Consider the following 72089-nt stretch of genomic DNA (forward strand, 5'->3'; position numbering starts at 1 on the left):
GACACGGCCCCGTGCCCACTGGGCACGACCCCGTGTCCATCCTTGTCTCTCTCTTCATTAATTGTAATTCGCAATTACAATAAATGCAGCTGCAGGAGTCTGACCACGCCCCCGTGTCCACTGGGCACGGCCCCGTGGTGGGCAATAGAAGCTTCTAAAGGTTTGTCTTTTCTGCTGCTTCTTGGCCACGGCCCCGTGCTCGCTGAGCACGGGGCGTGTTCAGTCTTCTGTTTTCTTGGTTTTGCTTGGGAAGATGCTGTTGAGGGGTCGGGCATTCCACTTTAGCTCCTTTTCTTGTATTTATGTTAGATTTTGGTGTCTTTTTGCTTCTTTTGTTAATTTGAGCTCATTTAATCCTGAAAATACAAAAGGAAGACAAAAACACACTTTTTCCAACATTAGTACTAAAAAAGGGTTAGTTTTATGCCACATTTGATATAATTTATATGTTGCATTTTGCGCATATCAATTTCCTAAATTCATCTCAAGACAATGACCAAGAAGAAGTGTTGGGATCGCATTCAAACAACCTCGTTGCTCCCGAAAATACCTTCAATTCTAGCGAAGACTTGGACGATAGTCGTCCCTGTGCCGATTGTGCCTTGAAGGACTCTCCATCGACTTCGTTCGATGCATACATAGACCTGAGCGATTCGGCATACACCTTCTTTAACGAGAGCCTGGAAAGGGGTTGGACTTGTCCACCTACATATAGCATAGGAATCACCCTCACCGACTACCTCTTGCGTTCTCGTCTTAACCTAGATCAATTAAGGTATCTTAGGCACTTTGGAGTTGTTCCATCCAGTAAGAAACCACCCGATCCGGATAGGTTCCTTAGAAATAGACAAACTTCATAATCAGCCCCTCGACACGGAGCCGTGTCCAGCCAACACGCCCCTGTGTCCACCAAAAGATTCATTTCTGACTTTTACGTCAGAATACGGACAAACTATGTCAGGATTCTATCTGCACACGGGGCTGTGTCCAGCCGACACGGGGCCGTGTCCAGCACGCTGTCGTTTTCTATAAATGCAGCCAAGAATTCTGCACATTTGGACCATCTAGGGACAGAGATTTGAAGGGATCTTCTCTCCTACCATCATAGGTATTTCTAAAAGAAGGCTCCAACAACCATCTTGTCCTTTCCTCTTTTATCATTCCTTCTTCTTCATCTTTCTCCAAACCTCCATTAAAGCTTAAGGTTTCAAGCTTTGATGAAGGGATTAATGAGTTTTATTCAAAGAAATCTTGTTAAAAATAAGTTGAACAACATTGTTTTAAGTTAATATTGCTCAAACAGGCTTCATAAGTAGAGGAATAACTTAAAACTTCAAGATTTCTTGTTACAAAATTCTGTAGAAAGATGAACACGGGGCCGTGTCCAAGGTACTGTTTCATAAAAATAAGCTGTTTTCGGTTTATTTTCGTAGAATGTCGAGTGAAAACAGTGGAACATCTTCCGTGCATTCAACAAACAGAAGAAGAGGAAGGAGGCGTTCCATTGAAGCTACCCTTGTACACTACGTCATTGCACTTCAGGAAGCTCTCGATGAGATGACTTCGGTTGAGGAAATCCTAATTGACCGTGTAAACTATCTTACGGTGGGGCTGGAAAATAGTTTTCAAGAAATTAACCTCTTGCACCAGAGGTTAAATATTCTTGTAACACCTCTGATGGAACCCATCCTCCCTCAAGAGGATTGGAACCTAGCACTTAAAGTCAACAACCCGACCGGATGGGATGACTTTCCAGCAGAACCTCCCCTTGAAGACCTACAAGAAGTCCCGGTGGAAGTTGCACCTCCTCAAACTGACGCTAACAAGCCCTCTTTTCTCCTCCCAAGGGAGATAGAGGAGTGGCTCGCCGACATATGAGGAGTCCATGCCCGGAAGAAGGAGTTCTATGAAGCCACATCCAACCAAGACTATTAGCTTCTTAGAATTTTTGCTAATTAAAATAACTTGTAGGCTAGAACTCCATGGTTTATGCTTCTTGTGCTTGCTTATCTAACTTAGTAGCATTTTAGGACTATGTATCTCTCTATGGTTTTTAATGAAATGATGGTTTTAAGGTTTGGATGGTGTTATAATAAATAATAAAACACACTCTGGATGGTGAAGGATAACAAGGGAAACGAGAAACATCGCCCCATGCACTAAAACAGAGCAATCTGACAACGATCTCTCCATTACAGTAGGCTCAGCACGGGCCGTGTTCACCCAACACGGCCCCGTGCTGCACAGTCTGCAGCAAATCGCCCAGTTCAGGTATGTGACACTTCGGGTTTTTCTCGGGCAACTTTCTCGAATTAACATTGCGTGTACGTATATTATTAAATGAAAACTATGGATTATCTGTTATTATGTGTTGTATGTATGTATATTATATAAATATATGTGTGTTACAAGTGGGCCGAGACCCCAAGGATCCGACTCGAGACCACTCCCGGTCTCGAGTGAACAGTAACAGGCGGGCCGGTTGGGCCATACAACCGAGAAGCCCATTTCGGGAGCCCTCAACCCACTCAAGGTGCACCACCCTCTTATAATAACCAAAAACCAACACACTCTCCTTTACACTCTCCCTCATTTCACTCTCACACTCTCTACCTCTCCCTCGCTAAAACCCTAACAAACATCACCCTCTCCTCTCCTTCCCTCTCTCGGATCGGACCGGCGACAACCAAAAAGCTCTCGGACTAGCTCGAGATCATCATTCGGAACTTGGTTCATCAATCTCTTGTACTCCTCCATCTAACCGGTTAGTATATTATAGTTGTTTGATTGAAAATGAAGGTTCATGATGCACAAACTATTTTGATTAGTTGGATGTTTGATCGATTATGTTGCTTGTTAGGTAATAGATTTGTTATCAAATTCAAATGAACAATGTGTTGCTTATGAGCCAAATGAATGACTTGAAATAACTAAAATGATATGAGTAAGCTAGTGTGCTTTGAACAAGTGATTCATGCTAGAAAAAAGAAGGGAAATGTTGCTTTGGTATCTAGTCTATGTGCTATGATTTTTGTCCGAAAAATACAAGGTTATGTAGGATTATGAATATGTATTGAATATGGTATGAACATAGGATGAACATGTTTGACTTATTGTAGGAAAACCCTAAGGTGATGAACTATTTGAATGTGGCTTGAATATGTGAAGAACATGTTGAAGGTGATATGAATATTTGAAAATCATGTTGTTTGATCGGTTAAAATGAGAATTCAGACAAGAAAACATGTTTGTATGGTTTTATTGGATAGTACACCAAATCATGAAAACAGAATTCTATTGGTCACTACATTCGCCAGGTTCTAGAAGATTTCTGTACACGTAATCATGGTTGCGAGTCGGAACCCTTGGTTGCGACTCGAGACCAAAGCATGATGAGCCGACACGGGCTTCAGGGACTCGAGACCGACTAAGTCTCGACTTGAGACGACATGATCTCGACTCGAGACTGGGCTCGAGACTCCTGAGATTGCGACTCGCAAGCAGCACACTCGAGACCAAAACGTGATTCTTCGAGATCTCCCGGTTGCGACTTGAGATCGTGTATTCTCGAGTCGAGACCACCCTTGTCTCGACTGGGCTGCCTACGTGTTATTGGGCCACGACTTGTTGGGCTATCTGTTGACTGGGCTGCATGTGTTTCTGTTACTGTTTGTTTGTGAAAATGTTAGGGCAGGCCCAATAACCCAACTGTTTGAATGTATGCATGCTAAGTGTGTCTATACGTGTTTGCTATACGTGATTACTTGTACCCCAACTTGACCTATATTTGGTAACCATGCTAGGACGTGGTGACCAACGTGATTGACCGGGTAATTAATCTACCGAGCAACCCAAGGTGAGTTCACAACTTAAAGCATGCGTTCCTGGTGGTTTGGGAAACGGAACTAAAAACAACACTATCCCCTTATGAGGGATACAACTTACTTTTCTTCCCTTGTTATTGGGAACCTTTAGTTAATTACTGTTTATACGGATTGCAACAAACGGCACTAAATGAAACTCTATCACTCAAGTCCCTACTACATAATACCGATTAGTCGCCGGGGCCAGGCGAACGGGTTATTAGTTGATAGCGCTATTTAGGTTTTACCAGCCTCACACCGTGCCCGTGTATGGGATCGGTCGTGAACTAATGTACTCAAGCATCCGTCAATGATGATAGAACATTGACATCGGGGCATCCTGCGGAAACGCAACGGTTACCTAGTGTTCGGTATTGGAAAAACAGTTTAGTCGCTAACTTTTGGGGTAGCTCCCCATGGCATGTATAAACGGGTAAATTAACTGGTGAAACAAGTTTTTGGTAATTAAAACTGGACTACTAGTGAACTCGCTCAACAATATTGTTGACACCTTACTGCATGCTTTGCAGGTAACCAGTGACTGAGGAGCTTGCTGCTTGGGGATGTGTAGTGTTCGTCTACCCCTGTGTTGGGTGCTAAATAAACATGAACTATGAACCTTGTTTAAAACTGTTTGCTTATGCTTCCGCTACTTACTACTATTTGAACTTAAAACTTTAAGCTCGAAACATGATATTTGCTAATCGTATGGTTAGTGAGTATTACTTTGGTTATTAATTCAATTATTCAGTATAATTGGTGGCTGGATCCTGGTCAGTCACGCCCTTAAGCGGATGGTACTCCGCAGGTGGAAATTGGAGGTGTGACAGATTGGTATCAGAGCCATTGGTTATAGTGAACTTGGTTTTAAAAAGGGGAAAATCTTTTTGAGAAAAACCAGACTATAACCCGTGACTCGTGACAACACTACACTCCAAGTGCAAGACTCGACTTAACTGACCTCATAGCTCGGACCCATGTTTACTTGCTTGTTTGTCTTATGCTTTCTGCTCTACTATACGTACTAGTTTGCCTAATTAGATAGATACGCATCCCCTCTTCTATCTCATTCTCGCTATGTTACGACATCACACTCATACTATGTTTTCTGGCTATGAAGACAATGAGTGGACGCGGACGAGGAAACGTCAACATGACTCAGGCTTTCGCGGCTCACCCTGGAGGTAAAACTCGTTGTTTTAGGATGTATAGTTCCTACCATCGCATCGTCTTTCCACCTCTAAACCTATTCGTATCGCTCCCACAACAGGTCAGCATGCGCCTGTGCAACCACGTGTCTGTACTTTCAAGACCTTCATGGATTGCAAGCCTCTCCCTTTCAATGGCACTGAGGGTGCCATAGGGCTACTGCACTGGATCGAGAAGGTGGAAGCTGTCTTTGCTGTCTGCGAATGTCCCCCAGCTAATTGGGTAAAGTTTGCCACTGGTACCCTTGAGGGAAGCGCGCTTTCGTGGTGGAAGGCGCAAATTCAAATGCTTGGTTTGGAGACTGCTAATGCTACTGCATGGGAAGATTTCAAGGATATGATCAAGGAAGAGTATTGTCACAGGGATGACATCCACAAACTAGAGGACGAGTACTATGGTCTCAAGATGGTTGGGTCAGAGATTGAGACCTACACCAAGCTGTCCAACGACTATGCTGCACTTTGCCCAAACATGTCCCGACCCATGTATCGAAGGATCGAATTGTACATCAAAGGCTTAGTCCCAGAAATCCGGAGCCATGTGACCTCGGCCAACCTCACTACCATACAGCCCGTAGTTCGTCTTGCCCACAAACTCACCAACCAGGCTGTGGAAGAGGGCAGGTTGCCCAAAAGGATCAGTGTTGCGGAAGGAACTTCTAGTGATGGCAAACGAAAGTGGGATGGAAATCAGGGCAAGGATGCTAACTCTACTCAGGCCCCAGCCCAGCAAAGGAAAACTGAAAACAACAAAGGCCCTCAGCAACAGGGTGGCTACCGGGGAAGCTACCCTAAGTGCAACAAGTGTAACAGGCACCACAATGGGGCATGTAACAAAGGTCAGTGTCAGCGATGCAACAAGATGGGGCATGAAGCCAAGGATTGTAGAAGTCAGTTCCCGGCAAGGCAGAATCAGCAACAACCTCAACAGCAACAGCAGCAGGGAAACAACCGCGGATGTTTTAAATGTGGGGCAACAGGGCACATGCGAAAGGATTGCCCTGAACTGAATCAGAATCGCAACAACAACCAGGGAGCTGGGAACAATGAACAAAACAACAATGCTGGGAATGGTGCAAGGGGAAGAGCTTTTGTGATTGGAGCTGGAGAAGCAAGGAACGACCCCAACGTCGTGGCGGGTAAGTTCCTACTTGATGATCGTTATGTTTCTGTGTTATTTGATTCTGGAGCCAATGCTAGTTATGTATCCCTACGTATTAGTAAGAAGCTTAAGCACCCACCTGCATTATTAAGTTCTAAGCACGTCGTCGAGATAGCCAATGGTAGAAACATCGAGGCCTCGCACGTGATCCACGACTGCAAACTAGAGTTGTCTGGTCAGACGTTTAGTATCGACCTTCTCCCTGTCAAGCTTGGAAGCTTCGACGTCGTCATCGGTATGGATTGGTTATCCAAACATCGCGCTGAGATCCTCTGTCAAGAGAAAGCAGTTCGTATTCCTCATCGTTCTGGCAAACCCCTCATCATTCAAGGTAACAAAGGCGGAGAAGTCACAGGCATTATCTCGCTTCTAAAAGCCCAGAAGTGTTTACAAAAAGGGCACACCGCTATCCTAGCACTTGTCACCGACACCCACGAAAAGGAAAAGAGGATTGCAGATTTTCCTGTAGTACATGACTACCCCGAGGTATTTCCTAAGGAACTACCTGGACTCCCTCCCCATCGTCAGGTCGAATTCCAAATCGAGCTAGCTCCCGGAGCAGCGCCCATAGCTCGTGCGCCTTATCGACTAGCCCCTGCAGAACTGAAGGAACTCTCTACGCAATTACAGGAACTATTGGATAAAGGATTTATCCGTCCTAGTTCATCACCCTGGGGAGCACCAGTACTCTTTGTTAAGAAGAAGGATGGCACATTCCGAATGTGCATCGACTATCGTGAGCTGAACAAGGTTACCATCAAAAATCGTTACCCTCTCCCGCGCATCGACGACCTGTTCGATCAGTTGCAAGGATCGAGCTACTATTCTAAGATTGACCTGCGATCAGGCTATCATCAGCTGAGAGTTCGTAATGAAGACATCTCCAAGACCGCGTTCAGGACTCGCTACGGTCATTACGAGTTCCTCGTCATGCCTTTCGGAATGACTAATGCGCCTGCGGTTTTCATGGATCTCATGAACCGGGTGTGCAAGCCTTACCTCGACAAATTCGTGATTGTGTTTATCGACGACATCCTGATCTACTCGAAAAGTCAAGAAGAGCATGAACGACACCTACGCCTTATCCTCGAACTCTTACGCAATGAGCAATTGTACGCCAAATTCTCGAAGTGTGACTTTTGGCTTCGAGAGGTCCATTTCCTTGGGCATGTGGTCAATAAGGACGGGATTCATGTCGACCCCACTAAGATCGACTCGATAAAGAATTGGCCTACGCCCAAGACGCCAACCGAAGTTCGCCAGTTCTTGGGATTAGCAGGATACTACCGCAGATTCATCAAAGGATTCTCAAAGATTGCTCAACCCCTCACGACTCCCACTCAGAAAGGCATTGCTTACAAGTGGAATGAAGCTCAGGAGTCGGCCTTTCAAAGGCTAAAGGATAACCTCTGTAGTGCTCCAATTCTCTCGTTGCCTGAAGGCACTGACGACTTTGTGGTTTACTGCGATGCGTCTATCCATGGGCTCGGTTGCGTGTTGATGCAACGCGAGAAAGTTATTGCCTACGCTTCTCGACAACTTAAGACGCATGAAAGAAACTACACTACGCACGACCTGGAACTGGGAGCAGTGATCTTTGCTCTTAAGATATGGAGACACTACCTGTACGGTACCAAGTGCACTATTTACACCGATCACAGGAGTCTCGAGCATATCTTTAGGCAAAAGGAATTGAATATGTGACAGCGTCGATGGGTCGAACTCTTGAATGATTACGAATGCGCCATCAAGTACCACCCGGGCAAAGCCAATGTCATGGAAGACGCCCTCATCCGAAAGGATACTACACCAAAGCGCGTTCGAGCGCTACAACTTACCATCCAGTCTAACCTCCCTACTCAGATTCGAAAGGCTCAAGTTGAAGCACTGAAACCGGAAAACATCACGGCTGAGTCCCTGCGAGGATCGAGACAGCGACTAGAACAGAAAGAAGATGGCGCTTACTATGTAACAGGGCGCATTTGGGTTCCACTCTATGGAGATTTACGTGAACTCGTGATGGACGAAGCCCACAAGTCCCGCTACTCAGTACATCCTGGCTCGGATAAGATGTACCACGACTTGAGGACTACATACTGGTGGCCTGGCATGAAGGCCCACATAGCGACATATGTCGGCAAATGTTTGACTTGCGCAAGAGTCAAGACAGAGTACCAGAAGCCAGCAGGCCTACTCCAACAACCAGAAATCCCAAAATGGAAATGGGAGCAAATTTCCATGGATTTTGTTACAGGGCTACCTAGGTCTCAACGCGGAAATGACACTATTTGGGTGATAGTAGATCGATTGACCAAGTCCGCACACTTTTTGGCTATTAAGGAGACAGACAAGTTTTCTACCTTGGCAGAGGTTTACTTAAAGGAAGTAGTTTCGAGGCACGGGGTTCCAACCTCAATTATTTCCGACCGAGACGCTCGTTTTACTTCAGAGTTGTGGCAAGCTATGCACAAATCCTTTGGCTCACGTTTGGACATGAGCACCGCTTATCACCCGCAAACGGATGGGCAGTCTGAACGCACCATCCAAACCCTAGAAGACATGCTCAGGGCATGTGTGATCGATTTTGGCAAGAATTGGGAAAAGCACCTACCACTAGTAGAGTTCTCGTATAATAACAGCTACCACACCAGCATTCAGACAGCACCTTTCGAGGCATTGTACGGTCGTAAATGTCGGTCACCTCTTTGTTGGGCGGAAATCGGTGATAGTCAAATCACGGGCCCAGAGATGGTGGTAGATACAACGGAAAAGATTGCCCAGATCAGACAACGCATGGCGGCAGCTCGTGACCGTCAGAAAGACTACGCTGATAAGCGTAGGAAACCACTAGAATTCAAGGTCGGTGACCGGGTTCTACTTAAAGTCTCACCCTGGAAGGGTGTAGTTCGCTTTGGTAAGCGGGGCAAGCTTAATCCGCGATATATCGGGCCGTTTGAAATTACCGAGAAAATCGGTAAGGTGGCTTATAGATTGAATCTGCCTGAAGAACTGAGTGCGGTGCACAACGTCTTTCACGTGTCTAATCTGAAGAAGTGTCTGTCAGATGAAACACTCGTAATTCCTTTCAAGGAACTCTCTATCGACGAACAGCTACACTTTACTGAGGAACCGATCGAGATCACGGATCGAGAGATCAAAACCCTCAAACGTAGCCAGATACCTCTTGTACGAGTCCGTTGGAACTCGCGACGTGGCCCAGAGTTTACCTGGGAGCGGGAAGACCAGATGAAGCACAAGTATCCCCAGTTGTTCCCAAACGAAACCTCCGGCACTGAAGCTACAACCGAATTTCAGGACGAAATTCCAAACTAACGGGGGGATGATGTGACACCCCGTTGAAACGTTCTCATTTACACTAGCTTGACAGTGGCTGCCTTAACTTTCGGGACGAAAGTTCTTAAAACTTGGGGATAATGTGACACTTCGGGTTTTTCCCGGGCAACTTTCTCGAATTAACATTGCGTGTACGTATATTATTAAATGAAAACTATGGATTATCTGTTATTATGTGTTGTATGTATGTATATTATATAAATATATGTGTGTTACAAGTGGGCCGAGACCCCAAGGATCCGACTCGAGACCACTCCCGGTCTCGAGTGAACAGTAACAGGCGGGCCGGTTTTGGGCCTACAACCGAGAAGCCCATTTCGGGAGCCCTCAACCCACTCAAGGTGCACCACCCTCTTATAATAACCAAAAACCAACACACTCTCCTTTACACTCTCCCTCATTTCACTCTCACACTCTCTACCTCTCCCTCACTAAAACCCTAACAAACATCACCCTCTCCTCTCCTTCCCTCTCTCGGATCGGACCGGCGACAACCAAAAAGCTCTCGGACTAGCTCGAGATCATCATTCGGAACTTGGTTCATCAATCTCTTGTACTCCTCCATCTAACCGGTTAGTATATTATAGTTGTTTGATTGAAAATGAAGGTTCATGATGCACAAACTATTTTGATTAGTTGGAGGTTTGATCGATTATGTTGCTTGTTAGGTAATAGATTTGTTATCAAATTCAAATGAACAATGTGTTGCTTATGAGCCAAATGAATGACTTGAAATAACTAAAATGATATGAGTAAGCTAGTGTGCTTTGAACAAGTGATTCATGCTAGAAAAATGAAGGGAAATGTTGCTTTGGTATCTAGTCTATGTGCTATGATTTTTGTCCGAAAAATACAAGGTTATGTAGGATTATGAATATGTATTGAATATGGTATGAACATAGGATGAACATGTTTGATTTATTGTAGGAAAACCCTAAGGTGATGAACTATTTGAATGTGGCTTGAATATGTGAAGAACATGTTGAAGGTGATATGAATATTTGAAAATCATGTTGTTTGATCGGTTAAAATGAGAATTCAGACAAGAAAACATGTTTGTATGGTTTTATTGGATAGTACACCAAATCATGAAAACAGAATTCTATTGGTCAGTACATTCGCCAGGTTCTAGAAGATTTCTGTGCACGTAATCATGGTTGCAAGTCGGAACCCTTGGTTGCGACTCGAGACCAAAGCATGATGAGCCGACACGGGCTTCAGGGACTCGAGACCGACTAAGTCTCGACTTGAGACGACATGATCTCGACTCGAGACTGGGCTCGAGACTCCTGAGATTGCGACTCGCAAGCAGCACACTCGAGACCAAAACGTGATTCTTCGAGATCTCCCGGTTGCGACTCGAGACCGTGTATTCTCGAGTCGAGACCACCCTTGTCTCGACTGGGCTGCCTACGTGTTATTGGGCCACGACTTGTTGGGCTATCTGTTGACTGGGCTGCATGTGTTTCTGTTACTGTTTGTTTGTGAAAATGTTAGGGCAGGCCCAATAACCCAACTGTTTGAATGTATGCATGCTAAGTGTGTCTATACGTGTTTGCTATACGTGATTACTTGTACCCCAACTTGACCTATATTTGGTAACCATGCTAGGACGTGGTGACCAACGTGATTGACCGGGTAATTAATCTACCGAGCAACCCAAGGTGAGTTCACAACTTAAAGCATGCGTTCCCGGTGGTTTGGGAAACGGAACTAAAAACAACACTATCCCCTTATGAGGGATACAACTTACTTTTCTTCCCTTGTTATTGGGAACCTTTAGTTAATTACTGTTTATACGGATTGCAACAAACGGCACTAAACGAAACTCTATCACTCAAGTCCCTACTACATAATACCGATTAGTCGCCGGGGCCAAGCGAACGGGTTATTAGTTGATAGCGCTATTTAGGTTTTACCAGCCTCACACCGTGCCCGTGTATGGGATCGGTCGTGAACTAATGTACTCAGGCATCCGTCAATGATGATAGAACATTGACATCGGGGCATCCTGCGGAAACGCAACGGTTACCTAGTGTTCGGTATTGGAAAAACAGTTTAGTCGCTAACTTTTGGGGTAGCTCCCCATGGCATGTATAAACGGGTAAATTAACTGGTGAAACAAGTTTTTGGTAATTAAAACTGGACTACTTGTGAACTCGCTCAACAATATTGTTGACCCCTTACTGCATGCTTTGCAGGTAACCAGTGACTGAGGAGCTTGCTGCTTGGGGATGTGTAGTGTTCGTCTACCCCTGTGTTGGGTGCTAAATAAACATGAACTATGAACCTTGTTTAAAACTGTTTGCTTATGCTTCCGCTACTTACTACTATTTGAACTTAAAACTTTAAGCTCGAAACATGATATTTGCTAATCGTATGGTTAGTGAGTATTACTTTGGTTATTAATTCAATTATTCAGTATAATTGGTGGCTGGATCCTGGTCAGTCACGCCCTCAAGCGGATGGTACTCCGCAGGTGGAAATTGGGGGTGTGACAAGGTAACTGGACACGGGGCCGTGTTCACTGGACACGCCCCCGTGCCCAGGCTTCTGTTACTTTTCTTAAATTTTCGTCGCTGGCACCTGAACACGGGGCCGTGCCCGGTCCCCACGGGCCCGTGTCCAGACTGCCAGTAACATAAAATTTTGCTTTTAACACCATTTTACACATTCAATCAACCTAAAAACTTATTTTTGGGACACATTGAGGACAATGTGTAATTTAAGTGTGGGGGGATGCTAAAACCTTGAATTTTGCAAGTCCTAATAACAAGCCTTACACAAAACTCTATTGGAACCGCTAATCACCCCAAATTTTTTCCAAAAATTTTTCATTTTTTTACTTGTCTAAAGTTTAAGTTGGGAATTCAAGTCTTAACAAGGTTATATTTTTACAAGTTTACAACCGACAGCGTCGTGATAAAAAGAACCAACATAAGAAAATTATGAAAAGGCATGACAAACTTAGTTAAAATTTGATTATATATACTTGATCACATAAAAAAACCCTTTTCCCATAAAAGTGAGTTTTGAGCCTTTAACGAGCATACAAATATATATCTTTACATTAATGCTCATTTTTCGTTTCTTGTGTGAATAGCCGCTTGGTTCGTACGACTCTAGAACTTGCCACAACAATACATTCCCGGTCCTTACCAACTTAAACCCGAGTAAGTAAATGATAGAGGCATTAGGACTAACCCTTTTTCATTCTACACCATTATTTTTCATTTTTTTTACCACCTACCCAAAATCCCCCTAGTTAACCCCTTTGAGCCTAAACTCTTTCATTTCTTAACCCAAAACAACCTTTTTACCCACCTAAACCTTTTTATTTTTAACCTTTTTTTTTAGTAACAACGTTCGGTTCTCTTTTGACTTCTTCAAAAAAAAATCTATATTTTTATATATTTTGATGAAACCAAATAAACAAACAAAGTTTTTCAAAAATAACTTTGTTTGAACAATCCATCAAAATAAAATAAAAATATGAAAAAATAAAAGTCTTTCAAACCGACGTTTGTTACGCCTTTCGCCCTTTTTACTAACCACTAACCCAACCACACACCTTTAGCCCAAGCCTAACCCTTCACCCATAAAGTCCTCTTGATATTTACAAAGGTATATAGTTAAAAAGGAGGGGGATTGATTGCTTGGCAAGCTTATGGTAGGAGTAAATTCCATGCCGCTCTCGAGTGATTCACTAAAAATACACCTTCGGCCGAGTGTTGAGTGATCCCCCGTGAGGTATGTGAACTTGTATATAAATAAGATTTTAAAAAGGTATGTTATGCCCTAATAAGTAATTTATCTTAAGAAACATTCTTAATAAATCATGCCGAATAGGATTGTAAATAAATAAAAATAAAACCTCAATAAAGAATCTTGGAAATCCCAACACTCTATGACAAGTCCAAAAACCTTCTCTTCTACCCATTCCATTTGGGAGAGAATAAAGCCACATTATAAAGAGTTTTGCTTGAGGACAGGCAAAGATTCAAGTGTGGGGGTATTTGATATGCGCAAAATGCAACATATAAATTATATCAATTGTGGCATAAAACTAACCTTATCTAGTACTAATGTTGGAAAAAGTGTGCTTTTGTCTTCCTTTTGTATTTTCAGGATTAAATGAGCTCAAATTAACAAAAGAAGCAAAAAGACAGCTAAATCTAACATAAATACAAGAAAAGGAACAAAAGTGGAATGCCCGATCCCTCGACAGCATCTTCCCAAGCAAAACTAAGAAAACAGAAGACTGAACACGCCCCGTGCTCAGCGAGCACGGGGCCGTGCCCAAGTAGCAGCAGAAAAGACAAACCTTTAGAAGCTTCTACTGCCCACCATGGGGCCGTGCCCAGCGGACACAGGGGCGTGGTCAAGTTGCTGCAGGTGCATTTATTGTAATTGCGAATTACAATTAATGAAGAGAGAGAGTGTCAGATGGACACGGGGCCGTGCCCGAGCTTCTGTTCAGCCTATAAATAGGAGTGTTTGGAGCCATTTCAACTCATCCCTTGGCACACCACCTCTCTCACACTTCACCCACCACCCACCACCACCATAACACCATCATCCACCACCATCATCCATTGTCCATCATAGAGTGTGTGAGTCGTCTCGGGATCCAAGATTGATCGTAAGAGTTCTTGACAATCAAAGGCCATGTTTGCCTAAGTCTCTTACATCACTTGGTGAAGACAAGTGTTTAGTGTAATACTTTTTATTTTTAATCTTTTGCACTTTTTAATTGGTTTTGTATTAATGACTTTAATTACTAGTTTCTTATGTTGAAGGTGATTCTTCCTTATCGTTTGTCCGTGGTGTCTTGGCATTATTTTACTGTCTATATAAAATAAAAGGTTTTCACCATTCATATCTCCACGGTCTATACGGAGGTATGTTGGCTACCTGGTCGGGGGTTAAGGGAACGGTTTGGTAAGAGTCTTGCCATTGTTTAGTGTATAGATCCTGCAAACGACCTGGGTCAAATTTAGTAAGACCTCCTTCAATACCCAAAGGTATTGGATGGCGGGGGTCCAAACTCTTTGATCCCCTCATAAGTTAAACTACTATTAAAACTTTAACCCAGCTACTTAGGACTGTATCCCTGCTGACTCAGACTACTTAGCTGAGGGTAACGTCGCCTTCAAAAGAGGGGCCTACCACATTATGCATTAATAACTTAATTAATTATCTTTCAATAATCCGACCCTTTAGGATTGTATCCTTGCTGACTCAAACTACTGGGTTGAGGGTAACGTCGCCTTCAAAAGAGGGGCCTACTACAATAACTAAGATAATCTCTTAAACAAGTGCAAAAGTGCGAAAATAATCAAGGGTTACACTAACACGCGAGTCGGATCCAAGTGATTCATCTTGTCTATCTGTTTTTACTTTTATTTTATTTTCAGCATTTTAGTTAGTTTTATTTTCTTAGTTTAAAACATTTTTCTAACATTTTGATTTGACTAGACGTTGAGGATAAACCGGTACTAAAAGCTCTTGTGTCCTTGGACGACCTCGGTATCTTACCAACACTGTACTACGTCCACGATGGGTGCACTTGCCCATATGTGTGTTTAGTGTTAGTAAATATCGTGTTTTATAAATTTAAAACTTGGCTAAAAAGTGTAAAAGGGCTTAAAATACATACCTAAAACATATACACACTTACGCACATCAATGTTGTGTGTTGTCTCTAAATCAATAGTTTCCTCGCAACTAGAGTTCTCAATTCTCATAGGCTCATCGCCAGTATGAATTTGTTCTTCATGAATACCTTCAGTGGTTGGTTTCACACCCCAACCGATGGCGGAAACGTCGGGGTGAGGCACTGAGCGAAACAGATTGTCCAAGAGAATCCATAACACTATTAGTGACAATATAATTAACGTTCATGTCCCATACCATAAACTTATAAAGCAGAAATAGTTATTACAGACATTGTTCTCAAAGACAAATAATTGTTCCGACAACTCAAATATTATTCGTGGGTTTCTAGACCACCTAACTTGATTCCATGACATTCAGCAAACATAGCGTAGCATCCTAAACACCTGTCACATACGTTAAAATAAGGTCAATACACATAGTGTAAAGGTGAGCATATAAGTTTAATAACATATAGTAGCGAAAAGCGGTTTACGCATAACCAGCATATAACACGTAGAAATGTGAAGCAAGTAGGCAGTCGACAATGAAATATGCACAGACATGACTGCGAGTTGTAGAATGCGCAACACATATCACCACTGTGACACGTGAAGTAAAACCCTTAACAACCGCCGTTCACGACAGGTGCTAAATCCAAACTATAGTACTGTCGTTGCTAAGGTGTCAGGCAACAATCACTGTGTAAACATAACATACAAGCATTCATCGAAAACACGTATAACATGCAGAGCGGTTAGCGTATAAAAGTGTTTGCGTTGTGTGTCGATGTGATTTGATATAGGTAACATATGTAACACCCAAAAGTGCGTTAAGCAAAAAGGGGTCGAGTATACTCACAGATCGGGTTTAGTAAATAAACACAGTCTTGGATTGAAGGGAGCGCTTGAGAGTTAGCCTGATTAGAGAACGACAGTGTAAGCGTTGAACAACGTGTAATAGTGCGTCGAGTGAGACAAGCGATCGGATGGTGATTCAATCAAATGATCGTCTGGACGGATGGTCATCCGGATGGATGACCATTCGGTCGGTTGGTCATTCGACTGAAGGAGTGTGTTTGTCAAATGTTGAACTTCTGAAGTTTTCGTTGTAGTATAAATAAAGTCGTTCGATCGGATGGTCATCCCGACAGATGGTCGTTCGATCGGATGGCAATTCGATTGAAACTAATATTTTCTGAAGTTTTGAAAATGGTTTAAGTGTTTGAGATTACAGGTCACCTGGTCGAATAGTCGTTCAATCGGAAGTTCGTCCGATCAGACGGCTATTCGATTGGGCAACCTTCTGTTTGAAAATTTTACAAAATTAGTTAAGTTAGAAAGTTTGCGGTTTGACTGTGTGACAGCGTGTCAAACAACGGAAATCACATCAAGTCTAACTCATTGGATCGGACGGGAATTACCCCGTTCGATCAGACTCTACTTTTCTTGATAGAGTTTCATATTCAACCCGTGAATCGGTCGTCTTTTCGGTAGAAATCTATGCTCATACCGGTTCCCCACTAAAGAATGAGTAGAGAGCCCGAACGTGTCCAGATTCTAACGGTTTTGATTAAAAAGTGAAGAATGTTGAAGAAAAGTGGAAATCAGTTGGAAAATGCTTAGATTAGATGAAATCAGTGTAAAAACATGTAGAAATCCTTTAGTTCCAAACCGTTCTTGATGACATGAGGTCACACTTTAGTGTTCATAAGAACCCATAGTGACGTCACCCTAGAACAGCCCAAAACCAGGTGATTTCATGGTGAAAATGTGTCTAATGAAGATGGAAGTACAAGATTTAGGAAGAAAACTTACAAGAATCGCGAGAAATCAAGAGAAAATAGCCTGAGAGTGCGTGGGTCGGACGGAGCTGTCACATCAATGAACAGTTGATGTGACATTGGGGTATTTATAGTGTGAGAGGTGAGAAGGCGGTGTAGGGTGAATGGGTCGGACGGCCGTTCAATCGGATGGCCATCTGATCGGATGGTCATCCGATCGGATGTCCATTCGATCGGTTGGTCCATCCAATCGGATGACCATCAGATCGAATAGCCTTCGCGAGTTAGTTTTCCGACTTTTGTTTCATGCGTTGAGCGTTACGTTGTGTTTAAGCGATTTGCGAGTAAGCGATGCGATAGTATTAGACAATAGTTACACAAATAACATAACCAACACATAAAAGCATACAAGTAAGTAAATTTACGTTTAGCGTTTGCGACGAGATTGCGTTGCGCTAGAGTTGCGATTGAGTTTGCGAACAACACCTTTAACATATATAAACATGCACCAGTAAGCACCTAGTAACACATACACATAGAACAAAACCAATAATTGCGATTCGAGTTGCGATGCGATAGCGATGTAATAGCGTTAAGTAGAATAGCGTTTAGTTGCATTTATCGCATTGTTACTTCACATAATAATTCCTAGTCTAAAATAGCGTTAACTAAGGTATCGATTATCGGGTTGGAGAGTACAAGCAATAATTAGTAAGAAATGACAGATCTGAATGCTGACATGTCTTGACTTTGACTTTGACTTTGACTATGACTTGTACTTTGAATTTAAAAGTCGGGTCGTTACAGTTGGTTCCTTCATCGGCATCAATAAGTCTGAAACCTGACTTCTGCATTTTAGCTGCTGGAGATCTAGTATTCTTCTTTGTAACTGATTTAGCAGAACTCTTCTTTCTCCCACCAACCTTCTTAACAATTGGTACATCAGGCTCAGGTACATAATCAGTATCCTGTTCTTCATCAGTTTGCTTCTTTTTCTGTTCAGCTTTCTCAACCATAGCCCTTGGATCATAATTAATCATAAGGACGGGTACTCTTCATCACTTTCAGTCGCTTCATCATCAGACGGTTCTTTCTATTTATCAGATGTAACAGATATTACAACATCTTCTTCAGTTGGTTCTTCTGGTTCTTCCACGTCTATAACTTTCTTGGCTTGGGAGCAGTTTCTTTTCTTTTGAGATCCTTGACTATCATCCTCTTTCTTAATTTGTTTGCTTTTCGAGTACATAAACTTTTTTATCTTCTCAGTTTCGCCATCTGAATTACTATCGTCATGTCTCCACTTTCCATCTTCTGGAGCTACGTACTTAACTTCATTCAAATGCCCAAATAACCCTCTGTAAGGTACAATCTGATCATCAGCCTTTCCTTTGTACAAAGTCAATCTCTCAAGTGTAATACTATTTATATGTTCCAGCTCCATTTTGTCATTCTCACGTTTCTGTAAGTCTTTGTGTTGGTGATCTATCAACAACTGTACGAACCGCGGTACATCAACCATCTCGTGTCATAGATGTTGTTTTTCATGTTGTTAAAGATCATAAGCGAGAACATTAAACTTTAAGTTCAAACACAGCACTTCTATAGCACTCATCGGGTAATATGGTGCTACATCGTACCCTCCTTTTCTGTGCCCCAAACATTATATCACAACGTGCATAAGGAAATTGTGGGGCCTTGAAACACAACTCTTAGCATAACTTGTGGCATTGGTGTATCCACTGTAACCCATACGTTGAAAACAACCCTTCACCAATTTCTTATCTAGCATATCGAGGTTAGTTGGTGAATTTTTGAATTCCAGAACCTCACAGATAAGTGCTTCAGTAATAACTACTTTCTTGTTTTGTACAGTCGAGTGTATTTCCGGAGGTGTAAGCTGGCATTTAACAGTATCATTCGACCAAAATTCTCTGATTATAGTTTCATGTGGCACACGCACTTCAATAATTGCCTTGAAGATTCTTGAACGCTTCTAGAAAGGCATCATCTATTTAAATGGTGCGGCCTTCTTATCGTCTTCATCTAACAGAGCTACGATATTGTGCTTGAGGTCCTTATCTATAATATTAACCGCTCTCACATCTGCACACAAAATAGGACACATATAAAACTGATATCTTATAAACTTTCAACACTTAGAAATTTTTCAACATGTTTCAAAGCGCATGACTATGAGCGTTTGACCCTTATACGTATGAGTGATATAAAGCGTATCAGACATAAAGTGTATGACCATATTTAATTTTCTGTTGAACTTATGAGTCCTACGTGCGTAGGACTCCTACGTTTGACTTTGATTGACTGTTGTTATTTGTTCAACCGCATGAGTCATACATGCGTATGACTCCTGCACTTGCACACTTAAATTAGTTTTGGTCATTTTGTAGTTCATCCCAAAATGTGTGTATCTACATCAAAATCTTGTTTCAAATCATTCAGATAACATCGATAATCAAAAACCCTATATCAATATTATCATTTATCCATTCAAACTTATCAAATCTAAATCTACGGTTTATGATATTTTCAATCGATCAATTTCCATCAACTTTTATGTTAAAACATGAAAACCATATGTCACAGCCCCCGGCTCGGTGTGACCCGTTCCAAAAGCCGCGGGACAGAAACCCGTGGTATTGATTATTTAATCTGGCAGTGAAAATATTGGACAGGATCTTTTAAACTTGAAATGCCCAAATTATTTTATTTCACAATTTGGGACATACCCCATAATTTACAATAAAGGAAATTTCATGAGGAAATCCCTTGTTTTACAAAACATGTTTATTTATTTTACTGAGCCACTTCTTCAAGCTTTTTATTGCTACTGAGCACTTTTCCTTGATTCACAGTAAGTCACCTGAAACATGTTTAAAAAGATTTTATCAGCGGGGAAATACTGGCGAGTCATTCAATTTGCACAAAAGACACATTGTTATAAATTTACAGCATTAAGAGTTTTTATATTTGCCCCTATCATATAATTAACTGGTTCAGCTGTCACTCGACCGAATCTATGACTGTGGACATATCACTAAATAGGCTCGTCCACCTAAAGTGATAAATCGTTAGTAGTAATGTGCACAAAACCCCCCACATACTGCCAGTAATTAAAGATTAGCAAAGACTTAATCACTGCAAAGTGTAAATGGAAATAGGGTTTTCTAAAGCAATTTGATAAAAAGAGAATGACTCACATTGCAAGTTTAGTTGGACAGAACTTTGCCTACTGATTTTAGCCTTGTAACCTAGTTAAATAACAATGCACACAAAACTAGGTCAGTAACTTAATACAACATTTACGATAAACTCACGAAATCAAAACCCTCACGACGAATGACAAAGTATAGCCCAAATACGGGCAGCACTTAAACATCCATCGGATCGGTTTCAATCGATCGGACATTGTATCGTAGCAGTGATCGAGTTAATACCCTGTAATCGTAGCAGCGTTTCCCTACTTAAATTTTTGAATTTGAGCAGTAGACTTCATTTTTGAATCAATTTTTCGAACACAGATGAAAGCCCATGCCCTGCTCAATTTATAGCAACTTTTTGGGTTTTACGCGGCCCGCGTAAACCTTAACAACGTCTTATGCGGCCCGCGAGGGCCCCCTTGTCTACGTGTAGGGCTAGAGTGTCACCGGTAGGTCCGCCACGTGTGCGACACGTGGCCTAAGCGCTTATCCGGAGGAATTTTAAGTTGTCGCGGCCCGCGTAGCCTTACCTTATGGCTTACGCGGCCCGCGTGAAAACCAAATTTCTAAATTTCTTGGTTTTTCATGAACATTAGGGTTTCAGGGGTCCGGGTTTTCACTTGCGGGTTGTTTAGGGGCATTTTTGCAGGTCCTTACATCCTCCCCACCTTATTTGAATCTTGTCCTCGAGATTTACTGAAATAAGTTAGGATACTTTCGCTTCATTTCCGATTCCAGCTCCCAGGTGTACTCAGGTCCTCTTTTTGAATCCCACTTGACCTTGACCAGTACTAGTCTTTTATGCTTGAGAAACTTGACCTTTCTGTCTTCTATTTGGAGTGCTTTCTCAACAAATTTTAGCTTTTCATTTACCTCTATCTCTTGAAGAGGTACTACCAGTGATTCGTCAGATAGCCATTTCTTGAGGTTAGATACATGAAATACGTCATGTACTCCAGCTAATTCTTCTGGTAGTTGTAAGTGATAGGCAACTGGTCCTATGCGTTGGATTACTGGGAATGGTCCTATGTACCTTGGACTTAGCTTTCCTTTCTTACCAAATTGGACTATTCCTCTCCAAGGAGAAACTTTCAAGAGTACCTTGTTCCAACTTGAAATTCCAGTGGCTTGCGTCGATTGTCTGCATAACTTTTCTGGCGATCTCGAGCCATCTTTAGTCTGTCTTTGATTTAAGTTATTTTGTCGGTGGTTTCCTGCACAATCTCGGGACCTGATTATTGGATTTCTCCTATTTCTGCCCAGCAAACTGGAGTTCTACACTTCTGTCCATACAGTACTTCGAATGGGGCAGCTTCAATGCTTGCATGATAACTATTATTATAGGAGAATTCGATTAAAGGTAGGTGGTCATCCCAGTTTCCACCAAAATCTATTACACATGCCCTGAGCATGTCTTCCAGGGTTTGGATCGTCCTTTCACTTTGTCCGTCTGTTTGGGGATGGTATGCAGTGCTCAAATTTAATCTGGTCCCCATTCCTTCTTGGAAACTTGTCCAAAAATGTGAAGTGAAGTGACTATCTCTATCTGATACAATGGAGAGTGGAACTCCATGTAAAGATACTACTTCGTCTACATACAATTTTGCTAACCTTTCCATGCTAAAGGTTTCTTTCATGGGTAGAAAATGAGCTGATTTGGTTAATCGATCTATAATTACCCAAATCGCGTCATTACCCTTTCTGGTTTTGGGAAACTTAGTAACAAAGTCCATGGTTATTAGTTCCCACTTCCATATAGGCATTTCTAATTGTTGTAGTAGACCTAAGGGTTTCTGGTGTTCTGCTTTAACTTGCGAGCAAGTTAGACACTTAGATACATATCTAGCTATACCCCTTTTCATTCCTATCCACCAGAAATTATTTCTTAAATCTTGGTACATCTTATTATTTCCAGGGTGCATATTGTATCTAGATTTATGGGCTTCTTCCAAAATCTTATTTCTTAAGTCTCCTTGTTTAGGTACCCAAATTCTTTTCTTGTGGAATCTCCAAATTCCATCAACTCCTTGCTCTAGTTCCTTTATCCGTCCCTTCATTCCTTCAGCATCATCCTTGATTGTTGCTTCCTGAACATTCTTTAGTTGTTCCATTAAATCTACTTGAAGATTTTATCTAAGAGCACGAACCCGTCTTTGTTTTTCATGATACTTACGACTTAGGGCATCTGCAACTACATTTACCTTTCCTTCGTGATATTGAATATTACAATCGTAGTCGCTTAGAATTTCCATCCATCTTCTTTGTCTCATGTTTAATTCTTTTTGCCCAAATATGTACCTTAAACTCTTGTAATCCGTATAGACTGTAAACTTACTTCCATACAGATAGTGCCTCCAAATCTTAAGGGCAAAAATTATTGCTCCTAATTCTAAATCGTGAGTTGTATAATTTTCTTCGTGCTTCTTCAATTGTCTTGAGGCATACACAATTACCTTTTTGCGCTGCATCAACACACATCCTAATCCTAGCTTAGAAGCATCACAATAAACTTCAAAATCTTCTGTCCCTTTTGGTAAGGCTAGAATTGGAGTATTTGTTAATTTTTGCTTTAAAATCTTAAAAGCTTCTTCTTGCCTAGGTCCCCATTCAAACTTAACTGTTTTACAGGTTAGCTTAGTTAATGGTACTGCTATCTTAGAGAAATCCTTAATGAAGCGCCTATAGTACCCAGCTAATCCTAGAAAACTTCTAACTTCAGTAGCTGATTGCGGGACTTTCCATTTGGTGATCGCTTCTATCTTGGAGGCATCTACGTGAATACCTTCGTGATTCATCATGTGTCCTAAAAATTGCACCTCTTGTAGCCAAAATTCACATTTCGAGAATTTGGCGTAAAGTTTTTCCCTTCTTAACAAAGTTAAGAGTGCATGCAGGTGTTCACAATGCTCTTCCTGGTTTTTGGAGTAAATAAGTATATCGTCGATGAAGACAATTACAAATTTATCCAAGTATGGTTTACAGATTCTATTCATCATGTCCATAAATGCTACAGGAGCATTTGTTAATCCAAATGGCATGACTGTAAACTCGTAGTGACCATACCTAGTTCTGAAAACGGTTTTAGGTATGTCTTCCTCTTGTACCTTCAACTGATGATATCCTGAACGCAGGTCTATCTTAGAAAAGTATCTAGCTCCTTGCAATTGATCAAAAAGATCATCAATCCTAGATAATGGGTATCGATTCTTAATTGTAACCTTATTCAATTCCCTATAATCAATACACATTCGCATTGAACCATCTTTCTTCTTCACAAACAACACTGGTGCTCCCCACGGGGATGAACTAGGTTGTATGAATCCTTTGCTTAATAATTCATCTAACTGCTTTTTCAATTCTAGCATTTCGGTAGGTGCTAATCGATAAGGTGCTTTAGCTATCGGTGTAGTCCCAGGAATCATATGAATCCTAAATTCTACTTCCCTATCTGGAGGTAATCCTGGTAGCTCTTCCGAAAATACATCCGGGTATTCTGATACTACAGGAATTTCTTTAAGTTCCTTACCCTTAGTGCTAATGATTACCGAAATCATATACACTATTCCTTGCTTTCGCTCATAACTAGCAACTTTCATTACATAAATGAACTTCATTGACTTATGGGGCTTATCTCCTGCAACCACGATTATTTCTCCTGATGGCGCATGAATTTCTATGGAATTTTTATCACAGAGGATTCGAGCATGGTTGGTTACTAACCAATCCATTCCTAATACGACATCGAATCCAGCTAAATTCATAGGTAACAGGTTTGCAGAAAATTGATGACCTGAAAGTTCTATATTTCCTTTTTGCAAAACCGTATCTATGTTAACATAATTTCCATATGTCGTTTCTACCGAATAAATTTGCTTAAGTCTGGTTAAAGGTAGATTAAGAGCTTGGCAGAACGCAGTATTTATAAAACTTTGGTTTGCACCAGAGTCAAATAATACTTTCGCATAAACGTTGTGAACTAAGAACGTACCCGCTATTACATCCGGAATCAGATCGGCTTCTTGGGTTGTCAGCTGAAAGGCTCTTGCGTTCTTCTTATTAGTTCCTTCAGCAGGTTTGGCCTTATTATCCACTAGCTTGATCAATTTAGGGTATTCTGGCCTGAAATGCCCAGCTTCCCCACAGTTGTAGCAGACCTTTAATTTCTTCTTACATTCCTCCTCCCGATGGCCCGGAATTTTGCAGAAATTACAATTTTCTCTACATTTTCCAAAATGTTTCTTTTTGCAATTCCCGCAAAATGGCGGGGTGGAAGAGGACCCAGTTCCCCTTTTCTTGAAGTTGCTATTATTACCCACACGAAATCCTTGGGTAATCTTTTGGGCTAACTCATTTTTCCTGTTTTCTTCTCGCGTACGCACCAGCCCGTCAGTCAGAGTGTTGGCTAATTCCACCGCATCGTCAATTGTGCGAGGTCTCGCATCTTTGACGATATCCCAAATCTCGCTAATTAAACCCCAACTATAGCGAGATATAAGTACCGGTTCTGGCGAAGCCAGAGTTGGTACGATTCGGGCATATTCGAAAAACTTCGAAGTATACCCTCGACAGTCAACATCTACCATCCGGTGGCTCGGGAATTTATTCGCCATTTGTTCCTTTTCATATTCGGGGCAGAATTTCCTTTCCACCAGTTGCTTAAATTCTTCCCAGTTCATGGCATAAGCCATGTCGCTTCCTTTGGCTTGCAACACCGTGTTCCACCATTCTAATGTCTCTTCCTTGAAAAGGTGAGAAGCATACATGACTTTATCTTCCTCGGCGCATTTACTTATTTTAATTACTGCTTCAGTTTTCTCTAACCAACGCAGTGCAGCAGTCGCCCCTTCATTGCCTGCAAATTCAACTGGTTTACAGGCAAGAAATTCCTTATAAGTGCAACCAGGTGTTGCAACTTTCAATCTCTTGAGGATTGGGGCTTGAATCACATTATTATTATTGTTGTCGCCTCCATTTACACTGTTACTAAAATTATCGTCGCGCGTACGTTTACTGGGGTTGGCTTGTGAAGGCTCAACAGGACTTTTAACAGCAGCGACAATTGCCGGGATAGCATTGGCTATTCCCTGGGTGACGATGTTTTCTATATCTTGCCAATTTAGAAAGTGATCCTCATTATTGTGTTCCGACTGATTAACTTTATTAACTAGTTCATTAACAGCGTGTTCCATCTGATAATTAACAATATATACAAGTTATTGGTACAAATAAATAAAAACCAAACGTAATAAAGTAATCGCACAAAATCACGTCAACACGTATAGCCAAAATTGTCGACTTTGCGACTTTCATATTTTATATATTTTAGTATGCATCCGTACACACCCGTTATCTTACAAAAGTTTTATTTTAAGGTATTTTACATGATTATATTTTTATTATTTCTTATTATTTTATTATTATTAAACACATAACCACACAACGCAACTACAGTCCGCTGGCATTTCAGAAACGACGCTCCCTCTCGTCGTATTTCCATGAGATCTGTTCTCCCACTTCCCGGATTCGATTTCCTGCGTCCACCAGTTCTTCGCCATAGTGACGGAGTTCAGCCAAGTTTTCTGTGCTCATAGGTGGGTTTGGTGCAGGCTCAGGGTCAAACTAGGGGAAATAGGTGTTAGGATTATTCAAGAGGTTCTGAAATTGCCAATCAGTTGTCCACCATTCTTCCAGCTCTCCTTGTAGAGGCCGGGGGTTGACAATGGGATCTAAGATAGCAGGTTCCAAATTCACTGTGAGTTGGGATTCAGCAGGGTAATTGAAGAGGTTTTCATCGGTAGTTCCGATGAGGTCGCTATTGGCCATTTGCGATCCAGCTCCTCCCACGGTGGCATTTCCTGAGCTTGCCCTGAACTTTCCCCGATCTCTTTTCCTTTCCCCTTATCCTTCAGATCCTCAGTCTTTTTAATCTTTTGTGCAGCTAGTTTCTTCCTACGCCCATGCTTCCAGTCCAAGATTCTCCTCCTCTTTTTAGGCTTCGGTTTCTCCTGTGGTTGGGCCTAGAACATCATGGGTTCCTCAGTATCTTCTTGGTAGCCGGATGGGTTTCCTGTGATATCCATATCGGTGGTATGGATAGTGAAATGTCGGAGTGCCTCCGATAGTTCATTCATGCTGTTAGCACACATGAAGACACACACAAACTTAAGTTAAAATTTTATTTATTATAAATTAGATTTTCACAAAATCACAGAATGGCAATCAGAAAAATTAAGTATTTCTAAAAACTTAATTGGCTTAAATCAGTGGCTCTGATACCACCTTTTTCTGTCACGGCCCCGGCCCGGTGTGACCCGGTCCAGAATGTTTAAAAAGATTTTATCAATGGGGAAATACTGGCGAGTCATTCAATTTGCACAAAAGACACATTGTTATAAATTTACAGCATTAAGAGTTTTTATATTTGCCCCTATCATATAATTAACTGGTTCAGCTGTCCAAGATTCTCCTCCTCTTTTTAGGCTTTGGTTTCTCCTGTGGTTGGGCCTAGAACATCATGGGTTCCTCAGTATCTGCTTGGTAGCCGAATGGGTTTCCTGTGATATCCATATCGGTGGTATGGATAGTGAAATTTCGGAGTGCCTCCGATAGTTCATTCATGCTGTTAGCACACATGAAGACACACACAAACTTAAGTTAAAATTTTATTTATTATAAATTAGATTTTCACAAAATCACAGAATGGCAATCAGAAAAATTAAGTATTTCTAAAAACTTAATTGGCTTAAATCAGTGGCTCTGATACCACCTTTTTCTGTCATGGCCCCCGGCCCGGTGTGACCCGGTCCAGAATGTTTAAAAAGATTTTATCAGCGGGGAAATACTGGCGAGTCATTAAATTTGCACAAAAGACACATTGTTATAAATTTACAGCATTAAGAGTTTTTATATTTGCCCCTATCATATAATTAACTGGTTCAGCTATCACTCGACCGAATCTATGACTGTGGACATATCACTAATTAGGCTCGCCCACCTAAAGTGATAAATCGTTAGTAGTAATGTGCACAAAACCCCCACATACTGCCAGTAATTAAAGATTAGCAAAGACTTAATCACTGCAAAGTATAACTGGAAAACATTTAGGGTTTTGTAAAGCAATTTGATAAAAAGAGAATGACTCACATTGCAAGTTTAGTTGGACAGAACTTTGCCTACTGATTTTAGCCTTGTAGCCTAGTTAAATAACAATGCACACGAAACTAGGTCAGTAACTTAATACAACATTTACGATAAACTCACAAAATCAAAACCCTCACGACGAATGACAAAGTATAGCCCAAATACGGGCAGCACTTAAACATCCGTCGGATCGGTTTCAATCGATCGGACATTGTATCGTAGCAGTGATCGAGTTAATACCCTGTAATCATAGCAGCGTTTCCCTACTTAAATTTTTGAATTTGAGCAGTAGACTTCGTTTTTGAATGAATTTTTCGAACACAGATGAAAGCCCATGCCCTGCTCAATTTATAGCAACTTTTTGGGTTTTACGCGGCCCGCGTAAACCTTAACAAGGTCTTACGCGGCCCACGAGGGCCCCCTAGTCTACGTGTAGGGCTAGCGTGTCACCGGTAGGTCCGCCACGTGTGCGACACGTGGCCTAAGCGCTTATCCGGAGGAATTTTAAGTTGTCGCGGCCCGCGTAGCCTTACCTTATAGCTTACGTGGCCCGCGTGAAAACCAAATTTCTAAATTTCTTGGTTTTTCATGAACATTAAGGTTTCAGGGGTCCGGGTTTTCACTTACGGGTTGTTTAGGGGCATTTTTGCAGGTACTTACACCATACATCAATAGACTTGTATTGACATATATAACATCTCTCAAATGTTTGTTTTAACATGCAATATCATTTAATCAGTTTCAAATCTAAACTCATGAACACAACATTAATCAATATGATATATACCTTGATTCTTTGTTCATGTTCTTAACAAACAGTTTTAGTAATGAACGCAGAATCAAAAACCTTTTATACCACACGTATAAGTCATCCGCGCAGATGACTCCTGTGTGCGGATGAGTCTTCTGTAGGACTCCTATGCGTGGAAAGTCTCCTGTGTGTGGATGACCAATTTTTCAACCAGTTAACTTTCACACATGTTCGTTTAACCAAGTACAATTTAATAACCTTGATTTAACGTTTAAGTCTACAACAATCTGATGTTTTCAAAAAATTTGATTCCTCAAGTCCAAATTAATGACCTTGGTTTAACATTTCGTGATGAAATTCCAGTTTTAATATTTTGTCCAATCCAAGTTTTTTACTTTATGTTTTTTTTTTCAAAATCATAGTCTTTCAATTAAGCCCCCAGCTAGTTGTGCAAAAGTCCATCAATGGTTTTGGTAAAAGATTAGAATTCCATCATCGGTTATCGAAACCAAGTTAAAATGTGAAATCTTTTTTACTTTTACAAACTTTAAGCTAAAACACACTAAAAATCTTTTTGGTTTTAAAATATAAAGCAATAAAATGAAATATAAACTACTTACAGACAATCTTTTTGTGAGTAATGTACTAAAAGATAATATCAGTTTCTTTAAAGTATATCAGCAACACCATTAAGATGTAATACATACACAGTATCAAATATGTATATTACAAATACTAGGTTAGAACCCCGTGCATTACACAGGTTGAATAAATATAATTTTATATACTAAGTAATAAAATAGTTACATCTTTTAAAAACTCGTGTATTGCACGATTTGAATAAACACATGTCTTACACGAATAATGTAATCCGTTAACACATTTAGTCATCAAGACGTGTTTTCTAACAAAATGAACTTTGAGGTACTATTTACTTATTGTAACATCTCACTTTATTTTTTATTAGATTAGAGCGTTGTGTATTACATGGTTTATAACATTTTATCTTGTTTTTTTATTTATTATTAGGTTAGAAACTTACGTATTACCTGATGTTGGATAATCAGTAGAAAAAAAAAGAAAAGAAATATTTTAGTAAAAATATTAAATATACAAGAGATAAGCTGGATATTATGATTTAATATTATTATTTCATTGGACTGTAGATGGGATATTGAGATCCTTTATTAGAAGTAGAATTATAAATATACCACATGTATAAAAAATATATATGTTCTACATGTATTGAATAAATCCTTTTAACGAAACAGTTGATTAAAATAAATATTTTTATTTTAATATGTGATTATCAGTTATCCTTGTCCTTATCATCAAAATATAAAAACAATTAAAAATACCAATTAAATAAAATGTTTATCTTTATAAATATTCAAAACACTAATATATTTTTTTAGATTTTAAGAATTAATATATGATTATTATAATTAATATATTATTATCGGTTATCTTTGTCTTTATTATTAAAATCTCTTCTAAAAATTTTAAATTTTAAATTTAATATTAGCAATAATTGACTTTCCATAATAAATATTTAGAAATAATTAGACCGCCTCATAGAGCGACATGTGTCCTTAACATGGTTTCTTTTATTATACTAGGTGGACACCCGTCCGATGGACGCGGGTACATCATAAATATTGAATGTAAAATATGATGTGAAATTATTTAATGAATTCACGTTCGCATTATACTTAAGAATACATTAATAACGTTTATTTGTAAATCTAACGGAAGTACGAAAAACCCCCTACGGATTCTGTCATTCCCAACTTGTCGGCTGATTAATTTAGACACAAGAAAAGCATAAAGAACCACAAAATATGTTTACTAACACAAAAATTCTTTGTTTATAAATCTAGTCCAAGCCCAAACCTTATTTAATGTGGTCCAAGCCCAACACCTGTTTATTAAAACTGGACCAAGGCCCATATGCCCAAAGGTCAGAATATTTTAATTGATTATTTTCCATCAGTGGCATTGGGTTTTGTAAAGATCATCGACGACGATTGAAGATCAACACAACATTACACCAGTTCTAGCGATTGAAAGGGAAGAAGGCTTGATTCAAGATAACGAACAGAGATCAATCGATATCGCATAATCATCGCCGAATCAACGAAGTATTCTCTTCACCTTCAATTTCATCTTTTACTAATTTAGTATATTTGGTTTGTTTAATCGAAAATTTCTTATCATTTAGTTTTCTTTTGACGTTGTATGATTCAATGTTGTTGATTATTTACATGTAAATTCTAAATATTTTGTCTATTTGTGATACTTAATCGGAGGATTATAACTGTTCTTGACATTGATGTTTTTTAGGTCTAGGTTTTAAACATGTTTTGTTGATGAAATTTAGATTTTTTGTGTTTAACAAATGTAAATTGTAGTATATGTATGTAACACTTGATAAATTAGGGTTATGTTAAAAAAACACTGTTTATCACTTTTTGTATAAAGATTTTGTAAGTTTCAGTTGGTGTTCTTGATATTGTACAAAAATTTTGTAAATTTCAGTTGGTATAAAGATTTTGTAAGTTTCAGTTGGTGTTCTTGTAAGTTTCAGTTGGTGTTCTTGATATTAAAAATCAATGTTCAATGTTTAGTATAGTTTCAGCTGGTATTCTTGATATTAAAAAAGATTAGATAAATAATTTAAGTCTTCCACGGATTGAGTTATAATATTTTGGGTGTTTCACATGTTATGTATGTTCATATCAGTTTTGGTCTTTCACAATCTTATTGATCATATTAAATCTTAGTCGAATTGTCTTAACGAATTATTATAAATTCTGGTTTGAAATTATTCGTCGTCGTTTGCACTATGGTAGTTTAGATGATACAGTTGTGTTAGTATTATAATAACTATAATGATAAAAGTTTTTGTCTATGTTTATATGTAAAAGTTTTTGTCTATGTTTATAATACCCTTATCCCTTAATATCCACATAATCTCAAATATATATCATCATCACAGATCATTATCATCATCACACTTCTCAAAAAAACTCCAAATCTCTCTCTCAACTCTCAACACTCAACACCGATCTTCATCCATCTTCATCCATCTTCATCTTCAAAACAGAGGTTTGGATCATCATCTTATCTATATATGTTTTTGATATTTGTGATGTTTTTGTAAAAAACAAAGGGTTGATTTGGGTATTTTGGTTTCAGTTTTTGATAATGATAATCTGAATGCCGCATGATGATGATGATAATCAGTTTTTTGTCAATGTTTTTATGAAAAAACAGAGCGTTGATTTGGGTATTTTGCTTTCAGTTTTTGATAATGACAATCTGAATGCCGCATGATGACGATGATGATAATCAGTTTTTTGTGAATGTTTTTGTGAAAAAACGGAGGGTTGATGATGATGATAATCAGTTTTTTGTGAATGTTTTTGTGAAAAAACAGAGGGTTGATTTGGGTATTTTGGATAATCTGAATGCCGCATGATGATGATGATGATAATCAGTTATTTGTGAATCAGTTTTTGATAATCAGTTTTTGATAATCAGTTCTTTGATAATCAGTTTTTGATAATCAGTTCTTTGATAATCTGAATGCCGCATGATGAAGATAATCAGTTATTTGTGAATGGGTTGATTTGGGTATTTTGGTTTCAGTTTTTCAGGTTTGTTTGTGATGTTTTTGTTCTGTTTTGTTTTGCTTTGTTATGTTTGTTTGTTTTGTTTTTGTTCTGATTTGGATAATTAGTCGAATTGTCTTAACAAAGAGTATACAGAGACAAAAAGATCGATAGCTCACTGAAAGATAATAAATTAAATGCAAAAAGAGGAGGATTAAAACCATGAAAGCCAATTTCCTTCATTATCCATCCACTGCACCTAAAACAAATATTTATAGATAGTTGAAAACCATTTGCAATCAAAATCATCATGATAAAAATATGGTTTAAAAGTTTTACATGTAGTACTATTTGACCAGAGTCATGTGCAATTATGATAACTTTCAAGCATCTTGAGCATACCCATCAAAACATACTACTAAAAGGGCAGTTGAATTGGTCTTTAGCATTTCAGAATCCGACATTTGTCTTACACCAGACCAATTTTTTCCTTTATGATCTTTAGTAACAAATTTTAATGTCCCATCCCTTTTAAGTTATCTGAAACTGCATTCCATGGTTACTCGTTAGAAAACCATGATTGATTCATTAAAAATAAAGAAACTTATCAGTTCAAGTTTGATTAAAGATCATACCATCCAAGTCAGTGAACAACTAAAGAGAAGTCTTAAAGCATCTGTTTGAACGGACATCGATATCGAGTTTCGGAGAGAAACTTTACAGATATCAATTAAGAAACTCATCGATCATTATCCTGCAAACATGAATCAGGTGAATTCTTTTGTGAGAGATGAATTACTTACTAGACTATTTCATCTAAACAACATACAAGATCCTTTTCAAATCTAAGATATTTACAACAATAATAATAAACTAAAAAGAGAAGTGTAAACTACACGAAGTAAGTTCTCATAGGTCCTACGTTACATGAAGCTCAGCCGTTGTTTAAAGAAGTATGGTTAGTCTCTTCCATGTACCTACACATGAATATACATGAGAACATATCACCAACCCAACTTTCCCAAACATAGAGAGCCCCTTCAATTTGCTTCAGCTTTTATATACCAACATTCAGAATTTAAAATCATTTTATACCAACATTCAATTTGCTTCAGCTTTTATATACCAACTTGAAGTCATTTGCATATATGTAATAAATGAAGTCATTTGCATCAATGTCACATCTCTCATTATATAATTCAATGAATATAACTTTCAAGAAATAAACAGGAAACAAAAGTGTTTATATATACTGCTGACACTTAAAATAAGATCAAAATCTACTAAAAGCAACATTTCACTTTCAACACCTAACTCCTAAAATAAAAAATAAAAAAAATCCTAAAAAAGCATTAATCAGCCCTAATTTCAAGATCCAAACCTAAAACCACAGAAACTACAAGCCCTAACTAACCCATTCGATCATAAGTAACCTAAAAACACATAAAGAATCAACAACACAATACTTCATTTAATCATTCAAGAACAATCAACATCCGTACGAGCTCAATCATAGAACACTGAAGCATACAAAATCAAAAATGTAGAAAAACTTTACCGAAATTGAGCTCTGGAGGTGTATAAACAGAATCATATCAGATTGTGAAGTAGAAATGCATCGATTTCAACTCATTGCAAGTGAATCTGTTGGCGTTACTTTCAAGACCAAACTGTAGTTGTTTGTTGCAAGTGAATCATCACAATACTCCGATGATTGTTGTTCCCATGGAGTGAGGAGCGTTGATCTCGACAGTAGCATCGCGATCCATCGTTTGGTTGCAAAGGATTTGTGAAGAAAAAAGCCCTAATTTGCACAGAGAGAGAGAGGATATAGAGATTGAAAGTCGTATGTCAATTTGAAATTTCAGAGTTTGGAGGATGTAATAATGGAGCTCATTTTCTAATTTGAAATTTGAAATTCAAATGAAGAGGGCAAAGTTTTAAAGTGATTTATGATTTATGATTTATGATGTAATAATGAAGTATGAAAATCCTAGTTGGCATAGCTGAGAGGATGACACCTAAGCTTTTCTTAGGTCAGCATTACTTCTCCTTTTATAGATAAGTAGATAGTATTGATTTAATGACACAAAATTTTTTTCATAAACTCAATAAATAAATAAAAAAATATTGATATGTGTTTTAATCGATGGATGATAATAATGATAATAATGATAATAATAATAATAATAATAATAATAATAATAATAATCTAATATTAATAAAAAAATACTTTTAATGCCACATTGCATTCTTTTCATTGATTTAGGTATAATAATGCCACATGTCGTTTGCTACTTCAATCTTACAATTTTTATTTATATTGTAACACCCTAAAAACGGGTTCGGTAATTTAGACCCGGTTACTATTAAGAAACGGGTAAGGTACCGTTAATGAGAAAAGTTAACCTGAAAAATGAGGATTTACTAGGAATAATTAACCTTGTTGATTATTGGTCTCGTTAGTAGTAAGCGAAGAGTTGAAGCCTTATTTAATTAAAACGAAACATGAGGGACCAAAGTGGGATAACTCGAAAGTTGTTGTGTTAAAAGAAAACAACACACACATATACACACACATCGTGTGTGTTCATGAACGAGCAGGGAAAGCTCCCATGGAGCCAAAACCCTAAACTTCATAAAAATCTCCAAATTGAAAGGCTAAACGAAGCCCAAATTCACAACCGAACATGAATTAACGATCACCTTCATAAGGGGATCATAAGGTATGTCTTAAAACTTAGATTTGGTGATGTTGTTTGAAGTGGGTTATAATCAATCCATGAAATTGTATGAAATTAAGCATGTAGAGGTGTTAGAAACACCAAATAGAACTTGTGTTATGAATAATTTCAAGTAATTGGGTGATTTAGAATGAAACCCATTGCATGAGTGTGAAGATGATGATCATGATGAACTTGAAGATGCTATAGTGTAATCTTGTGTTGTATAAGGTGTTGTATGATAGACTAAGATAGTTAAACGTGAAGTGAAATTTGTGATTATGAGATTTTGTTTGAATGTGATAGTTCATAAGATGAAATAAGGAAGAACATGCTTAAAGAACTTGTACATTATGCTTAGGAAGTAGTACGCACGCCAAGTGTTTGATAAAATGTCTAAAAGACAATAATAAGTGAAATTGTATGCAAGTAATGGGTAAACATATATAGTTCATGTGAAGATTATGTAGGGATGATGTCGAGTATGCTTAATGCTTGTTTAAATGGATTAATGATGTTGAGTATGCTTTATGTAGGTCGTATGTTAGATGTGAATTTGATATGGTTGTTCATAAGTATAAGCATATATGCTAATAAGAATGTGAATGTAATGACATGAGTGTATAGGAATCATGTCAAGATGGATGGGAGCGTTGAAGGCTAACGGGCTACGAATACTCAATCAAATAAGCGAACGCAAATACGGGCGCGCAAGGTAAGTGAGCTCCGAACTTACCCTTTTGTTTGGTAATATATTTATGATATATGTTAATTGTTAAATGTAATGTAAGAAGATATGGGTAAATGCTATTACTAATTTAAGTTTTAATGGAATGGGTTGGAAGTGGTTAAGAAAGAGATTCGGTTAAGTTTGGGTAAGAAATGGAACTTACATAATGAAATTATGCTTGAATGAATAAGATGAGTTATTTGTATTTGAGGACATGTTCATATAAATGGAAGCTAATGTACTAATCGTTTTCTATTGAGAATTAATGTGAAGTATAGGCATGTTAACAAAGGAAGTGAAGGTTGACTCCAAAATCCGATGCGAGTAATCGAATGGTTGGATGAATGGGCTAGTATAAGAGAAAGCATGATATGTTGACACGCTATTATGCACGTGTTAAGATTTTGCATTATGTCATCGGTTGCTAATAATGTGATTGAATGTGGTGACTGCAGGTTATACATGTTTGGATGTTTCATCAAGAAGTGTACGCGGTTGAAGATCGAGTCAAGACATGGATTGTATGTGGATGTGTACGTAGTCACTTAAATTGAGACATGTATGTTAGTTTTTGGATTAATTTATAAAAGAGATTAATGTATTTAAAGGAAAGAAAGAATATCATCAAGGAAATTTTAGGTATGTATTTTCCGCTGCAAATCTTAGGTTAAAACGTGTTAGGGCGTTACATATATTTTTTTAATTTAATCCTTTTATTAATATTAGGTGTGGCATTAAATTGATTCTTTTATTCATATTAGATATATATTATTAATTAGTTTTATTTGGATACTCAAACTATTTTAGATTTTCGCAATGAACGAATAACAAAATATTCTAAATTAATATTAGCGATAAAAACATTAATATAAATTATATTATTATAAATGTAATATATTTAAACATTATCAATATTAATTATATAGTTTTTCTTTCTTCAAATATTTATGCGAATAGCATTTTGTCCTTTAATTAAATATAATATTAGTTAAATATAATTAATATAATAATTAGTTCTACAATAATTCTAATGGGTATCTAATATTATAATTATTAACCGTAGCACGTTTTTTTAAAATGTGTTATGAATTATATTAATTTACTAATAGTATTATTAATATATTATTTGTTATATTAATGTATTGTATTGTAAACAACTTTAATATTTAAATGATGTAAAGATAATTAGGTTCTCAACGGGTTCGATCAATCTAATCGGAGAACATCTTCACCTTTGCATTTGACTCTAATTTCTAGATCTATTATCAAAATGCATATCAGGATTTCAAAATTAAAAAAAAAATAGTTAATCTCAAGCTATCCATGTTCATCTAAATGACAATCTATAAACATCACCGCTAATAACAGTTTAAACTTTACCAAAAGCATAGAGGTTTACCTTTTCTATTAACATACCATAAAATACCATACTACTACTATTATTCTTCAATATTTAAAAAAAAATTGAATATTTTCATAATAGAGTCATACTTGCTATGAACGAAGTTGTACCGAAAGTAAATGATCACCTACTTTCATTGCCTCCGACAGAGAAATGAAACGCCCTAAAGACGTTTATTCGTATTAACGACGCAAAGGAAAAAGGAGCCATAATTTTTTTCTTTCTTTACTAAATACATTTCTTGCGTAAAACTCAGTTACAAATGTTTGACATTTGCTAAATAAATTAACAACATTCATGATAAAATAATACTACAAGTGTTACATAATCCAAACTAGGTGACCGTCCTTCCGGTACAATCCTTGCTCCTTGACTCGATCTACGCCCACTGATCTTCGTCAGTAATAGAGACAATCCGTATAGTTCCTGTGGACATCATTCACAACTTAACCATTAGTCATCTTCAACATTGTATAACATTATTATCATACAATAAAAAATATGTATAACATTCAACAGTATAAACTTAATTCATTTGATATCTCTTGTTCCGAGTTCGACTTCAATACTTCTTGAACCTGATGATCTCATACCTGTATTACATTCCAATTCTCAAGACAAATCATTAGTATCCGTCAATAACCAAACATAATAAACCATTCCTTCATACATAGATAACATCTCGCATTCACACATGTACACATTCCTAAATTCCCACGTGCATACAATCATATACCTCTACACTTATACGCACACCATACACGCACACATACATACAAGCTCTTGCGCTTACCATTTTTATTCACATAAACCTATACATCTTGTCATAATCACAACTTTCCATAACATAAAATTTTATACTCACCATCTTGCATATCCATTCGTTCCTAAGTTCGATTACATATAGATTTCCTTCACTAACACGAAGGTAAAATTCATACTTTCACTATCTGGAGGCTCATAACATTACTTATATACTAAACCGGCTTAAAAATAAGTTTTAGGACATTGGAAATCATTAAAACATCAAGTCCGGATGCGAAATCAAACAAGAAATGGTTTTGATAACTTAATAATGCATAGAAACAAGTTTCATGAATCAAAACAACAAAATCCAAACAAATTTCAGAATTTTAGGGCGTCGCCGCACGCGACGGGTTTAAGGAGTGAGCGTCCGCGACACCAAGCCCCGTTTTCGACAGACAGTTTGTTATTTTGAGCTGCAGATTCCCAACTCCAATCTTCTCACTTGTAGAACATACAACTTGCATAACTTTTGATCTAGACATCCGTTTTGTGTAATTCTTGTTCCTACACGTTCGTAATTTAATTACGGATCCGTTTATCATCCTAAATCACATCAAAAGCTGAATTATAAGATAAGGACTTATACATCCTTCAAGCCATTATTCGACCCATTCGATTTCACCATTTTATTTCTAACATAACTAGCTACTTTCCGTCTCAATATTCATTCCTACCTTAGTAAATCCATTTATCACCTCGGGTCGCATCAAGAGCTGATTTATAAGCAAACAGCTTATAAATCTCTTTTATACCATTATTCGACCCGTTTAGTCCTACTAGTTTACCTTCGTTACAAACAACTCCTTCGATATACTAATATAACGCTTACCTTAATACTCTTATTCATTACATAGTCCTTGCATAATTTTCCACACTCCTAAATATTAAATTCTACATACATACTAAGAAGTGAATCAGAATCACTAACCTTATGCATCCGTGTTCGTAACCGTTTCCTTGCCTCATCTTGACCCGTTAGCCTTCCATGCTTGGTCCATGCTAGTGTGGTTCCTATTTTGATGTTAGAGACACTTAAGTGGTCGACATTTCAGGTTCATGCATCCAATAATCCTTGAGATTTCTACCCAATTTGATGAAATTGGTGAAGCTAGGGTTTCACCCTTCCCTGTGCTTTTGTTCGATCGACCAGAGACGCACACACCCTGTGTGTGTGTGTGTTTTTAATTCCCACATTCTTATAAAACTTCATCCCTATTGCCCACCTTTAGCCCCTCATGTTCTTTCTTATTTATTTGACCTCCATTGTTTTCCACTCTTAATTAATAGCCAATTCTATCTAACCAAGTTAGATAAATTGGTTATTAGTGAAATATCCCACTTAGCCAATAAATCCTACTTACTTATTCCAACCTAATAAAGCGTCCAAATAAAATATCTAGACCCGAGTGTTGGGGCGTTACAAGAAAAAAATAACTAAGTTATGTAAATTGGCGCACGTATAAAAATAATTCACTTGTGTAAAGTTGTGCAGATATTGTAAATTTACATGATTTCTTTTTTTAGATATGTGTACATAGGCTTATAACCAATAATAATTTAATGAAAGTCTATACTCACCAGATGTCCTAAATGGAGTTATATTTTTAGGCTTGCCAAACCATTGATAATTACTAAAGGTCGGTGTTTTAGTGATGTTATCAAGAAATACTGATGGAAATAACGGTTTATGTAATGGAACTCGACTTCAGTTCCTATCACTTTTTGATCAGGTTATTGAGGCATCATATTATCCAGAAGTAATATTGGCACTCGAACGTTTATCCCTAGATTTCGTTTAATACCGCCAAATATAAGGATTTCGTCTAAATTGAAAAGAAAATAGTTTCTTATCGCCCTATGTTTTGCCATGTAAAGTTGGTTTGTTTTTAAAAGAATTGGTTTTTACCAATGACCAATGCTACATCATCTATGGTAAAATAAATCACTTATATAAATTTATGATGATAATATAAAATTAAATAATTTATAATTTTATATCCTTAAACCCGTGTAGTTTACGGGTCTAATCTAGTAATAATAATAAAAGCAGGTAAATGTCATGCACAGTCGATTTCTCGTATTTTAAAACCTCACTGTTTGTTCAGTGTCGCTTATTCTGACAAACAATAACGTTTATTATCTGTCAATTAAAATATTTATTTATATTTTGGGTCTGGTATTGAGAAGCACACAGAAATATAGGAGATGGTTTGGAGTGTGCCTTATCTTACCTTTTCTGTCAACTTTTGTCGCTATGTTGGTCACTAAATCAACCAATCATAATTTTGAGCATCATGAGCAATTATGTGGATCGTTATTCGGGGATTGGTTTCTTCTAATTTCGGCTAATCCACCTCTACTCTAGGGATCGCTTTCTTCTATTTTTTCTTCTTTTTGTCTTTATATTTACGTGTGTATGATTGAAATTACGGTTGTTCATTTAAATACAACTTTCAACAACCAATAATCTCTTGACTTAGTGGTTAAGAAGGAGGTGGAAAGCTTTGTTTCTTTTGAAGGTTCTGGGTTCAAGATCAGGTAAGGGGGTTTTAATACTAACTTGATGATACTAACATACTAGTTACTAACTCGGTTAACGCTAACCTAATCGTACGCCTGTTCAAAAAAAAATACAACTTTGAAGAAAAAAAAAACTTGCTTGAAACAGCTTCTAAATAAAAAAGCTGAGTTGGCTCGTTTAAACTTCATCTAACATAATATGGTATTGACATGTGTTTTAAAAATATATTTTTATATGTATTTCATTTAATGTGATTTTTATCTAATAACTTTTGCATTTTAATATTTAAAAGAAAAAAGAACTTAATACACTTATATTTAACTTTTCTTGGTCAATATTCAGATCTAAATTTTAACGAAACTGAGTTGTATTATAAATCAAGTAATTTTTGGTCTTGTAAGTAACTTTGAAACGTGTTTGCATCAAAATTTTAAAGAATAATGAAAATGGTAACCGAGTTACAGTCAAAGTAAATTCAAATGAAAATCGAGCTTTTTATGTAATTTAAATCACATTTTCTTATTATTATGTAGTATTCATTATCAATAAAATGTTTTAACTAATCTTAACTTTATAATTGAATTAGTAAGTAATTATTTTACAACAAATAAATATAAGAAAGAGTGTAACGTACAATAGGCCTTATCGTATGAGCGTACGCGATTGTGAAATCGCATGGTATAAAAAACATGTTGGTAAATATGGTGAAATCGCATGTTGGTAATTTTGATGAAATCGCATGTTGGTTTTTTGTACATTTTCGCATGTTTTTTTAATCACAAATCGCATGTTAAAAAATAAAGTCGTACGTTGAAAAACCAGTCGCGTACGCTCTAGGGGTGTTAATTTTTGACACGACCCGAAAACACGACACGAACCTAATACGAAATTCATGGGTTTAGGTTTAGTCTAAACATGTTCGGGTCAATTTCAGGTTGAACCCGCGAACCCGTTTAGCTAAACGGGTCGGGTTCGGGTCAACCAAGCAAGGTTGGCGGGTTGACCTGTTTAACCTCTTTATATTATGTTATATTTTATTACAATATTTTTATGTTATAAATTAAATTGTGTGTGTATTTTATGCCATAATTATAACTTTAAAAGAGATATTCATATAATTTTTTATAAATTAAATATAATTGTATTATATACATTTGTGTTTTTAAAGTAAAATTTTAATTTAATATATTAATTTGTGGCAAAAAAGTTTAAAAAAAATTAAAAAAATCGGGTTAAACGGGTCGTGTTCGGGTTAACCCATGAATATTCGGGTCGGGTTCGGGTTCATATGTATGACAAAATTTTCGGATTCGGGTCGGGTTCAGGTTCGTGTAAAATTTTCGGGTTCGGGTCGGGTTGAACCTGCCAAACCGCGAACACGACCGTTTAGCACCCCTAGTACGCTCGTACGTTAACCCCTATTTTACAAAACCTCTAAATATAATGTGTCAAAAAAACTAAAAAATGAGGTGAATGGCAAATGCCTTAATATTTTAGTAAGTAATTGTTTTACGACAAATAAATATAATTTGTGTTAAAACTAAAAAATGAGGTGAGTGGCAAATGACTTTATATTTTAGTAAGTAATTGTTTTACAATAAATAAATATATTTGTGTTAAAAACTAAAAAATGAGATGAACGGCAAATGACAGGTATAACCGATGAAAGTGAAAAATGAAGGGTGATGATGTGAGGCTAACTAAGATTGACATAGAATGATGAATAATGAAGGAGCAACATAACACATGGTCTAATTCCAAACAACACCTCGGTGATTTAAATCATTGGGTTATTCGAATAAATAGATTTTGATTTTGGGTTGGTCCGGTTTCAAATTAAAACCAAACCAAAAGCGAATAACCCTATTTAAATATCACGAGAATAGATAAGAATTCGAAAGTACAATTCGACTCGAGTAACACAAGTAACCATCGAATAAATGACGCAATCTGAACCCAAAACGCTCGCCTTGAATAAAAAGAACATGAAAAGATTCAAACAAAGAAAAAAGAAAGAAAGAAGAGCCATAGTATTCTAAATGTCATGGCAACTCACAGATTAGTATGGAAATGTGGTAGATTTAAGCAACGATTACAACTATATCAAAGAATTGACCCTTCAAAAATTACACAAAACCCGCTCCTCTTGTTCACCCCGTGTACATACAACTATGTTACATTACAAACCAACAAAGAAGAAGCTTCACACCTGTTAGTTAACTATCGGTTAGATTAACCCTCGAGACCCGTTTTCCCCATTCTGAGGAAAACAGGTTTCTTCTTCTGTAGACACTTGCAAAAAGACACGCACGTTGTCACCTGATTCATATTCTTAACTACACTTGAAAACCCGACATTTGTACCCATCAGACTTTGAGACAACGGCCTGTAGCTATCCTTCATGGATCAAAAGATCCTTGGCAATTAAAGCGATTCGTTGTTTCGCGCTATCTGAACGGAGCCCGTCTACTTTGAAGCCCATCTGTTATATACAATTCAAAAACCAAACCAAACCAAACCAAACTAATCAAGCTCTTTGGCGATCAAACAAACAAGATAATTGACGTGTGTGTGTATATTTGAATAATGATTTGACCTCGGTTTGACTATCAGGGGTGAACCATCGCAAGAGAACACCAAGATGCACTACGGCCGGTATAATCTTGAAAAGCAATGGAGTTGTCACCTACAAAGTTACTTTTGTTAGTGTCCCGTCAAGTTCTTTTGTGATCGACTTATTAGTTTCTTTAGATACAAGTTTGATCCATTCACTTATTTATGGGTCAACCAGGATTATAATTTAGCTCTTAACGGGTCAAAGTGTAACTTTAATGCCTAATTTGTTTTATTTGAAAAACTACCATTATCGCAAAAAAAAAGTAAAAATAATAACAGTTTTTTGTAATTACCAGACTAAGAGCCGTGGTTCCAAGAAGCAGCATGTACAGCTTCCCCTAAAAAGCAAAACGAATTATAATGTACTTAGGTGCGTATACCGAGAAATTAAACAAAAAGTTTCAGCAGCATCTTTCATGCATGCTTTTGTCACCGAATCAAACAAGAAATTGACGTTAAAAAAGTCGTGTGTTTAGATAACCACCTCAACTAGATGAAGATTAGAAGCACGACTGAGAAGGACAAAAGCAAACTCTCCTATTTGTGCTAAAGACATCCCAACCTGCACGGATAAATTCAATTAATATAAATATGTGGAAAATAGAAAATCCCAAATTTTAATTACAATACATTGAATACCCCCTCGTTCTTTATCAGTCCCAAATATAGAAAAAGGTTCCCACATGACTATTATAAAGGCAATACCAATAAGATGCTTGTCGGACGAGTTGGGTAATGTTACTTTAGTACTTAGCGTCAAATACTCAAATCGTGTCACGTCGGTTCAAAATTTTTTGAATTATTTACATATAATGTATTAAATATGATTATAGAAGGTAATATTGTTCTGAAACTTGGCTCTTATTTTTGCTAAAATGATTTAAGAGGCTTTATGCATTAAAAATCATCATCCCCTAACATATATCACTTGAACACATATTCATAAGCAAACCGATCGACATTTCCAAGCGTTCATGAATACTTAACTAGCAGCTAGAATCTATGCAGTTAATACCGGTGATATATCGGTTAATATCGGTCATATCGGTCCCCTAGTAAAATATCGGTACCGATATTATCGGCAATATTGACCGATACTATATAACCTATATATCACCGATATTTGACCGATATAACTGATAGTCCGATATATCACTGATATTTGACCGATATAACCGATATATCCCTGAATTATTGGTGTTAAATTTCTATATACATAAATTCTGCATTATATTAAAACTACCGATATCCCACCGATATTTCACCGAGATAGCCTATATCTCAACTATCAGTCCTTGACTGATATCCGATATTTTACCGCATTAACTGCATAGGCTGGAATAAAAGCATAGGATGGCTGGAAAATCTTACAAGAACAGAAGTTTTGTTGTTGTAGCCAAAACCCTTGACAACTACAGAAATGACAACTGTCTTGGCAATAACAACCAACAGAACAGAGGCTAACAGAATATCAATGTGGTTCCACAGAAAATGAACATGAATCAGCATTCCAATGCTAGCAAGAAATAAAGCCGCAAAGAAATTTCGTATTGGTTCGACCTGCATCAAAATAAAAGTTAAATTAACTATCTATCTGCACGTTATACTGATACGGTGAATAAAGTTCAAAAGAATTTACTTGTTCAAGTGTATGTTGAGCAAGATCGGTTGTTGATATCATAACTCCAGCAGCAAATGAGCCCAGTTCTAAACTTAATCCCAGCTTATCACTAGACTGAAATTACAAAATATAAAATATGGTTAGATATAATTATGTAAATAAAATGATAAAAGTATCAGGAAGAAACACGAACCCAGGCTACCAGCAGGCAAAATGCAACAGATGCTAGCTGATACAGTTCATTGGTCTGCACGGAACATTAAGAACATAACAACATGCACTAGAAAAGGACCACTTATATAATTTCTGTTAAAACTTGCATAGCATTTAAAGATTTCACACCTGTGAGGAGAGGTTTATCATCAATTTAAGGAACCAAGGTAAGCCCGTTCTTGATAATACTGATAAGACTGCCAAAAATGCAACCAACGCCACCAGCCTGACTAACTAAGGATCAGTATTATGACTAAATCAACAGAAATCTCCAATATTCACTAAGTAAGTAGATTTAATGTAAAAGAATAAAAATTACATTTTTTCACTTTAAAGAATTGGCATGAAATGGTGATTTCTCCCAAACCAACAAAAGGATTCAAAGTCTTATATAATTAATAAACTAGTTTTTTTATATCGCGCGTTGTGGTGAAACCGAGCAAATGATAATGTAAAACAAACGTGATTTGAAAATAAAGCATGTTATTTAGAAAGTCAAACCATTAGAACGGTTTAGTTTATCATCGTACCATTTTATGATACCAAATAAATACTTTATTTTGAGTATAACCTCGTTTTAACAAAACTGATAACGGAATGTCAGGGAAAGAAATCAAGCACAACTACGTACTTAAGTTTTTAGAAAAAAAAATTATAAACGTAACTTATTAAAGAAGTATCAAATTAATCGATAAATTAATATATGTTCAAAAAAAGAAAAAAAAAACAATTACTAAAAAAAAGGTAAAGGAAATATATGTTTTAATAAAAAGAAAAATATGTTATTAAAAGTAAATATAATAATAAACTATTATAATATATTAAATAATAAAATAATAAAAAACTATATATTATTATAAAAATAAAGTTACTATTCATCATCCCTCGAAATCAATATATATATAATATAATATTCATCATCCCTCGAAATCAATATATATATAATAGTATAATCCAAATATTAGAAACTTTAAACTTACGATTTAGTCATGGATATTACTCCTTGTAAAACACCTGAAGTTCCACCAAGGACTGGAAGAAGAGCAAACAGCAAACCCACTGCACAATCCTGTAAATAAAAATTGACAAAATAGACTTCAATTTTCTCACAATTCAAGAAACATAATAGTAAAAAATTGGATGTGAATAAGATGACATGTAAGCCCATTGGATCGAAATCTAACTTTTGGATGAAAGTAAGGGGGAAAACGGCAAGTACCTGTAAGATGAGGGTCCCAATAGTAACTTGTCCATGAAGGGCATTGACACTATTCTTCTCCATCAAAAACTTCAGGACCTGTGTGATAAAAATTGTATAACATCCATTAACATATAATTAAGCTAGAACGTAACAAAGGTTCATGTGCTTCAACCAAAAAAAAAATTAAGATGGTCATACCACTGCTGTTGACGACATTGAAAGAAGCACACCAACAAAAACGCCCTCAGAAGATTTACCGCCACATAACTGTAAATTTGTAATTTTTAAGTGATTTCCCGGACCACGAAGAAACCAATAAAATGTAACCTAACTCGTAAAAGATGTTAAGGAAATCAAAAGGTTAAAGCATCGGCTTACAGAGGCTGTAATTCCACATACGCACATAAATAGAAAACTTTGAAGCAGTCCTCCAAGAACAGCAACAGCTCGAACAACTTTAAGCTAAAAATTATCAAACAATTTATTTAATTAACACATTGCATCGACGATATATAACATGAATATAGCTTTAATTAAGAATCCAACTTTTGCCATTGAGAACTCCAGCCCCAGAGCGAAAAGAAGAAAAATTACACCAAACTGCGCTACTGTCTCAACCTGCAATTAAACATAATTTTGGTTGAAATTGTAGAAACCTTTAAGATAAGCAACACAAATTCAATATTATTTATTATGTCAATATTAGATACAAAGTGACCTACTTGAACTAGTTCACTGACTACATCCAGTCCACCAGGCCCAACAATAGATCCTGCCAGCAAATATCCAGTAATAACCTGTTAAAGCAAAATGATCCACATTAATGAGTCATGAAAAATGCGAAAATAAGCAGTGCACCATTTTTATGACTAAAAGGACAAACACAAACAGGGATTTAGATAGTGATCATACTGGCTGTCCAGCGCATGCGAAGGCAATGCCGCCACAAGTGGCAGATACAATGACAACAACAAGATCAGAGATTAACCTGTAAATTCACCATACTATATAAATTGCTTGGATGATTAATGATTTATTAAAGTTGTTTTGCTAACAAAATATTGATTGGAAGATCGGGATTAAATTGGAAGCATTACCTCAAATCTAATTGTAGCACTGGATATTTTGATTTGAAATTGGATATTATAAAAACATTATCCTGAATAAAGAGCGAGGAAACATAAGTACATGACGTAGTTAATAAATAAAATAAAGCTTTACGAGTTTTACCTTTCTATCAATTAGTGTTGGTGTCTCTTCTGCTCCATTGTCACTATCAATATTGAAAACATGATGAAGTTGAAAGGACCTACAAAAATTGTCTTCAATATTAGTAGTATACTAATGTAAAACTTCTGTACAGAAAGATGGGATGTGAGTTAGATATAAACATCACAGGACTAGATTATAAAGAGATAAGGGCACATACTTCTCGTCCTTTGTGTCGTTTTTCTTAGACTTAACCCTAGCCACAGTTTCCAATACAGCCTGGTGAAAACACATGTAAAGCAAACACAATCAGCAAGTAAAACTTGCAAAGTTTGGAAGAAGTAAAATCAAGAAATTTGCTAAAAGGAAAGAAATAAAGAAATAGAATGTCTTAAATTTTCAAAGTAAAGAAAAGAATATTTGAATAGCAAAAAGTGCATGAATGGAATGTAAGTTATATGAAACACTAACCTGTTGCCCAGCAACACTGTTATTGAAGCTGCCTGCATCATTTTCTGCATATTTAATGCATGTGCAAACAGTAAAAATCAAGAAATGTGCATCGAAGCTTCACACTTTCTGTGCCTATATTCTTAGGAGTAAAACAGAAACTAACAATAACATGTTAATCATTTGTATTCATCTGTTGCCAGTGTAATCACGGAACTAACGAACTATTGGATTAGATGATGTAAATACATCATTATGATACCGTTACTGTTTTACCTCCACTAACAAGCATTAAAAGCTACATAGCAACTTAATTCAAGAGGAGGCATTCGTGAGGCCGTACATACTACTGAAATAGTGATCTACAACTAAAACTAAATTCACTTCGATAACTCAGCAAGCTTCTCAGAAAAGATGTCATATAACACCCTCTCAGCCATTTTCATCTTATTCGTAATGAAAGTAGAAACATGCTGCAATTGTTGTGTGAGCATTCATTACTAAAAGTCTAACTAGTACAAATTTGCCATATTTGAATCAATCACTGCGTCCTATCCTTGCAATAAGCATATACCATGTTCAAAAGTAGAACATAGCTACGAAATTTTATATTAGAAGGCACAACATAGCTATGATTACAAAAGATCAACTACACAAAACTAGTCAAGCTTTATCCAAAAAGGTATAGAACATGTGAAGACAAAAAGGGTACATAGTTGTTAATAGCGAATAGCGACAAATAGGTACAAGGGACCTATATGCTACATAGCGAATAGCGACAAATAGCGACCGCTGTTTTATATATAGTGATATACTAGAAAAAGAATTTTGAAAATTTTTATATGTATATTATATCAAAATACCTTGGTATATATGTTATTTTAGATGTATATTTAACAAAAACCTGTAAATCCAGCTATTTTATAGATATATCTAATTGCTATTTACATTAAAAAAAAACTAATTGTCGCTATTCACGCTATTGGTCGCTATGACCCAAATAGCGACACTTGGTCGCTTCGCCACATAGCGCGCTATAGCGGTGCCGCTATTGACAACTATGAAAGGGTATTAACGGAATTTTAAGAAATTAACCCAATGATAGAATATTGGGAATCTAGTGATTTAAGTACAGATCTATTAGAATGATAGTATTACAGAAAATATGCCAGGTACCAATAAACGTACTTAATAAGAGCAAAATCTCCTTTACTTATTTGAGGATAAGACTTCCCTTACTTTTGGCATCCACATAATTACGCCACCAGAAAAGAACAAAAACTATGCAAATAAATTTAAAAGAATCTAGCCAACAACATACAACTACCAGATCTTCAAAATATACAAATTACAGATAGAATGTGTAATACTATTACACAAAATACAACACTTGTAATGTTCCACATGAACAAGACTTGGATCTCGATATCAAACAGAATTCTTTTCAAGAAAACAAATCATGCAAGTACATTAAACTTTATAACAAGCACCAAAGAAAGCATGAGTTTCATGATTAATTTGCAATCATCCATCTAGAAAGTATCATCGAAAATCAATATCAATCTCAGTTGAATAGATGCCAAGTCACTAAAGAATCTCGGTGTCGAAGCACTGACCACTGTGATGCTCCGAATCGACACTAAACATAAGATCCAATGCAGATCAATTCAACAACAGAAGTCAAACTAAACCTTCCAGGCCAAGGATCTCCAACATTAAGCAACATTGTAACATATTAATAACATAAAGTTCAAACCCTAACCTTCAAATTAAAAACCAATTCAATTCCTCTAAACTAAACAATAATAACACCTGATCCAAATATCTAATCACAAACACAATGCAGAAACCAAAATCCTACACAATTCACTTAACATCACAAAGAACACATTCTAAACCCTAAAAAAACCACCAGATCTAACAAACTAACCTTCGTTCTGATCACTCTCATTAAACTCCTTCTCCAGAGCCCGATCGATCATGCCGGCGAAGCTCCGGTCTCTATCCGTCGTAGCAGAGCCATTCACGGTGGCGTTATTAACAAAGCCGTCGCCGTTATCCACCAGCGGCAGCTGATCTACGGCGGAGACCGCGGCAGTGAAAAAGAATAAAGGAATTAGATACAGAGAGTAGAAGAGAGTGCAACGGCGGCGGCGGTGGTGGAACGACGGTGTGCCGCTATTCATCGCAGGACGGCGACCGAGGGTTTCGGGGCCGGTGCGACGGATGTGTGTGTGTGTTTGTGAGTGTGTGTATGTGTGTGAATTTTGTGTCGGTTTTTGTTGCAGTGATGGTTTAGATGATAGGGGGAGAGGAGGGTGGGGTCGGGGTGGGACCCACAGAGACAAGTTGTGGAGGATGGACACCAAATGTTTATGTATCACTCAAAAATGTTAATAGTGAAAATGTCCGGATAGTGGATGTGAATTATTGTTAAACGTGTTGAAATATAATATTTAGGAAATCAACCTTTATTTTATACCCAAATTATACTTCGTACCTTTTATTCTGAAATCAATAAAAACCAACCTTTATATTCATGTTTTGCTAAAAAGTATAACCTTTAACACAAACGATGTTAGTTTTCTTGGTTAACTGCCCTCACATGCATTGCATGTGAGGGTATTACTGTCATTTTCCATTTCCTATGTGTATTTTATATTAGAGTAAACTGCCATTTTGGTCCCTGTGGTTTAGCCAGTTTTGCCACTTTAGTCCAAATCCCAAACTTATTACATCTGGGTCTCTGTGGTTTGCATTTTTTTGCCATTTTAGTCCAAAATCCAAAAGTCCCCCTTTTTGACTGTTGAAAGCTGTCTATTTTGTCCTTTAGTGCGGGGGTATTTTGGTCCATGTTAATTTATTATAACATTTCAATAATTAATAACATCATCTTCAAGAACATCATCAAACTTCATCATCAAAACCCAGAAAATCAAGAACATCATCTTCAAGAAAATCAAGAACCCAGAACAAAACTAGAAACCATCACAAAAATCAAAATACAGACAACAACAAATCAAAACAAAAACCGATTTGTAAAAAGAAATGAGGCTCCAACAACAAAACAAAACAAAAACCGATTTGTAAAAAGAAACGAGGCTCAGATCTGTATCTTCAAGAACATCATCATCAAAACCCAGAAAATTCAGAAAATCAAGAACATCATATTTAAGAAAATCAAGAACCCAGAACAAAACCAGAAACCATCACAAAAATCAAAATACAGACAAAAACAAATCAAAACAAAAACCGATTTGTAAAAAGAAACGAGGCTCCAACAACAAATCAAAACCGCCATGGCTGCAAACAGAGGTTGCAAGCGCACTTGCCCTCCTCCGATTCTGCCACACCAAGCTGCGGAAAATCTCAAATGTTGACCTAATTTTGACTCGGATTAGGTGAAATCATCACAGCCTCGTGGTGAATAAAAGGACTGGGTTCACAGATCATCATCCATCACAAAATCACAGATCAACACCCACCAACACCCGAAACCCACCACCACCAACGAACACCTCCACCACCGGGCAGGCCACCACTACCGCCGTAACCACCACCGTCTTTCTTCCCCAAATCTCAAATCCGTCATCGAGTTCCTTCCGCAAATCAGTGTGCTGTTGAGTTTCTTTCTAGAGAGAGAGAGAGAGAGAGGGAGGAGGTGGCGCCGTGGCGGTGGCGGTGGTGGTGGTGGTGGTGCTATAGAGAGAGAGAGAGAGAAGAGAGAGAGAGCATATTTCATTGATCTGGGTAATAAGAGATAGAGAGAGTTGATAATCTTTAATAAGAGAGAGAGAGAGAGCTAAAAAAAATAATCAGTTTTCAATTTAAAAAATGACCAAAATGCCCCTGCACTAAAGGACAAAATAGAAAACTTTCAACAGTCAAAAATGAGGGTTTTTGGATTTTGGACTAAAATGGCAACAAAATGCAAACCACAGGGACCCAGATGTAATAAGTTTGAGATTTGGACTAAAGTGGCAAAACTGGCCAAACCACAAGGACCAAAATGGCAGTTTACTCTTTATATTAATTATTAATATTAATGCTTATGTCTCACCTACCTACCTCTACTCCACCTCACTCCCATCTCTCTCTAGACTTTGCAACCACCGCCACCACCACCATGGCTTCTGGCCAGCCACGGCGCCACACACCACCAGTGATAAAATCTCGATTCCCTACGAAAAAACCTCATATTCAATTCTTGTTTCCCCATTTGTAGTCACAAAAATATTCATGACTTCTCATCTTCAATAAAAAGAAACTTGTAGGTTTCAAACCAATATTCTAAAGTTACATGTCCTTGTTTCCAATCATCATTATCATACCTTCATCCTAGTCTTGCTCAGTCTTCGTTGCTTGTATGGACGCTAAAGCTTCCTTTTCACAACACTGAATGGGGCCAGATCACCACCGCCATGGACTCCGGTCACAACCGTCGTCATACTAAAGAAGCTTTGTCTCTCCGAAAACTCTAGAGGGCAAGGATGCAGCCAGAGGTGGTGTTCATCGAGCAGTGATTTTCAACGATTTTCGTCGGCTGTGGTGGATGTTACAGATTAGTGCAGTCGTTGTCTCTGGTAGGTCCGCTGTCGGTCATGGTGAGTCAGACAGTCGGTAAAAATGGTGAAGCCCACTATTATCGATCTCGTAAATGTCTGTGTTCGATTTTGCAGTTTTGAATTTTCAAAAACCCACTAAAAAGCTTCAAATTTTTGGACCAAAGAGGTGCATAAATCTCCCAAACTATGACGAATATCGAAATTCTGTTCAATGGGTTTAGTTCGTCTTGAAAAGTTACACAATTTGCACCCAAGAACAGCTTGATTTCATTAAGATTTGAAGGAGGCATGGTGTTTTGAAATTCTAGGGTTTATAAGAGTTTTTATGAAGAAGATGATGTTCATGATATCTGGGTTTGAGATGATGATGTTCTTGATGATGATGTGTATATGGTGAATATTGATTTAGGTTTTGTTTTTTTTTTTTAATTTAGTATAGTCAAATTACCAAAATACCCCTTAAGTGATTTTTTTTTTAAATTAATACCCCAATGTTTTAATTTAAAAGTAAAAGACTTAAGTGCCCTCACATGCAAGGCATGTGAGTCCATTTAACTAAATTTTTTGGCGTGGTTAGTGCTAAAGGTTATAGGGTGTAATAAAACATGAACATAAAGGTAGATTTTTGCGGATTTCATAGTGAAAGGTATAAAGTGCAGTTTGAGGCAAACATAAAGGTTGTTTTCTGCAATTTTGTCTAATATTTATACTGTATCAGTGTACAAGTGACTAAAGCCTAATGTACTTGGTTATTATCCGAAGATGTTTAATAGCTACATAATGTCAATTGATTAAATACTGTCAGTAGTTACACCATATAAACGAGTATTTTATTCTCTTTAATTTGAGTATAGTATTGTTATAGTTTGTTTAATTAAAAAACTTGATATGTTACGTGATTAGCAGTATCTATGGGTGAGTAATAACTGAATCGTTAACCGAAACCAAATCGAAATCAACCGAAAATCGAATTAACTGAAAACTGATTCTTACCAAAAAACGGTTATCGATTTTTTTTGTACCCTCATTTAACCAAAATTAACTGAACCGAACCATTCATATTTCCATATATATCTAGCTTTTATACCTTCAGTTCTTGTATTTCATATTTATTCCCCCATTTATGTATTTATACCTCCATTTCATGTACCTATATATCCATTTCATGTATTTCAACCTAAATTGCATGTATCTTTAATCAAAAGTTTTAGCCCAAGTTTGGTTTTGCCTATTAGCCGAAATTAAATTAATCAAACCAAAAACCATCAATCTAACTGAATAAACCAAACCAAATAACTGAAAACAAATTGGTTGATAAAATAGACTAATCGATTACCTCAATTTCGGTTGAGGATAATAATCTAACCAACCGAACAATGCACACCGTGGCAATGTTTGTGTTTCCCGTCGTATCGCGTGCGCACCTATCGGTTATTAACCAAAACCAATTATCGATGAGCAATAACTAAATCGTGAACCTAAACCAAACCGAAAACAGACGAAACCGAACCGAAATCAACCAAAAAACTGAATTAACTGAAAACTGGAAATCGAATTAACCAAAAACCGGTTATCAATTTTTTTATTCTATCGTTTAACCAAAATTAGCTGAACTGAACTGTGTAACAACCCGACTTTTCGGATTGTTATCCATTTGCTTTTGCTTCGATTTGTAACCGTCTTGTATTCCGGGATTCAATATAAATAAAGGGTTATGTTATACTAAATACATTTTCATCACGCTGCACCGCTATACTTTTAAACGCTTTATATTCGCAAACGCTTACGTAGCACGAATTACAGAGAATTATGCTATTTAAATTACCAAATGTGTTTGTTTGTTCGGTAACCACTCACGCCTTCGCATTCGCTTATCACGACTAACACGCTAAATCGCAAACGCAGTTATTAGTAGTAGTAATGTTATGCTGTGTGTTCTTATATGCTTTACTTGTGTGTGCTTATTATGTGTATTGTTTACTCGCAAATGCTAACGCAACGCTACTCGCATAACTCAATTTATCACACTAAAACGCAACGCAACCCGAAACACGATGTTACTGTTAGTGCATTACGTCTATTGACTTCGTCTTGTATCATGTAATAGGATAGGTTAGAATAACCAGTGTACGAGGTTCGAGAAACAGTTGTTAGAAAATTAGAGTGTGATTTCGCTCATAATGGTCCAAGACCATTTGGAGCGAAATCAGAAGAATGTGATTTCGCCTGAAATGACCAAAGGTCATTTGGAGCGAAATCAGAAGATTCTGATTTCGCCCGAAAGGTATTTGGTCATTAAGAGCGAAATTAGCTCTACTATATATAGTGCACTTGTTTGTTCATTTGGCACGGAATCAGGATTGTGTAACGAAGTGCTGCCAAACTGTTCTCAGGTTGTAATCAGTGTTAAATCAATACAAGAGACATTATAATTACTTTGAGCGTCCGTTTCATTGACTTTGATTCGGATAAAAGACTCTTCTGATCGACTCATTCGGGTCCAACAACGATCCTACAAGTGGTATCAGAGCCCAGGAGGAAGAGTTTAGCTCAATTACATCAGATTTTTGTCTTCTACACCTTCTTTCTTCAACAGAACGAAATTTACCGGTCAAAACCAGATCAAAATTTCACAGATTGTTTAAAACTGAACATAGACAAATCCTTGAAAGTTTCACACCTAAATTCGGACTAAAAATGGACAAAAATGGACTTCGAATTGATTTCGCTCGAATGGAAAATGTGTGATTTCGCTCCAATGTCAGTCTGATTTCGCTCCTGAGACACAAATTTTGTTGATTTCGCTCCAAAGCTTAGCAAATAGTTGATTTCGCTCCAAGTGTTATTCTGATTTCGCTCTTAATAGCAAAGACTGCTATTTCGCTCCAACTTGCAACCTGATTTCACTCGAATTGATATTCAAGTGATTTCGCTCATAGTGTTAAAGTCTGATTTCGCTTGAAAGTCATATTTCGATCGAAAGTGAACTTTTTCGCGTCAAGATCATTTCACATCAATCGAGTGTCGGTGTATTTCAGATTATTTGATATTGTTTAAACTGTTTGAGTTTGTTTGTCTGTTCTCAGGAAATTGAAGATGTCAAGCAACGGTGAAGAATTTTACAACACATTTTACAACGCGTTCACTTCCGAATCGACAGATAGAAGATCTGAGATGAGAGAATATTCAAGAGAGATTTCGGAGAATTTGAAGTTTGAGAATATGTATGGAAGTCAATAGAAACCACTGAAGCTAATGAAAGTTAAAGATTATAACTGGTGGAAAAACCGTTTTGAGGGTTGGGTAAAAGCTTTCGCTCCTGAAAGTTGGTTAAAACTGAAAAATGGATACACTGAACCAGTAAAAGAGGGAGGAGAGTTAATAGATGCGAAAGATTTCACAGACATAGACATAAAAAATGTTGTGGCTGAATATAAAATGATCACATTAATCAAACAATTAGTAAGAGAAGATATTATCTCGTTACTTGAACAAGAGAAAACTTCAAAGAGTTTGTGGGAAGCGTTAGAGAGAAAGTGTGTAGGTGTCACACCCCAACCGATGGCGGAATTATCGGGGCATGGCACTGAGCGAAACAGATTGTCCAGAAGTTCCCATAACAACTATCTATATAATTCAGTTAAAGATACGTCCCATACCGTATCCCGAATAAACAAATACATTATTACAGATAACATCCAAACAAGTAATTCTGTTCCGACAACTCAGATTTACATAAATAAATATTGTTCAATGCTTCTAAGACCCAGCCTGACAAGATCTACAGACAACTATGCCCTAGTTGCTTGTTCCTGACAGACAACTATTTGTTGGGGGCCTCTAAAGCTTTATTCTAGCTTCACTTCCCTAGCAAGAAAATATCTTAAACACCTGTCACATACGTTAAAATAAGTCAATACATAAAATGTAAAGGTGAGCATACAAGTTTAATAATAGCATATAGAGTTCGAATAGTTTACGCATAACCAGCACGTACACAGAGGGAAATGATGCATGTTAATTATCGACATGGACCTATCGATACCAACGACTGCGGGTTGACTGTCCGAGACAGTTCGCAATACATGATTACCACCGTAATCCATGCAAGTAATTGTCCTTAACAAACCCCGTGTGAACGGGTGCTGAGTCCAAACTATAGTACTACGTTGCTAAGGCAGGTAGATAACATTCCACGTGTAAACATAACAACAAGCATACATTTAGTCACGTAATACATGCAATCGGTTAGCGTTCAAATAGTTTGAATAGTGTGTTCGATTGTGATTTTGATAAGTAACGTATGTAACACCCAAAAGTGCTAAAGCAAAAAGGGTTCGAGTATACTCACAGTGATTGATTATGGATTGAAGGGAGCGCTGAGAGTAGGGTTAGCCTGAATAGTTCGATAACATAATGATAAGTAACGCGGAAATGCAAACAAGGGTAAATGGATCGAATATCCTGGCCGATCGAATGGCAGGTTCGATCGAACGGCAGGTTCGATCGAACGGGTTGTTCGTTCGGCTTGAAAGTCTGTTTGAACAGTCCTGTTCGATCGGCCGGTAGGCTCGATCGGCTGGACCATTCGAGTGGATTGTTTCTTCCTCTGATGTGTTTGTGTATGATGGTTTGAACTTTTGAAATTTTCGTTGTAGTATTTGAGAACACTGAAGTGTTCTCACCTTTCAGGTCGATCGATCGAGCGGCCTGTTCGATCGGCCGGCTTAACCGATCGGTTAGGAACTTCAGAAGTAGTCCTCAACAGGATGTCACTCGATCGAACAGCCTGTTCGATCGGCTGGCATTCCATACCACGAACGAGTTGCAAAATCGATTAAGTGTTGAAGCATAGTATCTCATGATCCGAAGAGTAATGTTTACCAATCGAGTAGCATATTCGATCGAACATCACTTCGTCAATAGCATACTTCATGATGTTTGAAAAGTGTGAAACCATGTGCTAGCCGATCGGCTGGCCCGGCCGATCGGCTGGCGGCTGGGCTGTTCGTTCGAACAGCCTAGCCGTTCGGCCAGCAATCCTGACCTGGTCGGCCTTTCGTCTAACACTTGGCTGGTTGATTATTTGTCATGATTTAAGGTATTTTGACAGCGAGTTAATCCATAGAACGTGGGTTCTTACTTGCTTCACCGGTTAAGCAACTTCCAACGTAAAGAGCGATATCACGTTTCATACCCGGCCACCAGTACTTGTAACGAAGATCCTGGTACATTTTATTGGCACCGGGATGAATAGAATATCGGGATTTGTGGGCTTCATTCATGATAATCTTTCGCAAATCGGTCCGCTTAGGGATCCAAATTCAGTCCAGATAGTAGAATATCCCATCAGATTTGCTTACTAACTGAGCTCTATCGTGATAGATCCTCTCTTTCTTCAATGTACGCTCGTTAAAGCAAGCATGTTGAGCTTCGCGGATGAGGGTTTCGAGGTTATGCTGGGCTTGAACGTTTCGGATACTGAGCACGTAACTCTTTCTGCTGAGCGCGTCGGCAACAACATTCGCCTTGCTTGGGTGATAACGAATCTCACAGTCGTAATCGTTGAGGAGTTCTACCCATCGGCGTTGACGCATATTAAGTTCCCTCTGATTAAAGATGTGTTGTAAACTCCTGTGATCAGTGTAGATTGTACACTTAGTGCCATACAGGTAGTGTCGCCAAATCTTTAATGCAAAGACAACCGCGCCTAGCTCGAGGTCATGGGTTGTATAGTTCTTCTCGTGGATCTTGAGATGTCGAGATGCACAAGCTATAACCTTGTCTCGCTGCATGAGAACACAACTAAGACCAAGGTTGGAAGCATCACAGTAGACAATGAAATCGTTGCTTCCGTCGGGCAGCGTAAGAATCGGAGTGTTGCACAGCATGTGCTTGAGGGTTTGAAAGGCGGACTCTTGTGCGGTTCCCCACACAAAAGGCTTGTCTTTATGAGTAAGAGCGGTAAGCGGCACAACGATTTTGGAGAATCCTTAAATAAATCGTCGATAATAGCCCGCTAGTCCGAGAAAAGAACGAACTTCAGATGGGTTCTTAGGCGTAATCCAACTTTTGACGGCTTCAATCTTCGCGGGATCGACTTGTATTCCCTGACTATTCACAATGTGACCCAGAAACTGAACCTCCTCCAACCAGAATTCACACTTGGAGAACTTGGCATAGAGTTGGTTCCCCTGAAGTAACTCGAGAACCAAACGTAGATGTTGCGCGTGTTCGGTCTTCGATTTGGAATAGATCAAAACATCATCAATGAACACGATGACGAAACGGTCTAAGAAAGGCTTACACACGCGATTCATCAGATCCATAAAGACCACGGGTGCGTTAGTTAGACCAAAAGGCATAACAACGAATTCGTAATGGCCATATCGGGTTCAAAAAGCGGTTTTGGGGATGTCTTCCTCTTGAATCCGCAATTAATGATAGCCTGAACGTAGATCGATCTTCAAGAAATACTTGGCACCTTGTAGTTGATCAAATAGGTCGTCGATTTGGGGCAAAGGGTATCGGTTCTTAATGGTTAGCTTATTCAACTCCCGGTAATCGATACACATCCGGAACGACCCGTCCTTCTTTTTGACGAAAAGGACTGGTGCGCCCCAAGGAGAGGTGCTTGGGCGAATAAAGCCTTTTTTCGAGTAATTCCTGGAGTTGGTTTGAGAGTTCCCGCATTTCGGATGGAGCGAGTCGATAAGGAGCTTTGGCAACGGGGTTAGCTCCAGGAATGAGGTCAATATGGAAGTCGATATCACGACTTGGCGGTAGTCCGGGGAGATCATCAGGGAACACCTGAGGAAACTCACGGACCACTGGGACGTCTTTGACTTCGGCTTTCTTTTTCTTTTCCTTCTCCGCTACTACAACGTTGGCCAAGAAGGCTCGGTATTCCTTGCGGAGATACTTACTGGCTTGAATACACGACATTAGCTTGAGCCCTTTCGAAGCAGTTTCACCGGACACACATAGAAGATCCCCGTTTGCGAGCGAGAATCGAATCATCTTTTCAAAGCATACAATTTCAGCGTGGTTGCGAAGAAAGTCCATGCCTACTATGACGTCAAAACTTCCGAGTTGCATTGGAATGAGGTCGATTGGAAATATGTGATTATTGAGCTCGAGAGTGCAATCACGAACAACAGAGTTAACAGCGACAGTTCTTCTAGTAGCGACTTCGACTTCGAATGACGAGGACAGATAAGAGCGCTTACGACTAAGGAGCTTCTCGAATTCAAACGACACAAAGCAGTTATTGGCTCCAGTATCAAACAAACATGATGCATAAATACCATTCACAAGGAACGTACCATTAACCATGTTGTTATCCGCCTGAGCCTGACGGGCATTGATGTTGAAGGTTCGAGCATGGGCTGCTTGCTGCTGTTGCTGAGGCTGCTGTTGTTGCTGCTGGGGCTCTTGCTTAACCACCCTGTTCGGGCACCTGTTTACAAAGTGGTTAGGATCACCACATGCAAAGCAGACTCGAGCATTGACTGCAGGTGCTTGAGCTGCTTGTTGGCCTTGAGGGGCGGGGAGTAGAGCTTGGTTGACAGTAGCTTGCACTGGGGCTTGACGGGGACCATAGCGACAGTTCGCTGTGAAATGGCCGTAAAGGTTGCAGTGAGCGCAAAAACGACAGGCTAGACCCACTGGATGGTGATACGAGCATGTCGGGCAGAGCGGGTGAGGGCCTGTGTATGCACGCTTTGCTGGCGGTGCATTGATCACTGGAGCTGAGCGGTGGTGCTGTTGCTGCTGAGCTGGTACAGCTTGTAGAGGAGCAGCAGTTGTTGCGGCAGCACAGCTCTTGTTGCTGGAGATGTTGTTGTTGTGCTTCTTCTTTCTTCTTGATGACCTGGAGGATTGAGCAGTGACGGTGTCGGTGGATTCTGTGGCGGTGGCTTGGTGCAGAGACTTGGTTTGCTTATCCCAAAAGCCAGACTTCACTCGCTAGTCATTGATCTCAGTGACGAGTAGGTAAGTTTCTTCAATCGTTGCTGTCTTGGCGGCGTGAACAAAGTCGGCTACACAATCGAGCAGAGCTCGAATGTATTTCTTGATGGTTTGATCTGGGGTCTTGACCTGATCGGGACATATGATGCTAAGCTGCTTGAAGCGAGCAGTGAGAGCAGCGTTGTCTCCATCCTTCTGCTTGATGGTCCAAAACTCGTCCTCCAGCTTTTGGCGTTCATGAGGTGAGCAGAATTCGTCGATCATAATTGCCTTCCACTCCTCCCATGTTAGCTCGTAAGCTGCATCACTTCCGCGCTTGTTTCGTTCGGCCGTCCACCAGTCTAGAGCACGTGACTGGAAGACGCCTGTTGCGTTGAGAGTGCGGAGATTTTCAGGACATCCGCTTTGTCGCAGAGTGACTTCGACTGAGTCGAACCAGTGAAACATGGCGGTAGGGCCATCTTCTCCGGTGAACTCTTTGGGTCCGCATGCTTTGAACTGCTTGAAGCTGAAAGCAGCCTTGTTGGCATCTTTGGGAGCGTCTGTTCGCGATTCTTCAGACGACTTGCTGGCGTTTTCATAAATGTTGCTCACAGCCTTTGCTACGCTTTTGGCGATGATGGCGGCGAGACGCTTGTCTCTCTTCTCCTGACGAGTCAGGTGGTGTCGGGATCCAGACGACGACATGGTCTGCAACAGACATCGTCACAGGACTCAACACAAGGAAAACGAATCTCACCTCACACGTCTAGACTACTAAAGCTTAGGAACACGTCGAAACACATATCACATAAATTCATAGGCACATAACCACAGATACACATAATCACAGAGCATAGAAGCACATAGGCACGTAGAGCACAGAGTCACATAAACACAGAAGCACACATAGGCATTTAATCACAGAGGCAGGTAATGTCACGTAATTCCCCTATAAGCACATAAAGCATTCTGACTGCCTCAAGATCCTATCATTCAAAGCTCGCGTGTCATTTGTATAGCATATCGAGCAGCATAGTATCGTCTAGAATTGCAACGACTTGTTAGCGTTTTGAGATAGAAGAGCAATGCGAATCGTGTGTGTCGATCAAATGGCAACGAAATCGAATAAGTACCAAAATTAAACACATAAACAGATAATTACACATAAAGCATATAAAATCAACGAATCATCAGAGTGGCAACTGCCGACTCAAAAACACAAAAAGAATCGGGAACTGGATTGTCTGCGGCTACTAGACATCGACTACCCAAAGCGATTCGACTATTCACAGTAGACCCGTCGTCACTTTCCAACTCTTGGGATCGCGTTTTTGCCTCGATTCTTGGGCATTCCGCGGGTATTCCCTAGGTCATACTTGTGAGTTCAGGTCGTTGGAGTTCGTCAGGGCTTTGGTGAGATGAGTAAAAGTTGGAATAAGTTGCCAAGATTCGGGTTTCACCCCTGGCTTAGCAATTTCTTCCTTGTTTTAGCAAAATTTGAGGAAGTTGAGCAGATAATTCGGTCGAGAGTTTGTGGTTTTTACACCTATTCCCGATGAATAATCTCCTCATTTGTGAATAAATTGCGGCCGGAACAAATAATTTAGTCGAGAGTTCTGAGGCTTTCACACCTAATCTTGACCAAATTACTCGTTCGGCGTAAGATGGTGAGGTGATAGCTGTGTAGTGCAAAGCAAGAATAATGAGGCATATAGGCTTGGACTGTTGGTTCTTAACTATAGTCTAGGTCTCTATGACAGCGACCCGGACTAGGTCGTGTCTAGCCTAATTCCCTATAGTTATGGCTCTGATACCAATCTGTCACACCCCAACCGATGGCGGAATCATCGGGGCATGGCACTGAGCGAAACAGATTGTCCAGAAGTTCCCGTAACAACTATCTATATAATTCAGTTAAAGATACGTCCCATACCGTATCCTGAATAAACAAATACATTATTACAGATAACATCCAAACAAATAATTATGTTCCGACAACTCAGATTTACATAAATAAATATTGTTCAATGCTTCTAAGACCCAGCCTGACAAGATCTACAGACAACTATGCCCTTGTTGCTTGTTCCTGACAGACAACTATTTGTTGGGGGCCTCTAAAGCTTTATTCTAGCTTCACTTCCCTAGCAAGCAAATATCTTAAACACCTGTCACATACGTTAAAATAAGTCAATACATAAAATGTAAAGGTGAGCATACAAGTTTAACAATAGCATATAGAGTTCGAATAGTTTACGCATAAACAGCACGTACACAGAGGGAAATGATGCATGTTAATTATTGACATGGACCTATCGATACCAACGACTGCGGGTTGACTGTCCGAGACAGTTCGCAATACATGATTACCACCGTAATCCATGCAAGTAATTGTCCTTAACAACCCCCGTGTGAACGGGTGCTGAGTCCAAACTATAGTACTACGTTGCTAAGGCAAGTAGACAGCATTCCACGTGTAAACATAACAACAAGCATACATTTAGTCACGTAATACATGCAATCGGTTAGCGTTCAAATAGTTTGAATAGTGTGTTTGATTGTGATTTTGATAAGTAACGTATGTAACACCCAAAAGTGCTAAAGCAAAAAGGGTTCGAGTATACTCACAGTGATTGATTATGGATTGAAGGGAGCGCTGAGAGTAGGGTTAGCCTGAATAGTTCGATAACATAATGATAAGTAACGCGGAAATGCAAACAAGGGTAAATGGATCGAATATCCTGGCCGATCGAACGGCAGGTTCGATCGAACGGGCTGTTCGTTCGGCTTGAAAGTCTGTTTGAACAGTCCTGTTCGATCGGCCGGTAGGCTCGATCGGCTGGACCATTCGAGTGGATTGTTTCTTCCTCTGATGTGTTTATGTATGATGGTTTGAACTTTTGAAGTTTTCGTTGTAGTATTTGAGAACACTGAAGTGTTCTTACCTTTCAGGTCGATCGATCGAACGGCCTGTTCAATCGGCCGGCTTAACCGACTGGTTAGGAACTTCAGAAGTAGTCCTCAGCAGGATGTCACTCGATCGAACAGCCTGTTTGATCGGCTGGCATTCCATACCACGAACGAGTTGCAAAATCGATTAAGTGTTGAAGCATAGTATCTCATGATCCGAAGAGTAATGTTTACCAATCGAGTAGCATATTCGATCGAACATCACTTCGTCAATAGCATACTTCATGATGTTAGAAAAGTGTGAAACCATGTGCTAGCCGATCGGCTGGCCCGGCTGATCGGCTGGTATGTCCGATCGGCTGGGCTGTTCGTTCGAACAGCCTAGCCGTTCGGCTAGCAATCCTGACCTGGTCGGCCTTTCGTCTAACGCTTGGCTGTTTGATTATTTGTCATGATTTAAGGTATTTTGACAGCGAGTTAAACCATAGAACGTGGGTTCTTACTTGCTTCACCGGTTCGGACAGGAATCACCCAAGTCCGGCCGGTGAACTGTTCGGAACGGTAGTTTGATGTTTAACCCGAAATCGGTGAACCTCGTAGATAGAATCCGAAGCTTGAACCTATTGACTGTTAGAATGATTAGTTAGTTGGTTTGAGCTCCGTTTCTATCAATTTTAAGGTTTTGAGTGTAAAAAGATTGAGAAAAGCTTGTAGTTATTTCTTTCAACTCTTTTATCCTCTTAAAAAGGTTCGGATTTATGTGAAAATGTTTGGATCTATGGAAGATCTTTGTTTGTTTATGTGGAAATCGGTCAGATCCAAGCTATTCATGGTTGAATGAGGCCAAAGTATGATGTTCTTTAAGAACACCATGATGACATCACCCAAGAACACTTAGATCTTGGTGATTTCACGGTTAGAAATCAAGTTTTGAAAGATAGAAATGTGTAGAATCGTGTAATGATAAAAAACGTACAAGAATTAGAGTGAAAACTTACCGGAGTTAAGAGAAATCTAAGAAAAGGTGAAGAACAAGGGCTGGTTCGGTCAGAGCTTTCCAAAAGTAGAAAGAGTGACAATGACAGGGCTATTTATAGGCCTCCCAAAGAGGAAAGTGGTAGCCGATCGGCCAGGATCTCCGATCAGTTAGGTTGCTCGATCGAACAGCATGTTCGATCGGCTAGCCTGTTCGATCAGTGATTCCTGTTCGATCAGGAACCCCTTTTCGAGTGTTTCGCGACGATTTTCGATATTTCGATTTCGATGGATGACGGGTGGTCCGTAGGACAACCCTTAGGTGCCTTAAAAATATTAAAATCCCATGCTTTACACGTTTAATTGTTTGAACTTGGTAACTACTAGTTGTTTGGACGTGCAGGTGCAAATGGAACTTAAAATGGAAGGAACACGGAGAATAAATGAAAAAATCAATTTTTGGAATTGAATAATTAAGAGGATAGCATGATAGAGGACGAAATTACGAGAACGTAGGCGAAAACGGTGAAGAAAATGGAGTTGAAACGAAAAAGTTATGCTGAAAACAAGTTTTCAGGCTGAAGCCTGCCGTAAGCTACGGCCATTGGCGTAGCTTACGGCGCTCACTGGCACTTTTTGTCACCGTATGACAGTTTAAAGCCACCGTAATCCATTCCAAGCCACCGTAAGCTACGGTGGCCACCGTAGCTTACGACGCTGACCTACGTAAATGTGTAACTTCCACCTTTTAATGCGGATTTATGATGCCCTTTCAAGTCCAATCATTCCCATTCGGTTACATACACTTTGGAGACGAATTTTGGGTGTGCTTGAGAGCTTGAAACAATTTCTAAACATCTTGTTAGTGTTTTTAATTCCTATGAACATTGATATGTATGTGATGATGGTTGTTGAAGCCATGGATGGCTAAACTCTTTATGGTCATCTTTAGTTGAAGGTTTGTAGAGACAATTGTGCTTGATTTCATATTTCTAGAATGGCAAATTGAATTTATGTTTTATTTATCATGGTGTGTTCTTATTTGCTTGTAAATTGTTGATGCTTATGATTATTCTATTTTGAAACCATACGTTCTTGGTGCCGTTGGCAATCGAGATATCATGGGTAGAACTAGGATCGGGTAAGGGTCAATTGGTCATCGGGTAACAACCTCACGTTCTAGGAATCTGAGTACTTAGTTCCCTTTCATCACAACAAGTAATTGCACATGAATTATGTCTATGTAGTTCTTTCTAGTGAATGATAGCACAAATGTTGAAGCAAACCGGAAACTAAAGATGGTCACTCGTCTCTAATTGTTTACAACCAAAACTTTTCTTTTGCAATTTAATTAGTTAATCTTAGTTTTAAAAATCAACCAATCAAACCCACTCTTGAATTTATTTTATTTGCAATTAGATTAATTTAGTCAAGTTAGATATACACTTAGATAACATATATTCCACAAACTCCCTGTGTTCGATACCCACTTACCACTAGCTACTTAGTTGTAATTGGATTAAATTTGATTGTGACCACGACATCACGTCAAATTTTGGCGCCGTTGCCGGGGAGTAGTGTGCAACGTGTGTTATTTAGTGTATTAGTTTTGAAAAAAAAATTAAAAAAAAAAACAAAAAGATTTCTTTTATGTTCATGATTTACACTTGGTAGTTGAGTTGTGTTGTGCAGGATGACAGGGCATTACACAAATTTCAGCTTATTTACGTGTAGATTGTGCGGGGGTCCACGACATCCATGTATTGGTTGCCACGAGGCTCACTACAGGAGGGCACATGGAAAACCGGTGTCTTATGTTTCACAGCTTCCACCTCCATCATACGTTGACGATTATGAATCAGAAATGGAGGATGACTATTATTCATATGGATACGAACGGGACGAGGAAGTTTATTATGAGGCAAGGATGGATAGTCTATGTTTTTGTTGCGGTCGCGATCACACTTATGATTATGATGTGTGCACAGTGTATTCAGAAAACCCAAAGTATTGGAATAAAAAGATGATGGAAGCGCGCATCTATAGACCGTATCAGGGATATCGACAATATCATCCCGAAGAATATTCTGAGCCCGAGAGTGTTTATGTTTATGAGACCGATGAGGAGAAAGAGCTTGCTGCATTGGAAGTAACTTTGTCCAAACTCGAGCAATATTTAGCAACACCCAACCTGTCCGATGAAGCCCGAATCAGCTGCTTAGTTTCTAAGTGTCATACTTTAAAATTGAAGATAGAGATAGAAGAACGCCTCTCACCATTACCTGACGATATTAGAGATTATTCTCACATGAAGGAAGAGGTTGTGGAGGATAATACCACACCAATGAGTCCTTTATCTGATGAAGAGTCACTTGTAGATCAGATGATGTGTGCAGATTATGAGGTAGAGCAGGCTGATGGGATGGATATGTGTACCGAACCTCTTCCCATATCAATGATTCAAATTAACAAGTGTGGGGAAAAGGGTTCGAGGAATAAGATGAGAAGGGTGAAACTACCAGACATTAAGGTATATGTCATGAAGTGGACTAGCAAAGCCCGGAGGAGCAGCTTTAACATGCCAAATATACTGACAAATCTATGGAGATGGCATGTAAATTTCCGGGCATTTGTTGGAAATGTTGCAGGTAAGTGTGCATTAAGACCACCATAACGAATATCAGGTATGGTCTGGCTGAAGACCTTTAAACTTAGCGCTCTCGGGAGGCAGCCCGAGGATGTAGAGTATTGTATTTGTATTTTGTTTTGTTTTGTTTTGTTTTGTTTTGTTTTGTTTTGCTTTGTTTGGTTTTGTTTTGGTGTTGTGTTTGTGTTTTGGCAGGTTACTACGTTTCAATCCTCGCGGATGCAACGATTCAAGTGTGGGGATGTTTGGCAACATCCCCGTTGAGATATCAGCGAATCCAAGAGATGTTTATGTTCCTGTCCGACTACTGCAGCTGAATCACTACCAACACTGCTGATTTACTGATCAGGTCGTGTCTTGTTTTCATTTTGTGCACCTTTGTATATATTCATGTTTAAGTTTATGGTTGGGCAGTTAGGTGGTGTTTTGATGTGTTTGTTTGATGGGTTGTGAAAGTTGGTGGTGTTTTAGTAAGCAAAATATTTATATATATAGAATAAAAAAAACAAAAAGAAATTTGGGGTTTGAGAGTATTAGCGAAAGCTAATGTTTTTGGGTAAAAGTGATCTTCCCCTCAAACTCATACATTGGGACAATGTATCCTAAGTGTGGGGATGGGGGGAAATTTTTGAGAATTTTAAAAAAATGTGAAATCAAGCGAAAAATTGTCGAAATTTGAACACTTGATATTGTTCCACTTGACATACCGACACCCATTTCTAGTCCTTTCTTGGTGAGAGTTTGAGCCACATATGATTATTAAAGATGTTTTCTTTGTTTTGAGTGGCGGTGTGTGGCTTGTGTTAATAGAACTTGTGTACGAATTCTTGCCAAATCCTAGAGTTAGCATGCTTGTGAAAATGATAGGGGACTTTTAGGTAGCCTCGTCTAGATGTGTGAGAGTGTGGGATTGGTGGGTTGGACCTCATACGTTACATATATGAGCTTGGATTGTGAGGGGTGGGGGTTTGGTCTTTAGAAAGCCATCTTTGAGCCTTATACTATTCGGTTGTGACCCAAACCTACTTCTTACAAAAAAAAAAAAAAAAAAAAACACTTTACCTATTGAGACGACCCGGTTTAGGAATTTAGTTTGTGATTGTTGATGTTCTTGTATATATTGTTGAGTTTTATGTGTTACGAAAAAAATGAAAAAAAGAAGAAAGAAAAAAAAAAGAAAGAGAAAAATATGAGAAAAATACAAAAAAAAAAATGAAGTATTTAGTTGCAATAGTAGTTGAGAATGTTGAGAAGTTGTGTATATAGTTGATGTTTGCTCTGTTTAGTAGTAGAAATAAAAACCGGGTCAAATCAATTAGGTCTTGCATATATATCCCACCATTTTCCTACCTTTACACATAGCCCCGTTATAACCCGTAAGTCCTTTTGATTCATAAGCATGCTAGGTATTTGATAGGAGGAAACTTGATTTGTATACAAGCTTATTGTCGCACAATCACACACTTGCATTGAGCGTGTTAGCCTAATGTTGCTAATATTACATGTCACCGAGAGTTGTTGTGAGGGGTGTGTCTTGTGGTATGATAAAAAGTTAGTAAAAGGACGGTACATTTTAGCTTGGTTTGCATGTTGATCGCTTGTGGTTTTGAAATGGTTAGTAAATGAGTTGCTTGGGACAAGCAACGGGTAAGTGTGGGGATGTGACGGGTGGTCCGTAGGACAACCCTTAGGTGCCTTAAAAATATTAAAATCCCATGCTTTACACGTTTAATTGTTTGAACTTGGTAACTACTAGTTGTTTGGACGTGCAGGTGCAAATGGAACTTAAAATGGAAGGAACACGGAGAATAAATGAAAAAATCAATTTTTGGAATTGAATAATTAAGAGGATAGCATGATAGAGGACGAAATTACGAGAACGTAGGCGAAAACGGTGAAGAAAATGGAGTTGAAACGAAAAAGTTATGCTGAAAACAAGTTTTCAGGCTGAAGCCTGCCGTAAGCTACGGCCATTGGCGTAGCTTACGGCGCTCACTGGCACTTTTTGTCACCGTATGACAGTTTAAAGCCACCGTAATCCATTCCAAGCCACCGTAAGCTACGGTGGCCACCGTAGCTTACGGCGCTGACCTACGTAAATGTGTAACTTCCACCTTTTAATGCGGATTTATGATGCCCTTTCAAGTCCAATCATTCCCATTCGGTTACATACACTTTGGAGACGAATTTTGGGTGTGCTTGAGAGCTTGAAACAATTTCTAAACATCTTGTTAGTGTTTTTAATTCCTATGAACATTGATATGTATGTGATGATGGTTGTTGAAGCCATGGATGGCTAAACTCTTTATGGTCATCTTTAGTTGAAGGTTTGTAGAGACAATTGTGCTTGATTTCATATTTCTAGAATGGCAAATTGAATTTATGTTTTATTTATCATGGTGTGTTCTTATTTGCTTGTAAATTGTTGATGCTTATGATTATTCTATTTTGAAACCATACGTTCTTGGTGCCGTTGGCAATCGAGATATCATGGGTAGAACTAGGATCGGGTAAGGGTCAATTGGTCATCGGGTAACAACCTCACGTTCTAGGAATCTGAGTACTTAGTTCCCTTTCATCACAACAAGTAATTGCACATGAATTATGTCTATGTAGTTCTTTCTAGTGAATGATAGCACAAATGTTGAAGCAAACCGGAAACTAAAGATGGTCACTCGTCTCTAATTGTTTACAACCAAAACTTTTCTTTTGCAATTTAATTAGTTAATCTTAGTTTTAAAAATCAACCAATCAAACCCACTCTTGAATTTATTTTATTTGCAATTAGATTAATTTAGTCAAGTTAGATATACACTTAGATAACATATATTCCACAAACTCCCTGTGTTCGATACCCACTTACCACTAGCTACTTAGTTGTAATTGGATTAAATTTGATTGTGACCACGACATCACGTCAATGGACGATGATACGAATACGATAGAGTTCCTAGTCAAATTACTTTCAGTCCCAACTACTATATCTAACATACAATCATCTATAAGTCACGTTTCGATGTCGGTTTCGATTGAGTTTGATTGCTTTTCGAGTTTCGATTCGAGTTTCGGTTGATTCGATTGAATACCACACAAACATAAAGTAAACATGCACAAGTAACACATAAGGCACACACACACATATAGCAATATCAAAATTCGCATAATTCGAAGTTCGAATTCGATGATTGATTTGATTACTTGATTATCCATTGATTAACTTTATCGCATTGTTACTTCCTACTATTCACAGTCGTAAATCGGTCGCATTGATTAATCATTCGATCATTTCATTTAGACAACACTTACTCCACATAATACAAAAAGTAAAAAGGAACATTAACAGTCAAAGTTGACTTGGACTTTGACTTTGACTTTGACATTCGAAAACATGGGGTGTTATAGTAGGAAGTAATGAAATTGTTAAAAACAAAAAGAAATTGTTGCGTAAAGAGTTTGATCTTTTCAGTTGCATGAAAAATGAATCTGTTTGTAAAATGATCGAAAGATTTGGGCATCTGAAAATGGAGCTGGCCAGACATGAAATCACATATACTGAAGAGGAGATGGTGGATAAATTGTTTGATTCATTGCCAAATGATCAAGATTGGCAATACTTCGCTCTAATGTTGAAAAATACAATCAAGCCTGAAGATTTAAAAGTGGATTTGCTGATTGAAAGGCTTGAAAGCCATGAGTTGGATATAAAGAGATCTAAAGTCAACAATCCAGCTTATCAGCAGAATGTAGAGCTTTACTACAGAGGAAATTTACCACAGGCTGGGTCTCCAAGAACAGCTTTTTCTGCAGAAAGCTCAAATTCAGTGAACAATGAAAGTCTTCACAGTGGTTTTCACAGTGGATCTTCTTCAAACACTTCAAGTCAATCTGCTTCCAAGAATTTAATTCAATGTAATATCGCAGTGGATTTGAAGAATGGGCAGAATTTTAGTGAAGAGTCAGCGAAACAACAGATGGTTTTCTTGGCATCTGTATTTGAATCGTATGAAAGCCTCGTTGTAGGGAAGATTGGCAACACCAACTTGACGAAAGAAGATTACAATCAAATAGACCCCGAGGAGATGGAACTGATTGATATAAGATGGTGCATCGCCAGTGCGGTTCGTAAGGCACAGCGGTTCATGGAGATCACGGGGAGGAAGTCAGTTGGTGGACCATCTACCAAACTGGGATTTGATAAATCAAAGGTGACATGTTTCAAATGTAAACAGAAAGGTCACTTTAAGCGCGAGTGCAGAAATGATTATGCTGATGATTCTGAAAACCCGTTCAAAGAAGATTATTACAAGAAAGCAATTTATCATCAGAACAAGTCTGAGCCTCCAAGATTGAAGCAGCCTGAAGAAAAATCAAGGGCTCTTGCTGTTATTCATAACGATGAAGGTTACGACTGGAGTCAAGTTTACCCTGAAGAAGATGTTTTTGGATATGCATTTGTAGCTGATGCTGATTCTGATAGATGGTGGAAAGCAGATTATGCAAGATGGGAAATTGGAAAATTAAAAGAACCATTCATAGAAGCCTAGAGAGCAAAAAGATGGAATGATGATTTGGAATGTTACATGGATCCACGGGGTAATCCAGTTGTTGACCCATTAAAAGTGGATTTCGAAGCTGTAACAAATTTGCTTCCAAGACAGGCTACTTTCAACACAAGAAGGTTATCGGATAAAACATATCTGCCAGATTTGGAAAGCAAGATAAGAGAAGTTTGTGAAGCAAGTCTACCGAAGGTGGTAGAAATGAAGAAGAGAAAAGAAGAAGAATTGAAGAAGATGATTGAAGAAGTGAAGACTGTCGCAAAGCTTGCTGCTGAAGAGGAACAGAAAGCTGAAGAAGGACAGAAGAAGAAAGAAGAACCGGTGCTGAAAGAGATTAAAGAAAAGATTGAGAATTTGAAGTCTGTTAATGATGATGGTGCTGATGACAAGAAGAAACAAGAGCTGAAACAAAAAGAGACAGCTGAAAACACCAAGGTGCCAATCACTGAGGTAAATTCTGATTCTAAAATCTTAAAATCAACTGAAAAATACAAGAAATGCATGGAAACATGTAGAGCTTGTACTGAAAAAGATGAATTGATGAAAACAAAAGAAGTTGAAACAAACAAACTTGAAAATGTTTTCAAAATGAAATGTAAAGAAATGGTTGAAACAGAGGAAATTTTGAAACTAAGGGTTGAAAAGCTAACACAGAAATGTCATGGTCTTGAAGAAGAAAATAAGATCCTGAAAGAAAAATGTACTGCTAAATGTGTTGATTGTGTTGAAAAAGAATCTAAATTTCAAGATTTACAAAAACAGTATGATTCTTTAAAGTGGTCGAGTCAGAGAGTACAAGAAGCTTATGATACTTTGAAGAGCCAAGTCAAAAGTTTTGATCAAAGATTGTCTGAAACTTTAGTTACTAAAGAAATGTATGAAAGAAAGTTTAAAGAAAAGCAACTTGAATTGAACAAATGTGTTGATGAAATTGCTAATCTTAAACAAGTCTTGGCTGAAAAGGAAAAGGTTGTAACCAAACTTCAAAGTTATCATAACTCTTCGTACATTCTCGAACACATTTTCAACATCACACCAGATGACAAAGATACTGACAAGAACAAAAAGGGTATTGGTTCAAAATTTCATCAGGTACCACCACCATTGAGAAACAATTATACTTTTTATGATGAGGAAAAGGTGGCAAAGGGTTTGAACACAGCTGACCGGTTACCTGAAAGTATCGATGTGACTTACTCCAAATCTGATGATGCTAATGATTCAGAGGTGGTAAGTAAG

General features: G+C 38.3%; 1 protein-coding gene and 1 long non-coding RNA gene across 2 annotated transcripts; one reads left to right on the forward strand and one right to left on the reverse strand.

The window, feature by feature from the left end:
• The first annotated feature begins 34339 nt into the window (after nt 1-34339).
• Nucleotides 34340-35848, forward strand: LOC110867418. Its single transcript, XR_002551585.2, has 3 exons — nt 34340-34477; nt 35102-35189; nt 35660-35848. It is a non-coding gene; the product is annotated as an uncharacterized LOC110867418 (long non-coding RNA).
• A 6056-nt stretch (nt 35849-41904) lies between these two features.
• On the reverse strand, nt 41905-49559 carry LOC110868934 (K(+) efflux antiporter 6). The gene is made up of 20 exons (XM_022118215.2): nt 49175-49559; nt 47266-47309; nt 47015-47073; nt 46816-46894; nt 46683-46744; nt 46498-46573; nt 46308-46382; nt 46132-46203; nt 45964-46047; nt 45784-45852; nt 45604-45681; nt 45365-45453; nt 44514-44610; nt 44365-44418; nt 44190-44285; nt 43922-44110; nt 43035-43112; nt 42844-42888; nt 42531-42620; nt 41905-42416 (listed from the first exon to the last, which is right to left on the reverse strand). The coding sequence occupies exons 1-20, from the start codon at nt 49428-49430 to the stop codon at nt 42327-42329; spliced, it is 1782 nt and encodes a 593-aa protein (XP_021973907.1). The 5' UTR covers nt 49431-49559; the 3' UTR covers nt 41905-42326.
• Between the last annotated feature and the right edge of the window lie 22530 nt (nt 49560-72089).

The sequence above is a fragment of the Helianthus annuus genome, chromosome 7 (assembly GCF_002127325.2).
Source record: "Helianthus annuus cultivar XRQ/B chromosome 7, HanXRQr2.0-SUNRISE, whole genome shotgun sequence".
In the NCBI taxonomy this organism is placed as follows: Eukaryota; Viridiplantae; Streptophyta; class Magnoliopsida; order Asterales; family Asteraceae; genus Helianthus; species Helianthus annuus.

Coding starts and splice junctions, on each gene's coding strand:
- LOC110868934 (XM_022118215.2), bottom strand. CDS start 49,430: ATGAATAGCGGCACACCGTCGTTCCACCACCGCCGCCGCCGTTGCACT. Junction 47,310..49,174: donor TGAGAGTGATCAGAACGAAG/GTTAGTTTGTTA, acceptor TTAAATATGCAG/AAAATGATGCAGGCAGCTTC. Junction 44,419..44,513: donor TGATAAACCTCTCCTCACAG/GTGTGAAATCTT, acceptor TGTTCCGTGCAG/ACCAATGAACTGTATCAGCT.